Genomic DNA, 72,089 nt, shown 5'->3' with positions numbered 1-72,089 from the left:
AGCGCTAATATCTTATAGGGAAAAAACAAAATCTGTAAGAAACAAATAAGAATAGCAAAAGAGGAGACAGAGAGACTAATTGCCAAGGAAAATAAAACGAATCCCAAACTGTTCTTTAACTATATAAACAGTAAAAGGATTGAAACTGATGGAGTTGGCCCATTGAAAAATAACCTGGGTAAAATCATAGAGGGCGATGAGGGTAAAGCAAACCTACTCAATAGCTTCTTCTCCACTGTTTTCACAAAAGAAAACAATTTACCAGAGGAAATGCAGAGTGATAAAGTAAACCCTAAATATCACCCACCTAACCCAGGAGGAAGTTCAGAAACTCCTAAATAATATCAAAATAGACAAGTCACCAGGCCCAGATGGCATACACCCCCGGGTACTAAAAGAATTAAGTAATGTGATAGACAGACCGCTGTATCTTATATTCAAGCACTCTTTATGGACAGGGACTGTCCCACTAAACTGGCGCCAAGCAAATGTGGTACCAATATTCAAAAAGGTGTCTAAAATTGACCCTGGGAACTATAGACCAGTAAGCTTAACGTCTGTTGTGGGTAAATTGTTTGAAGGATTTCTTAGAGATGCTATTGTAGAATATCTTAATGATAATAACTGTCTAACTCCATATCAACATGGATTCATGAGGGATCGCTCCTGCTAAACAAACCTGATCGCCTTCTACGAGGAGGTGAGCTCACAGCTGGACTGGGGAGAGTCAGTGGATGTTGTATACCTTGACTTCTCCAAAGCGTTTGATACCGTGCCACACAAAAGGTTGGTATATAAAATGAGAATGCTTGGTCTGGGGGATAATGTGTGCAAGTGGGTAAATAGCTAGCTGAGTGATAGAAAGCAGAGGGTGGTTATCAATGGAGTAAGCTCAGGGTGTGTCAGGGTTACTAGTGGGGTGCCTCAAGGGTCTGTCTTGGGCCCTATATTATGTAATATATTTATTAATGATCTAGTGGAAGGACTGCATAGTAAAATAGCAATATTTGCAGATGATACTAAACTTTGTAAAGTAGTTAATACAGATGAGGATAGGGCACAGCTACAGGAAGATTTAGATAAATTGGGGAGTTGGGCAAAAAAATGGCAAATGGGGTTCAATGCCGATAAATGTAAGGTCATGCACATGGGAAAGAAAAACAGCAGTCACCCATACATATTAAATGGAAAACCGTTGGGGAAATCTGACATGGAGAAGGACCTGGGCGTCTTGGTTAACAGCAAATTAAATTGGAGTGCCCAGTGTCAGGCAGCAGCTGCGAAGGCAAATAGAGTCATGGCATGCATCAGAAGAGGAATAGGGGCATATGATGAGAACATTGTTCTTCCTCTGTATAAAGCGCTGGTAAAGCCGCACTTAGTTCTGGGCTCTGGTGCTCAGGAAAGACATATTGGAGCTAGAGAGGGTACAAAGGAGGGTGACTAAGGTAATAAAGGGAATGGAGGGACTAGAATACCCAGAGAGGTTGTCAAAATTAGGCCTATTTACGTTGGAAAAGAGAAGGCTTAGGGGAGACCTCATAAACATGTATAAATACATCAGGGGGCAGTACAGAGATCTCTCCCATGACCTGTTTATTCCAAGGATGGTGACAAAGACCAGGGGGCACACTATGCGTCTGGAGGAAAGGAGGTTCCTGCACCAGCATAGAAGGGGATTCTTTACGGTCAGAGCAGTGAGACTCTGGAACTCTCTGGGAGAGTTCCAGAGAGGCCTGGACGCCTTTCTTGAGAACAATAAAATTACATCTTATGCTTAGTGATAGTTAATTAATCCAGGGATTTAATCTGACTGCCAGATTGGAGTCGGGAAGTTAATTTTTCCTCAATTATGTAAATTGGCCTATACGGTATGGTTTTTTTTGCTGAACTGGATGGACGCTTGTCTTTTTTCGACCTCATAAACTATGTAACTATGTAACTATGTAACCGAGAAGCAGTGTCAGCCTGAAGAACATTGGCCCACCAGAGGATTTGCTTGTGAGGGACCACCTTTCTCCCCCACTAAAGAGCCCCATAGCAGCTGCAAGGTTTGCGCTATGAACTCTCCTGAAGGAGAAGCCAGGACCCACTCGAGGATTATCCGGTACTCTGTTTGGCCCGTCCAACCCTGCTGAGAAGCAGCTCTGGCTAAGAAAAATGTGTGGGAAGGTTCCTGGACACTCTATGGCTGCTTTTTTGCTGTGACCTGGCTCCAGTGAGATGTACCATCCCTGGCCTCATTCATTTGTCCACGTGTTTGTGGTTAGGCGGTCCTTCCCACAAAGTGCACTGGGGAGGGCACGGGTAATGTCCTGGGACCCGTACTTGTGGGAGGCGGGGACAACACTGGGAGAAATAGTGGCGGCTGGGGACCGAGTATGGAGACCCGGCCACCGCCGCCATGAGGTTGTGCAAATCTTCCGCCTCCATGAGCCTAAAAGGCAACATTTCCAGTGCAAGCAGCTGTCCAGTAATGTGTCAGTTTAGTATTGCGGCCTGTCAGTGGGTGCGTAGCTGCCTGCATACTTGCGCTTGCATTCCAAGTAATAGAAAGCTAAGGATATGGATGGCCTCATCATCACAACCTGCAAGGTTTGCACTATGAACTGTCCTGATGGAGAAGCTAGGGCCAACCAGAGGAGTCTCCGGTTCTCTGGTGGGCCAGTCCAACCCTGTTGAGAAACATCCCTGGCTAAGAAAAGTGTGTGGGAAGGTTCCTAGACACTCTATGGCTGTTTTTTTTTTTACTGTGGACTGGCTCCAGCAATCCATAAGATTGTTATCTATAACATCCCTTCACTGGCTCCCAATTGCCCAGCGTATTCAGTTCAAACTACTAACACTGATGTACAAAGCCATCCATAACCTTTCTTCTCCCTACATCTCTGAACTAATCTCCCGATATATTACCTTCCGTAATCTCCAGTCCTCCCAAGACTTCCTTCTTTCCACACATATTTGTTCCTCACCCAATCACCTCCAATACTTCTACCAAATATCCCCCATCCTCTGGAATTTTGTGCCTCAACACGTCCGATTAGCCACCACATTCGGATCCTTCAGACACAAACTGAAAACCCATCTCTTCAAGACAGCCTACAGCCTGCCATTGTCTAGATGCCACCTCACCTCAACACCACTGAAGCTATTGCAACTCCACGACTTACTATCTCCTTCCCCACCATCCTGTAGAATGTAAGGCCGCAAGTGCAGGGTCTATAAGACTTTAGATGCAATATGGCACCTGAGGTCAGTTATGTTCTCCCTCTCATATCTAACAATAACAAACAGGTCATGCTGGAGAAATTTGCACCTACTGTCACTCAGTGTTTTCAGCTCCAATGTGAGAAAATAATGTTTGCTCAGCCAGTCTACTAAATAAAATTCCTGAGGTACGGAAATTGTGGATGGCTTTGCTTCTGGTACTGGGTGATAATAAAAAACTGTGGCGTGACATTCACTGGATATTCCTGTACAGTGTCCATTTTAGGACATGATCAGATATCAAAATCAAACATCAGAATGATCCCACTGCCACCCTCAATTACTCTCCCCTCTTTTGAAGTGCACTGCGTGCGCATATACTCCCCCTCCAGCCTCCAACTGGCTGTCATCTACCGCCCCCAGGATCAACCACCACTTTCTTTGACCACTTCACCACTTGGCTACTTCATTTCCTCTCCGTTGACATCCCCTCTATCCTCATGGGCGACTTCAACATCCCCATTGACACTTCCGTCTCAGCTGCCTCTAAGCTTCTATCCCTCATTTCCTCCTCCGGTCTTACCCAGTGGTCTTCCACACCCACCCACAAAGACGGCCACACACTGGACCTCATCTTCACCCGCCTCTGTTCCCTATCTAACCTCTCTAACTCACCTCTTCCTCTCTCTGACCACAACCTACTTACATTCTCTACCCTCTCCTCTCCTGGGCAACAATCCCCACTCCACAAACTTGCATACCCTCGTAGAAATCTCAAACACCTTGACCTACTCACTCTCTGAATCCCTTCTCCCTCTTAGAGACATTAGTTCCTTACATGATGCAAGTGTTGCTGCCACATTATACAACACCACAACAGCTGCAGCTCTCGATTCAATCGCCCCCCTCACACATACCAAAGCTCGCACAATCAACAGACAACCCTGGCACACCAGCCTAACTAAAGAACTGCGACGGGCCTCCAGGGTTGCTGAGCGTAGATGGAAAAGGTACCACTCCAATGAGCACTTCATCGCATTCAAACAGTCCCTCACTACCTTCAAGTCCACACTCACTGCAGCAAAACAAACATATTTCTCATCTCTCATATCCTCCCTGTCTCACAACCCCAAACAACTATTCAACACCTTCATTTCTCTCCTCCGTCCCCCAGTGCCTCCTCGCTCTCCTCTTATTTTAGCCGAAGACTTTGCCTCATTCTTTAAGCAGAAGATTGACACCATCAGACAAAGCTTTTGCCCCCACAGCCCCTCCCCACACCTACTCAACCCTCCTCCTCCAAAACCACATTCTCCACAATTATGGAAGATCAACTTTCCTCTTTACTCTCCAAATCACACCTCACAACCTGTAAACTTGACCCAATCACGTCCCACCTCATCCCAAACCTTACCATTATCTTCATCACACCCCTAGCCCACCTCTTCAACCTGTCACTAACAACTGGTGTCTTCCCCTCATGCTTCAAATATGCCTCAATCACACCCATCCTCAAAAAGCCCTCCCTTGACCCATCCTCTCTGTCTAGCTATCGCCCCATTCACTTCTCCCCTATGCCTCAAAACTACTGGAACAACACGTCCATTCTGAGCTGTCCTCCCACCTGTCCTCCTAATCCCTCTTCGACCGCCTACAATCTGGTTTCTGACCGCACCATTCTACTGAAACTGCACTGACTAAAGTCACCAACGACCTACTAACCACCAAATCTAAGCGAAACTACTCTGTCCTCCTCCTCCTAGAGCTGTCATCTGCCTTTGACACAGTGGACCATTCCCTCTTACTACAAACTCTCTCATCTCTCGGCATCACAGACTTGGCCCTATCCTGGATCTCCTCATACCTAACAGACAGGACATTCAATGTCTCCAACTCCCTCACCACCTCCTCATCTCGCCCCCTATCTGTCGGTATCCCCCCAAGGTTCAGTTCTAGGACCCCTGCTCTTCTCCATCTACACCTTAGGCCTGGGACAGCTCATAGAGTCTCATGGCTTTCATTATCACTTCTATGCTGATGACACACAAATCTACCTCTCTGGACCCGATATCACCACCTTACTAACCAAAATCCCACAATGTCTGTCTGCTATTTCATCCTTCTTCTCTGCTAGATTTCTAAAACTTAACATGGACAAAACAGAATTCATCATCTTTCCGCCATCTCATTCAACCCCCCCAACTGACCTATCTATCAACTAGAGTTGAGCCACCCCAGTAGTGTTCGAGTTCGGTTCGGTTCGACGAACACCGAATCGTTCGTCGAACTGTTCGTCGAACACCGTCGAACACCGTTAAAACCAATGGCAGGCAAACAAAAACACATAGAAACACATAGAAAACACCTTTAAAGGAGTCCAAAAGCTGACAAACTGCTCAGAAGACACAACTAACACATGGAAAAGTGACAAGTACATATAGTCATGCAAAAAGAAAAGAGATGGAGGAGTAAAAAGAGGGGGAGACACAGATATAGGCATGTCACGCCCTTCTAAAACCAAAAAAGTGCAAAGCTGACACGGCCATTCCGTTCCTGCCCGTGCGACCTCCGTGTCGCCGGGTTTGTGCCAGAGCTGCGGTGGACCCTGACGGCCAAACCCCCTCTCCCAATACTGGTGCCTGTCCGCTGGTGGGTCGAGCGAGCCCCCCCTGCAGTGGAGGCAGGTCTAAGCTTTTTAATTTAAATTGTCTCTGTAATTTGAATGAGTACACTTTAAATCCTTTTACAAGGATCTATTGGAGGGCAAGTCTGATGCCAGCAGCCACGGGAATTCCAGCTCCAGTAGCGTCCACTAAAGCTGCTGCAGTTAAAAAGCTTTTATAAGGATCGAGCTTAGCGGTACACCGCAAGGCGTCCTACCGCCAGTCCCAGCCCCTGTGCCTTGGGGTGCCTCCCCGATGCCCTTTACTGAGTGTTCCGGGGACCCGAAGCATTTCCTTTGAAAAAATTAAGTGTCCAAACTACAGGTGGTGTAGCTTGCTTAACAGGTGGGATAATCCGCTGACTAGCAGACACTGCTACTAGGCACAAATTATTTCCTGGGCTAGATGCAGTTAAAAATTTGTAATTAGATACTCTCGTTGGATGCTGAGAAAGCATTCCATAGAGTCTCCTGGCACGCCATATATTATTCTCTTAAAAAGCTTGGGGTAGGGGTCTAGGGGACACTTTTCTAGCCAAAATCATGGCCCTGTATCGCAATCCGTCAGCTAGGCTGAAGATAAATGGAACATTTTCATCACCTTTCATAATCACCAATGGGACAAGGCAGGGATGTCCTCTGTCCCCTCTCTTATACATCCTAGTGACGGAGCACCTGCTCTCATCAATTCGCCATAACCCCAATATTAGGTGGATTGAGGTGGGAGGCACAGAGTACAAGTGCTCTGCATTTGCTGATGATGTCCTAGTATATATCACTCAATCAGATATATCCATCCCTGCTGTTATGGCTGAAATAGATCACTTTGTTACATGGTCAAATTTTAAAATCAATGCAGCGAAGTCTGAGGACCTCGATGTCTCCCTCCCCAAATCCATACAGGATTCCATCCAGTCCAACTTTCCCTTTGCCTGGCCCTCACAGGGTATCAAATACTTAGGAATTTGTATTCATAGAGACCTCTCCCATCTATTTTATCTTCATTTTGAGCCCTTTATTGAACAACTCCATAAAGATCTTACTTCTTGGACGGTGAAGGATTTTTCCTGGTTCGGCAGAATAAGTATACTAAAAATGAACGTCCTACCTAAACTCTTATACCTCTTCCAAACCATTCCTGTGGTAATTCCCTCAAATTTTTGGAAAAGACTACGCAGTAACTTTTAGTCTCCCCAGGATGACACAGGTGGGGCAGATGGTGGTTGTCCCGGCCCGCTAGGCCGCATTGTAGCACAGTGAGCTTCGCACTGCAACTTATGCTTCATATACATGTGACGGTTCATGCATGAAGTGCTCAAACTATGGATTTTTTGGCCTCTACTTAGCTTTTGGTGACAAATGTTACAGATAACACGAGTTGGGTCATCCTTAGCGATCTGAAAAAATGCACAGGCTATGCAAGGTTTAGAGCCCATGCGACTCTACTACTAGCAATACTATCAAATGATTGGCTGGGTTAGATGCAGAGTGTCTGGGTTTGGTTGGGGGTCCCCACAGGCTGCCTAGGCTAGATGCAGTTAAAAATTCTCATTAGATACACAGGCGGTACAGCTTGCTTCGCAGCTGGGCTAATACGCCCAAATTATTGGTAGACTCTATACTAAATAAGGAAGGATTCACTGACTGTGGTGGCCCCTCCGTGGGCCATGGCAATTGGTAGAGATTTGGTGGATGATTATAGGAGAAAGATACTTAATAGAGAAAGTTGGTGGATTTATACTTTAAATACACGTGTAAAAGCGGGTTTAAACATCAGACATGATTTGATGTATCATTATGAGTGATCATTTACAGATTATTATTATATATGTTACTTTTTTCTTCTTCTTTTTGATTATTTACATTTATATGCATTGTTTCTATGCTATACGATTTTAACATGGTATGTGTGTTTAAATTTCTGATTAACTCAGCCTTGAACAGGTGCATAGCAGGACAAGACATATAAATACCACTTCCTTGCTGCTTTTTTGCTATGCAATGATTAAGAACTCGTATATATATTGAGCAGAAAGAAGGGTGAAAGTCCGCCCAGGCGGGAGGTAATTGGAGTTTCATAACACATATTTGAACTGGAGAGGTATTAGAGGCCTGCAATGGCCACAGGTACTAATGGAGGTAATCAAGGTAGGGAGAGAGGCAAGAGGACCGGTCATCTTAGTTATACAAGCCGGGGGAAACTACATAGCTTATCACAAGAGCGCATAACTAATGGCAATAATGAAACTAGACACTGAGCGCTTCAGAGAATTTTTCACAAAACTAACTATAGTATGGTCAGAGATTGTGCCGAGAACGGTATGGCAAGGTGCGTGAGACATCACGGCCATCGAACGGACAAGGCAGGTAATAAATATTCGGATGCCAAAATTTATAAGAGACAGAGGCTGTGTAGTGATACGACACCGACAACAGGAAGGAGATAAAGCAGGCCTCATACGGCCCGACTGTGTTCACTTAATGGATATTGGACTGGACATATTCCTGTCAGGACTCCAGGACGGAGTGGAACAAGCGTTAAGAGTGATGGATGGGGGTCGGAGTCCTGCATACGAGTAAGCAGGATCCTCTGAGGCCAGGAAATAGAAAGGACATGTTGGAGAGTTACACTTGTTGGCCAACTTGCCGTTGTGGAGACTGGAGACACAGGGGATGCTGCAACAAGCTGAATTATTTTAGAAATAAAATGCATTTCTAATGGAATGAGTATAAACAGTTAATAAAGCTGTGGCCGATCCTCACCCATCCAGTTGTAAGAGTTACATGATTGTATTGCCAATGAAAGGGGGGCGTTAGGGGGCTGAGCATCTGGGTTTGGTTAGGGGTCCCCACAGTCTGCCTAGGCTAGATGCATTTAAAAATCATTATTACATACACAGGCAGTGCAGCTTGCTTCCCAGCTGGGTTACTACGCTGACTAGCAGACACTGAAGCTTTGGAGCAGACCTCTGAGTAAACAGCTCTTCAGACTCAACCATCTGTGTTACCCCAAGCCATAGTGTATGTATTTTCTTGCGGTTAAAAGGGGGGGGGACCCAACCCACCTCTAATTGATGATGGCAACGTCACGTAAAACAAAGCAAGGGGACTCCAAAAAGAGTCTCTATTTTTTCCAAAAATTTGTGGCACAGACACCACTTAAGTGCCATCAATTGCCCCAGAGTTGCTTAAAACGGTTGGTTAGAATGAGTACCACACACTGCTACTATGCCCAAAATTATTTTCCGAGCTAGATGCAGATAAAAATTATTTGTAATTTGCAAGCTGGAGGAGCTTAGTATAGATGGACTAAGAATAAGTCCCACACACTGCTACAAGCCCAAAATTATTTTCCGAGCTAGATGCAGATAAAAATTATTACTAATTTGCAAGCTGGTGGAGCTTAGTATAGATGGCCTAATTGAATGATGCTATGCCCAAAAGGTTTTACTTGGCTAGGTGCAGTAAAAAAAATTGTATTCTATACACAGGTGGTGTAGCTTGCAACACAGATACGCTACTCCACTGACTAACACACACTGCAAGAGGCCAAAAAGGATTTGCTTAGCTAGATTTAGCCAAATGCTGTGAAAAACACTTGCACAGCACTGGCACAGACCTGCCTGGCAAAAAGTCCTAGGAAATGCTGTAAAATAGTCCTCAAAAGCGCTGCAATTACAATTAGTCCCTACTCCCAACCTATCTGTTTAAGAGCACAGACCTGCCTGCTAAAAGTCGTAGGAAATGCTGTAACCTAGTCCTCAAAAGGACTGCAATCACAACTATTCCCTACTCCCAAGCTATCTGTATATTTCAGAGAAAATTGGCTTGAAATTAACACTGGAGTATAGCGCACACAGCAACAGCGGTGCCGTCTAACACACAGCTGCAGCAGTGAGAAAATGGTGGCGACGGGGAAAATGGCTGGGTCTTATAGGGCAAGGACATGTGACATACACAGCCAATGACACATGCCCTTGCTTGTGCGAAAAAAAGCACTTCGCTCCGTGTGTGCGCTGCTGATAGGCTGACAGATTGCACCTCCCCACTGTAAATGGGGGAGAGAAAAAAAAAAATGGAGTCCTTCATTATTTCTGCAGAGATCCATCCCCTGCCCCTCCCACCACCCCGCTGTACACTCAAACTGCGTATTAACATTGATTATCAGCAGTACTGTGAAAAAATCCAGTTACGATTTTGGTGCACGAACAGTTATCGTACATAACCTCGAACAGCCGGATTTTTTTCAAATCGTTTGTGTTTGCCGAACGTCTCGAACACCGCTCAAAACAGCTCGAATTTGAGATTTGCGAACAGTTCGAGTCGAACAACGCTCATCTCTACTATCAACGTCAATGGCTGCCCACTCTCCCCAGTCCCTCAGGCTCACTGCCTTGGGGTGACCCTGGACTCTGAACTCTCCTTCAAACCACATATCCAAGCCCTTTCCACTTCCTGACGACTCCAACTTAAAAATATCTCCCGGATCCGCACATTCCTTAACCATGAATCTGCAAAAACACTAGTGCACGCCCTCATCATCTCCCGCCTTGACTACTACAACCTCCTACTCTGTGGCCTCCCTTCCATCACTCTCGCACCAATCCAATCCATCCTAAACTCTGCGGCCTGACTAATCCACCTGCCCCCCGCTATTCCCCGGCCTCTCCTCTCTGTCAATCTCTTCACTGGCTCTCATTGCCCAGAGACTCCAGTTCAAAACCCTAACCATGGCATACAAAGCCATTCTCAACCTGTCTCCTCCATATATCTCAGACCTAGTCTCCCGCTACATACCCGCATGCAACCTCCGATCCTCACAAGATCTCCTTCTCTACTCCCCTCTAATCTCCTCCTCCCACAATCGCATACAAGATTTCTCCCGTGCTTCCCCCCTACTCTGGAACTCTCTACCCCAACACATCAGACTCTCGCCGACCGTGGAAACTTTCAAAAAGAGCCTGAAGACCCACCTCTTCCGACAAGCCTACAACCTGCAGTAACCACCACTCCACCAATACCGCTGCACGACCAGCTCTACTCTCACCTACTGTATCTTCACCCATCCCTTGTAGACTGTGAGCCCTCACGGGCAGGGTCCTCGCTCCTACTGTACCAGTCGCCATCACATTGTGTTAAAGATTATTGTAATTGTTCTTGTATGTATACCCCTTTTTCACATGTAAAGTGCATGGAATAAATGGCGCTATAATAATAAATAATAATAATAATAATAATGTAAGTTTGAGCCTAAATACCCTGTCTGACAAGTGATTCTGACAAGTGACTTTTTCAACTTTAATAATAATAAAAAAAAGTAACTGTTCGCTGATGGGACTTGAACCCAAAATTCTGGGTTCCAAAGCCATTGTACTAACCACTGAGATATAAACTCAATTGTAAAAACCTCGAAGTTCTATTTGGTTATATGATTTTCAATGTCTAAAACTCATTAGGACTTATGCACAAACTGCAAGCAAGTCAAATTCAAATGATGTTTGATTCTGATGTGTGAAGAAAGTCAAGTATCAAACTCATTCATCAAACAAATACATCATTTGAATTTGGTTTGGACAATGTTTGTATGAAAGTCCTGATTGCACTGGAAATAACATAATCAAGTAGAATGCCCACTTTTCTTTAATGAGTGTATAGCTCAATGGTAAGTGTGCTTAAGGTGAAACATGTGCTTTTGGGTTCAAGTCCCAGTAGGGACACTGAACTTTTTTTTATTATTATTATTATTATCCTTTCAAACCAAAACTATGTGTGACACAGATGCCTTACCATTAAACTATAATAGGTTCATTATTTGATTATTTAGGTAGTGATATATAATAATAATTACATAGCACAAGTAAATTGGGAGTTTGCAGCCAGTACTTGGGTGGATGGAAATAAAAATTTACAATAAAGAAATTTTATCATTAGACCCTTTAAGAAATTATGCAAATATAAAGTCACTTGGAAATAGATATGTAGAAAATTATTGCCTCCCAATTTACTTTGGCTATGTAATTTACCATGAAAATAGACAGCGTGTCTGAAACTCTTAACAAATCAGGATGACAATCAGAGTTTCAGATATTAAAAGTAAAACACCCCTGTAGTTTTTGTGCTAAATAGGCATAATTAAAAAAAAAACATTCTTATTCCTATTGGAATTTGAATGCTGACACTGTAGTTTCAGAGGCTGATGCCTTACCATTGTGCTATCCAGTCAAGTACCTAGCAGCTTTTCTTGTCTTATGAGATCAACCATGAAAATACTCAGGGTGACTAAAAGTCATTGTGATTCTGATACTAATGTTAGAAGAAAGTCACACATCAGACTCACACATCAAAATCAAACATCATTTGAATTTGGCTTGCTTGCAGTCTGTACATAAGTCCCAATGAGTTTTAGACAAGATTGAACTGAAAATCATATAACCAAATAGAACTCCTAGGTTTTTACAGCTGAGTTTATAGCTCAGTGATTAGGGCACTGGCTTTGGAACACAGAATTTTGGGTTCAAGTCACAAAAGAGAACAGTTACTTTTTTTATTATTATTATTACAGTTGTAAAAGTCACTTGTCAAAGTCACTTGTCAGAATCACTTATGAAAATTAGTTCTCAGACAGGGTATTTAGCCTCAAACTGACATCATTCAGATGTTTGATTTTGATATCTGATCATATCCTAAAATGGACACTGTATTCCTGGCTGGTTGGTGACAAGCTCATTCTCACAGAAAAGTACCAGCAAGCTAAGGAGATGGTGGCCTCTATCATCATGAAGGTGTTTGCTCGTTGTCTAGTAGTCTGGATTTTATACTAAAGATCCCTCTCATATTTATAGTTTTAAGTGAGCATGCCAAGACCGTGGTTTCTGCAGCTGTGACCCCAGGCAGGGATAGTTGTGGAGAAATTGCTGTACCATCAGGTTGAGGATTGAAGCCATGCAAGGCACATGTCTGAGGTTGCCCCAATGTAGGGCCGCCACCAGGTTTGCAGCATTTTTGCACACGGCCTTCCCTTGCTTCAGGTTCAGTGGAGACAGCCATTGCTCAAACTCAGCCTGGAGAGCTGTCCACAACTCTTCAACTGTATGACTGCAATCTCCAAGGCATATTAATTTTAACACTGCCAGATTGCGTTGAGACCAGGATGCGCAGTACGGAGGTGAGGGGGATTCTCTCTTCACTGTTGGAACGTGTGTCTAAGTAAGACAGAGGTTGAGGGCACAGATTGAGGCCCTAAAGAAGGTGGAGGATGCAGAAGCACTGGATGAAGTGCTAGATACAGAGGTTTGTCCCGCAAGCCTTGAAGATTCCAACAATTGCTGTCTAGTGACACCTTGGTGTCTCGTGGTTTAGTTCTCCATCCCCTGGTGTGTAGTGGTTTAGTTCTCCAACCCTAGCTGTTTAGTAGGTTAGTTTTCCAACCCCTGTTGTATATTAGTTTAGTTCTCCATGTTCTGGTGTGTATTTATTTCTTTCTCCAACTCATCCATGCCGACTCCTAGGGATTAATGTCTTGTGACGAGGGTTTGGATTCTTCTCGGACCCTATTCCATCGGGCCGGGATCAACTGAAAACAGTTTTGGGCATCAATACACATGCTTTCCCCCTCTTGAGTCTGTGAAGCTTTGGATCAAACCTCTGATGTCCCGGAATAGAATGTGTTAACAGCTCTGCAGACTCGCATATCTGTGCTTCTCCACAGTCAGTTGGCCAGTTGGAGAGTTGTGACGTGGGTGAAAACAAGGGTAATTGGGGTGCCACCTCTGAAGACTGTACTGTGTGTGATGTTAATGTGGAGTAAGAGGAGCAGAGGCCATTTGATGCAGCTCTTGTCATCTACTGGAGCACATGTTCTTCCTGCCCCTCATCTACAAGGCATACCACTGTGCAACTGCCAAAGAAATGGAGTGCAGTACAGTAACAGAAGTTTTCAAAATGCTGCATAATTGCTCACTGCAGCAAAACAAACCTATTTCTCATCTCTCATAACATACATGTCTCACAATACTAAAGAGCTATTGAGTACTTTCAAGTCCCTTTTCAGACCACCAGCAACCCTTCCCTCTCCTCTCATCTCAGCTGAAGACTTAGCCTCATTCTTCAAGCAGAAGATTGAAAACATAAGGCAAAGCTTTTGCTTAATGTCCCAACAGCCCCTTCTCTCTCATAAGGACTCAACTCTCCTCCTCCAAAACCAGCTTGTCCGCCATCACGGAAGATCATCTTTACACTCCAAATCACATCTTACTACCTGTGATCTTGACTTAATACCATCATACCTCATTCAAGACCGTACCACAGTCTTCATCCCAAGCCTAACCCTCCTGTTCTACCTGTCACTACCAACTGGCATCTTCCACTCGTGCTGTAAACATACCTCGATAACATCCATCCTCCAAAACTGCTCCCTTGACCCATCCTACGTTTAACTCTCGCCCCATCTTACTTCTCCCCTATGCCTCCAAACTAATGGATCAACACGTCTATTTTGAACTGTCCTCCCACCTCTCCTCCTGCTCCCTCTTTGACTACTTACAATCAGGCTTCCGACCTCACCATTCCACTGAAACTGCCCTGACTAAAGTCACCAATGACCTACTAACTGCCAAATCCAAGCCAGACTACTCTGTCTTCCTCCTCCTCCTGGACCTGTCATCTGCCTTTGACACAGTAGACCATACGCTGTTACTACAGACTCTCATCTCTCGGCATCACAGACTTGGCCTTGTCTTGGATCGTTTCATACTTAACCAACAGGACATTCAGTGTCTCCCACTCACACACCACCTCCTCATCTCACTCCCTATGTGTTGGTGTCCCCTAAGGTTCAGTTGTAGGACCCAGGCTCTTCTCCATCTACACCCTCGGCCTGGGACAACTCATGGTCTCACGGCTTTCAGTATCACCTCAATGCTGATGACACACAGATCTACCTCTCTGGACCTGATATCACCTCCTTACTAACCAGAATGCCACAATGTGTGTCATATTTCATCTTTCTTCTCTGCTAGATTTGTAAAAATTAGCATGGATAAAACAGAATGCATCATCTTTCCACCATCTCATTCACCCCCCTCAACTGACCTATCTATCAAAGTGAATGGCTGCCCAATCTCCCTAGTTCCTCAAGCTTGACTCTGATTTATCCTTCAAATGTCAAATCCAATCGCTTTCCACTTGCTGCTGACTCCAATTACAAAGCATCCTGGGAATCTGCACATTCCTCAACCATGAATGTAGAAAAACACCAGTGCACACCCTCATCATATCCCGCCTCAACTACTACAAGCTCCTGCTCTGTGGCCTCCCTTCTACCACTCTCGCACCCCTCCAATGTATCCTAAACTGTGCTGGCCGATTAATCCACCTGTCACCCCGCTATTCCCAGGCTTTTCCCCTCTCTCAATCCCTGCTCTGGCTCCATGTTACACAAAGACTCCAGTTGAAAAGCCTAACTTTGGCATACCAAGCCATTGAAAACTTATATCCTTCCTACATGTGTGACCTAGTCTCCCTGTTCTATTTACCTGCACGCAACTTCCCATCCTTCCAAGATCTCCTTCACTACTTCCCTCTTATCTCTTCTTGTCACGATCGCATACATGATTTGTCCCGTGCATCTCCAGTACTGTGTATTGCAGTACCCCAACACATCAGACTCTCGTCTACCGTGCAAACCTTGAAAAGAAAGCTGAAGACCCACTTCTTGTGACAAGTATACAATCTGCAGTAAGCCTCGCTCCAGCATACCGCTTAACGACTAGACCTACTGTATCCTCACCCACCCCTTGTAGATTGTTTGTGCGCCCTGGCGCGCAGGGTACTCTCTCCTCTTGTACCAGTCGGTGACCCCTTTTAACTTGTAATGCGCCACGGAATAAATGTCGCTGTAATAGTAATAATAATTATAGTACCTGTACTCTGGGTCAATTGATGACACTTTCCAGGTGTCTACCCCTAATTTGATGTGTTTTGGCAGCTTTTCGGCCGGTTTTAAGGGGTTGCGTGTGCTTTTTATTTGTCCCCCCATTGAATCCTATGGCATTCGGCGATCATTCGACGACTAAATCTGCGAATATTGTTAATTCGGCGATCGTAATCTGAATCAATTATTGAAACATTCGCTCATCTCTACTCCTCAGATGAGCTACTCAGCTGCATGCCTCTGGGTTCACACCAAATGGGATCTACAACCTCATCATTATCCAGTATGTTATCCCATTCCTCGCCCTGAGAATTACTCTTCTCCTCTTCTTGCACAGTCCGCATGAGCCTCAGGTTTCTGAGTCTCATCAAGATCACTTGGCCCCGGGGGTTAACGTGTGGTGATGAGTGTCAGGAATAGAGATGAGCGGTGTTCGACTAGAACTGTTCGCCAATCTCAAATTTGAGCTGTTTTGGGCGGTGTTCGAGTTGTTCGACGAACCCGAACGATTTGCAAAAAATTCGGCTGTTCGAGGTTATGTTCGATAACTGTTCGTGCACCAAAAGCGTGTCCTGCATGTCTGGCGCTATTTAGAGCACCAATCATGCAGGGATTGTCTGCCACTCACTGTAATGCCACAGCCATGGTGGTTGTGGCATTACAGTGATTGCCCAAATCGATGGGAACAGTGCCAACAGTGAAACATGAAAAGCCGGCAATTCAGCAGCGGCATACACCGGTACCCGACAATTTAGAACCGAAAGAATAGAGCTTCACACATAGATTAGATAGATATAAACATGTCAGCCACATATATACGAAGTACAGTGAAAGTGTTGCTTACTGTACTTGTTATTTAGCGTAAAGGATTTATCAAAAAAAATAATAGTGTTTTCATGCACAGTCTCTTTAAAAAAGCCAGCCGGCAATTCAGCAGCGGTACCCGACAATTTAGAACAGAAAGAATAGAGCATCACACATAGATTAGATAGATAGAAACATGTCAGTCACATATATATGAAGTACAGTGACAGTGTTGCTTACTGTACTTGTCATTTAGTGTAAAGGATTTATTAAAAAAAATAATAGTGCTTTCATGCACCGTCTCTTTAAAAAAGCCGGCCGGCAATTCAGCAGCGGTACCCGACAATTTAGAATAGAAAGAATAGAGAATCACACGTAGATTAGATAGATAGAAACATGTCAGTCACATATATATGAAGTACAGTGACAGTGTTAGTTACTGTACTTGTCATTTAGTGTAAAGGATTTATTAAAAAAAATATTAGTGTTTTCATGCACCGTCTCTTTAAGAAAGCCGGCCGGCAATTCAGCAGCGGTACCCGACAATTTATAACAGACAGAATAGAGCTTCACACATAGATTAGATAGATAGAAACATGTCAGTCACATATATATGAAGTACAGTGATAGTGTTGGTTACTGTACTTGTCATTTAGTATTAAAATAAAGGATTTATTATTAAAAAAATTGGCGTGGGGTTCCCCTTAATTTTAGGCTCTAGCGGAGGTTAAGCAGACAGCTGGGGCAGATGTTTGAAGCCTGGGAAGGGGGTAATACCCACGGAGCTTCCCAGGCTACTAATATCAGCCCCCAGCTGAATACCTAGCCTTTACTAGCTATTAAAATGGGGGACCCCCCCCAAAAAAATGACGTGGGGTCCCCCCTAATTTAATAGCTAGCAAAGGCTAGGCAGACAGCTGGGGGCTGATATTAATAGCCCAGGAAGGGAGCCATGAATATTGGCCCCCTCCCAGGCTAGAAACACCAGCCGTCAGCCGCCCCAGAAATGGCGCATTCATAGGATGCGCCAATTCTGGCACTTAGCCTCGCTCTTCCACGCTGCCCTGTAGCGGTGGCAGGGGGTAATAGGGTTGGGGTTGATGTCAGCTTATAATGCCAGCTGACATCAAGCCCAGGTTAGTAATGGAGAGGCGTCTATAAGACACCCCCATTACTAACCCCATAGTCAAAGTTAAAAAAAACACAAACACCCAGAATAAAGTCCTTTAATTGAAATAAACACACAATTCTTTATTGTTCTAAATTAAACCATACTTACCGTCACGCCCATTCCAGCTGAAGCCAACGATCTCCTGCAATAAAAGAAAAATAATAAAGCAACCTCATCCTTACCTTTCCATGGTTCCCACGACAGCTTCAGCTCTGCTACATCGAGATGACAGGCTGGACCGCAGCAGAACGCTGCCATCCAGCCTGTCATCCCGCAGACACTGAGAAGCGCAGGCTTGCTTGCGCTCTGCAGTGTCTGGCTGTGACGGCATAAAGATGAGCCGAGGTCATGTCCAATGAACTCGGCTCACCTCATGCACGTCACTGACAGCGTGGGAGAATTCTCCTGCACTCAGCACTTCAGCGTGAGAATTCTCCCACGCTGTCAGTGACGTACAAGAGGTCAGCTGAGTTCATTGGACATGAATGAGCTCACCTCATGCATGTCACTGACAGCGTGGGAGAATTCTCACGCTGTAGCGCTGAGTGCAGGAGAATTTTCCCACGCTGTCAGTGACGTGCATGAGGTGAGCTGAGATCATTGGACATGAATGAGCTCACCTCATGCACGTCACTGACAGCGTGGGAAAATTCTCCTGCACTCAGCGCTTTTCAGTGTGAGAATTTTCCCACGCTGTCAGTGACATGCATGAGGTGAGCTCATTCATGTCCAATGAACTCAGCTGACCTCATGTACGTCACTGACAGCGTGGGAGAATTTTCACGCTGAAGTGCTGAGTGCAGGAGAATTCTCCCACGCTGTCAGTGACGTGCATGAGGTGAGCTGAGTTCATTGGACATGAACTTGTCTCATCTTTATGCCGTCACAGCGAGACGCTGAGGAGCGCAAGCATGCCTGCGCTTCTCAGTGTCCGCGGGATGACAGGCTGGATGGCAGCTTTCTGCTGCGGTCCAGCCTGTCATCTCGATGTAGCAGAGCTGAAGCTGTCTGGGAACCATGGAAAGGTAAGGATGAGGTTGCTTAATTATTTTACTTTTATTGCAGAAGACATTGGCTTCAGCTGGAATGGGCGTGACGGTAAGTATGGTTTAATTTAGAACAATAAAGAATTGTGTGTTTATTTCAATTAAAGGACTTTATTCTGGGTGTTGTGTTTTTTTAAATACTTTACTAGAAATTCATGGTGGTCATGTCTAATATTGGCGTGACCCCATGAATTTCGGGCTTAGGGCCAGCTGATAATGCCAAGCTGGCCCTAACCCCTTTATTACCCAGTGAGCCACCGCACCAGGGCCCTGGATGAGTTGGGTACAGCGCCAGAAGATGGCGCTTCTATGAACGCGCCATTTTCTGGGGCGGCTGCGGACTGCAATTTGCAGCGGGTGGGGCCCAGAAAGCTTGGGCCTCCCTGCGCTGCGGATTCCAGCTCCCAGCTGCCTAGTTGTACCTGGCTGGGCACAAAAATAGGGCGAAGCCCCACGCATTTTTTTTTTAAATTATTTCATGAAATTCATGGAATAATTAAGAAAAAAAGGGCTTCCCTATATTGTTGTGTCCAACCAGGTACAAATAGGCAGCTGGTGGTTGGGGGCAGCCCGTCCCTGCCTGCTGTACCTGGCTGGACACAAATATAGTGCGAAGCCCCACGTCAATTTTTTTTTAATTATTTCATGAAATAATTTTTTTAAAAAAGGGCTTCCCTATATTGTTGTGTCTGGCCAGGTACAAATAGGCAGTTGGTGGTTGGGGGCAGCCCGTTCCTGCCTGCTGTACCTGACTGGACACAAATATAGGGCGAAGCCCCACGTCAATTTTTTTAAATTATTTCAGGAAATTCATGAAATAATGAAAAAAAAAATGATGTGGGGCTTCGCCCTATATTTGTGTCCAGTCAGGTACAGCAGGCAGGAACGGGCTGCTCCCAACCACCAGCTGCCTATTTGTACCTAGCCGGACACAACAATATAGGGAAGCCCTTTTTTTCTTAATTATTCCATGAATTTCATGAATTTAAAAAAAAAATACGTGGAGCTTCGCCCTATTTTTGTGTCCAGCCAGGTACAACTAGGCAGCTGGGGGCTGGAATCTGCAGCGCAGGGAGGCCCAAGCTTTCTGGGCCCCACCCGCTGCAAATTGCAGTCCGCAGCCGCCCCGGAAAATGGCGCGTTCATAGAAGCGCCATCTTCTGGCGCTGTACCCAACTCATCCAGGGCCCTGGTGCGGTGGCTCACTGGGTAATAAAGGGGTTAAGGCCAGCTTGGCATTATCAGCTGGCCCTAAGCCCGAAATTCATGGGGTCACGCCAATATTAGACATGACCACCATGAATTTCTAGTAAAGTATTTAAAAAAAACACAAACACCCAGAAAAAAAGTCTTTTAATTGAAATAAACACACAATTCTTTATTGTTCTAAATTAAACCATACTTACCGCCACGCCCATTCCAGCTGAAGCCAATGATCTCCTGCAATAAAAGTAAAATAATAAAGCAACATCATCCTTACCTTTCCATGGTTCCCAGGACAGCTTCAGCTACATCGAGATGACAGGCAGGACCGCTGCAGAACGCTGCCATCCAGCCTGTCATCCCGCAGACACTGAGAAGCGCAGGCATGCTTGCGCTACTCAGTGTCTGGCTGTGACGGCATCCAGATGAGCCGAGGTCATGTCCAATGACCTCGGCTCACCTCATGCACGTCATTGACAGCGTGGAAAATTCTCACGCTGAAGCGCTGAGTGCAGGAGAATTTTCCCACGCTGTCAGTGACGTACATGAGGTGAGCCGAGTTCATTGTCGGCTCATCTGGATGCCGTCACAGTCAGACACTGAGGAGCGCAAGCATGCCTGCGCTTCTCAGTGTCTGCGGGATGACAGGCTGGATGGCAGCGTTCTGCTGCGGTCCAGCCTGTCATCTCGATGTAGCAGAGCTGGAGCCATCGTGGGAACCATGGAAAGGTAAGGATGAGGTTGCTTTATTATTTTACTTTTATTGCAGGAGATCGTTGGCTTCAGCTGGAATGGGCGTGATGGTAAGTATGGTTTAATTTAGAACAATAAAGAATTGTGTCTTTATTTCAATTAAAGGACTTTATTCTGGGTGTTTGTGTTTTTTTTTAACTTTGACTATGGGGTTAGTAATGGGGGTGTCTTATAGACGCCTCTCCATTACTAACCTGGACTTGATGTCAGCTCGCATTATAAGCTGACATCAACCCCAACCCTATTACCCCCTGCCACCGCACCAGGGCAGTGTGGAAGAGCGAGGCTAAGTGCCAGAATTGGCGCATCCTATGGATGCGCCATTTCTGGGGCGGCTGACGGCTGGTGTTTCTAGCCTGGGAGGGGGCCAATATTCATGGCACCCTTCCTGGGCTATTAATATCAGCCCCCAGCTGTCTGCCTAGCCTTTGCTAGCTATTAAATTAGGGGGGACCCCACGTCATTTTTTTGGGGGGGGGTCCTCCATTTTAATAGCTAGTAAAGGCTAGGTATTCAGCTGGGGGCTGATATTAGTAGCCTGGGAAGCTCCGTGGGTATTACCCCCTTCCCAGGCTTCAAACATCTGCCCCAGCTGTCTGCTTAACCTCCGCTAGAGACTAAAATTACGGGGAACCCCACGCCAATTTTTTTTAATAATAAATCCTTTATTTTAATACTAAATGACAAGTACAGTAACCAACACTATCACTGTACTTATTATATATGTGACTGACATGTTTCTATCTATCTAATCTATGTGTGAAGCTCTATTCTGTCTGTTATAAATTGTCGGGTACAGATGCTGAATTGCCGGCCGGCTTTTTTAAAGAGACGGTGCATGAAAACACTATTATTTTTTTTAATAAATCCTTTGCAGTAAATGACAAGTACAGTAAGCAACACTGTCACAGTACTTCATATATATGTGACTGACATGTTTCTATCTATCTAATCTATGTGTGAAGCTCTATTCTGTCTGTTATAAATTGTCGGGTACCGCTGCTGAATTGCCGGCCGGCTTTTTTAAAGAGACGGTGCACGAAAACACTATTATATTTTTTAATAAATCCTTTACACTAAATGACAATTACAGTAAGCAACACTGTCACTGTACTTCATATATATGTGACTGACATGTTTCTATCTATCTAATCTATGTGTGATGCTCTATTCCTTCATGTCTAAATTGTCGGGTACCGGTGTATGCCGCTACTGAATTGCCGGCCGGCTTTTTTAAAGAAAGCGTCTTCTGAGCAGTTTGTGAGCTTTTGGACACCTTTGAAGGTGTTTTCTATGTGTTCCTATGTGTTTTTGTTTGCCTGCCATTGGTTTTAACGGTGTTCGACGGTGTTCTAAGGTGTTCGACGAACAGTTCGACGAACAGTTCCTCGAACATCCCGGTGTTCGACGAACCGAACCGAACCCGAACACTATGGGGGTGGCTCAACACTAGTCAGGAAGCTGCTCAAACCCTACTTCGCCCTGCCTCGAATCCAACCTTAAAAAATTATGGGCATCAGTGCAGATGCTTTCCTCCTCTTGACTCTGTGAATCTTTGGAGATCTGATGACTATGATTACTGATGACTATGGCATAGAATGTGTAAACAGTTTTACAGACTCACACATCTGTGGTTCCCTACAGTCAGTTTGGTGGTTGGACAATTGTGATGCGGGGAGAAGCAAGGGTAATTGGGGTGCCACCTCTGTGGACCGTACTGTGTGTGATGTTGAGGTGGAGGATGAGGAGGAGAGGCCACTTGAAGCAGTGCTTGCCATCCACTGGAGCACATGCTCTTTCTGGCCCTCATCAACAAGGCATACTGCTGTGTGTCTGCCAAAGAAAGATAGAGTGGAGTAGCCCATCCAGTAACAGAAGTTGTCAGTTGTCTTTGGATAGGACTTGACGGTGTTGGTTCGCTATTGCTTTCACTAACATTACAACCTCCCCCACGTATACCTTGAACACCAAGCCTATTCCCCCTTCCACCATGACCTCTCTCTTTCCCACTCATGTTGCTCAGATCGTGTGGGAGGAGAACGCTATTAGCAACAAAAAATTAGGTTTTTACTCTGCACCAGCTCTGCACACACCTGAATTTCAGCAGCACTAAATGACAAGGTGAAATATGGCTTGCTGTATCACGTTATCAACTGAAATAAAATGTTTTTTTACTCTGCAACAGCTCTGCACTAGTGTTGAGCCACCCCCGTAGTGTTCGAGTTCGGTTCGGTTCGTCGAACACCCGTGTGTTCGCCGAACTGTTCGTCGAACTGTTCGACGAACACCTTCGAACACCGTTAAAACCAATGGCAGGCAAACAAAAACACATAGAAACACATAGAAAACACCTTCAAAGGTGTCCAAAAGCTGACAAACTGCTCAGAAGACATAACTAACACTTGGAAAAGTGACAAGTACATATAGTCATGCGAAAATAAAAGAGGTGGAGAGTAAAAGGAGGGGGAGACACAGATATAGGCATGTCATGCCCTTCTAAAATCCAAAAAGTGAGAAGCCGACACGGCCAGTCCGCTCCTGCCCGTGCCACCTTCGTGTCGCCGGGTTTGTGCCAGAGCCGCGGTGAACCCTGATGGCCAGCCCCCCTCTCCCAATACTGGTGCCTGTCCGCTGGTGGGTCGAGCGAGCCCCCCTGTGGTGGAGGCAGCTCTAAGCTTTTTAATTTAAATTGTCTCTCTAATTTGAATGAATACACTTTAAATCCATTTACAAGGATCTATTGGAGGGCAAGTCTCATGCCAGCAGCCGCGTAATTCCAGCTCCAGTAGCGTCCACTAAAGCTGCTGCAGTTAAAAAGCTTTTATAAGGATCGAGCTCGGCTGTCCACCGCAAGGCATCCTACTGCCAGTCCCAGCCCCTATGCCTTGGGGTGCCTCCTGATGCTCTTCACTGAGTATCCCGTGGTCCCGAAGCATTTCCTTTGAAAAAATGAAGTGTCCAAACTACAGGTGGTGTAGCTTGCTTAACAGCCGGGATAATCCGCTGACTAGCAGACCCTGCTACTAGGCACAAAGTATTTCCTGGGCTAGATGCAGTTAAAAATTTGTAATTAGATACTCTCGTTGGATGCTGAGAAAGCATTCCATAGAGTCTCCTGGCACGCCATATATGATTCTGTTAAAAAGCTTGGGGTAGGGGTCTAGGGGACCCTTTTATAGCCAAAATCACGGCCCTGTATCGCAATACGTCACCTAGGCTGAAGATAAATGGAACTGTAGCACCCTGAGGGCTCGGTTGCTACAGAGGTATTGCACCTCACCCAGAGGTGTGATATCTCACTCTCAGGTAAGGATGTAGTGTGGATCAGGACCCGACACCTGCATGCATTACACCACATTGCCGTGGGGCAGGGCGACCAATATGCCCCTGAGATGGGCACGACAGTCCCTGTCCCTGGCTGTAGTGGGGGGAGGGAACACTGAGGAAGGGGAACCCTGTAGTGCAGGAGCAGGGAGGAAGCAGTTCCTGGGTGCATTGAGAAGGGAGTATAAAAGGTGGGCACCATCTTAGTTCAGTGCAGAGAAGTCTGAGCAGAAGTGGCAGGGAGCAGGGGCTCTGCATGAGCTCTGCTCCGGAGGCGGGCCTAGTAACAGAGGCCCAGGCCTGGAAGAGGGAGAAGGAAGGAAGAGGAGCGGAGAAGGCTCCAGGAACGAGGAACGAAGGGATCTCAGGGGTGCGGACGGGCGAGTCGCCACCGCACGCCAGAATCCACCTGCGTGGAGGGGTCAGGCCAAAGGGGGAGACCGGTCCCCGAAACTAGTGGAGGCAGGAAACGACCCTCAGCTAGAAACAGGAGGCTGTGACATTTTATGTGGCGCAGCGCCTCGCTACACCCGCTAGGAAGGCACCACATAGGGTCAGGGAAACTGGCGCCAAGTTTACCAAGAGGAGGCCCGAGGCAGCCGGACAGAAGGGTTGGTAAGAAAGGCCAGACAAAGGACACACAAAGGGGGTCCTGTGAAGCGCTCCAAAGTTATCTGGGAGTTGTCTGAGCCCCTCACCTGGTGAGCACAGTACGACATGGGCAGCCGTTACCTGCAGACGTGGTCTGGATAATAAGAACTGTGAGTAAAGGCCCTGGACTGCATCACTGACTCCGTGTCATTACTGCTGCTGCCCTGCACCATCACCCCCATCCTCCACATACACTGCCCTGAGGCTATACTCCTCCCGTGGGGAGTTATGCTACGCTCTGCTGCACCCACAACACCAGCCTCAGCGGTCTGCCCTGGAGCGGCGGTTCACTCTGACCGCAATCCACGGGTGGCGTAGTCGGACATTTAAACATCAAAACCACATAAATAGTTCCGCCACTGGTTTGACCGCCCTGAGCCACGGAACCGGGTTGCCGCCACGGAGACTACAACCACCAGCATCCACCAAAAAGGGTCCGGCTCCGGGTGTCCCAAGGCCCAGTGGGCGCGTCAGAACATTTTCATCACCTTTCACAATCACCAATGGGACAAGGCAGGGATGTTCTCTGTCCCCTCTCTTATACATCCTAGTGACGGAGCACCTGCTCTCATCAATTCGCCATAACCCCAATATTAGGTGGATTGAGGTGGGAGGCACCGAGTACAAGTGCTCTCTATTTGCTGATGATGTCCTAGTATATATCACTCAATCACATATATCCATCCATGCTGTTATGGCTGAAATAGATCACTTTGTTACATGGTCAAATTTTAAAATCAATGCAGCGAAGTCTGAGGCCCTCGATGTCTCCCTCCCCAAATCCATATAGGATTCCATCCAGTCCAACTTTCCCTTTGCCTGGCCCTCACAGGGTATCAAATACTTAGGAATTCCTATTCATAGAGACCTCTCCCATCTATGTTATCTTAATTTTGGGCCCTTTATTGAACAACTCCATACAGACCACGGTTGGCAAGTTAGAACTGTAAGATTCACTACGTGAACCACTGGTGTTTTGTGGAAAAGCACATGTACACTGTGTTCCAAATTATTATGCAAAAAGTGTTTAGGAGTAATAAGGGAAGAATTTGTTTGTTTGTCAGTTAAACTCATTGATGGTGATGTGTGTCAGGGCTCTTTATATCACTGTAAGCAATTGCAGACACCAGTGCTAATTAGTTTGTCAGGTGTGTCCAATGAAAGGCAAGACTACTTAAGAAGGCTCTCTCACATTATTCAGCAGCCTACATTTTCTGCCAAAATGGGAAAGAAAAAGGATTTGTCGGCTGCTGAGAAGCAACAAATTGTGGAGTGTTTAGGTCAAGGCATGACTACAATCAACATTGTGCGATGATCAGGATGAAGTGTCTTGGCAATCAAGAAGTATGTAGCTGATTCACAGTACACACGTGTGCGTGCTGATAAGGGCAAATTGAGGACTTTTTCCTACAGGCAATTACGTCAGGTTGAAAGAGCAGCGGCAAAAAAGCCTTGTCATAGCAGCAGACAAGTTTTTGAAGCTGCTTGTGCCTCCAACGTCCCCCGAACAGCAAGATGCAGGGTCCTTCAGAGGTTTGCAGCTGTGCATACGCCATCCTGTCGACCTCCTCTATCCACTTCACACAAGCAGAAACGGCTCCAGTGGGCCAAACATTACATGAAGACTGATTTCAAAACTGTTTTGTTCACGGATGAGTGCCGTGCAGCGCTCGATGGTCCAGATGGATGGAGTGGAGGATGGCTGGTTGATGGACACCCCACGCAAACACGGCTACAGCGCCAACAAGGAGGAGGTGGAGTAATGTTTTGGGCTGGAATCATGGGGAGAGAGAATGTCGGCCCCTTTAGGATCTCTGAAGGCGCTAAAGATGAACTCCATAATGTATGTGGATTTTCTCAAACAGCACTTCCTGCCATGGTTCAAGAAGAAGAACCGTGTATTTCACAGCAAGATCATTTTTCTGCATGATAATGCACCATCTCATGCTGCACATAAAACATCTGCATCTTTGGCTGATATGGGCATAAAAGGGGACAAACTTATGGTGTGATCCCCATGCTCCCCTGACCTCTACCCCATTCAGAACCTTTGGAGCATCATTAAAAGGAGTGTCTATGATGGCGGGAGGCAGTTCACATCTAAGCAATAGCTCTGGGAGGGTATTCTGTCCTCATGCAAAACAATTGAAGCAGAAACCATCCAAAACCTGACAAATTCAATGGACGAGAGAGTTCAGAAGCTCCTTTCGAACAAGGGGTCCTATGTGAAAATGTAACATCACATAGAATAAAGTTTTGAGTTGAAAACTGTTTGATTTCAGTTTCTAACAACCTGCTAATGCTTATGATTTCAAAAATGACCATTTTTTTGGTCTTTATTAAAATGAAAAGGTTGATCGAAAAGTTTGGGGGATCTAAGAGTGTGGCAACCCAGTAGTCATGATTACTTCGAATTCTGACAATATGAGGGTCATGCTGCAGGTAGTGCAGCAAGAAGGCACTTATGTGTCTTGCGCATCTCGGAGCCCCAAAATTATTTTCCGGGCTAGATGCAGCTAAAAATTATTTTTAATTTTAAATCTGGTGGAGCTTATTATAGATGGCCTAATAGGATCAGTGCTGCACACTGCTACAAAGCCCAAATTATTTTCCAGTCAAGATACAGATAAACATGATTAGTAATTTGAAAGCTTAAAACGGTTGGTAGGGTGATTTTAAACAATCATCAAGCTTTTACTCTCCCCAGGATGACACAGGGGTAGAAAAGTCGTTTCGGATCCATGATTTGTTCATCTTTATGAACGTGAGTCTGTCTACATTATCAGTGGAGAGTCGCGTGCGCTTATCTGTCAGCACACCACCAGCAGCGCTGAACACACGTTCAGACAGAACGCTGGCTGCGGGGCATGACAAGATCTCCAAGGCGTAAGTGGCTAGCTCCGGCCATTTATCCAGATTGGAAGCCCAAAAAGAGCAAGGGTCCAGTGACACAGTCGTGGCTTCAATGTTTACTTGGAGATACTCCTGTACCATCGTCTCTAGGCGTTGACTATGTGTCAGACTTCTTGTCTCCTGTGGCCTTGCAAAGGATAGGCTAAAAAAGTGGTGAAATGATTCCGCAAAATTGATGTTACCACCAGATACTGTGGTTCTGTTACGGTTTGAGTGCTGAACACTTGACGGTCCCACGGTTGGCAAGTTGGAACTGTGAGATTCACTACGTGCACCACTGGTATTTTGTGGAAAAGCACATGTAAGATTCTGCAACAGTCTCTGCTGATACTCCTGCATGCGTGCATCCCTTTCTATGGCAGGAATAATTTCTGCAAATTTACTTTTGTACCGGGGATCTAACAGTGTGGCAACCCAGTAGTCAGGATTATTTCTAATTCTCACAATTCGAGGGTCATGTTGCAGGTAGTGCAGCAAGAAGGCACTCATGTGTGTTGCGCATCCAGGAGCACCAAGTCCCTGTTGTGTTGGTGGCGAGGTAACAATCATGCTTCCTTCCTCTGTCCTCTCCCCCCAACCTCGCACAACAGAAATGTGATCAAGGTCTCCCTCAGCTGATGAGTCTTCCATCAGTTCGTCCTCCACTTCTTCCTGGGCTCCTGCACCTTCCTCACTAGTTTGGCTGCTACCATGCGCCCTGGTAAAACCATCTCCCCCACCCTCACATGCCTGCCGCCTTGGTGCTGCCGACCGTCTGGACCTTGCAGATGTTAGCCCTTCCGCATACAACTCCTCCTCCTCTACTTCCTCCACCTCCTCTTGTGCCACCACCTGACTCCGAATTCTGTTTAACATGTGCTCCAGCATGTAAATCACCGGAATAGTCATGCTGATAATGGCATCGTCAGCACTAAACATCTTCGTCGCCATTTCAAAACTGTGCAGAAGGGTGCATAGGTCCCTGATCTGAGACCACTCCTCCAGCGTGATTTGCCCCACCTCTGAATCTCGTTGGCCCAGGCTATACGTCAGAACGTATTGCACCAGGGCTTGTCGGTGCTGCCACAGTCACTGCAACATGTGCAGAGTTGAATTCCACCGGGTAGGCACATCGCATTTTAGCCGGTGAAGTGGCAGGCCCAACGACTTCTGTAGAGATGTAAGTCGCTGAGCTGCGGGATGCGAACGGCGGAAGTGAGCACACAGCGACCGTGCCCTCTGCAGAAGGCCATCTAGTCTGGGATAGTGGGCTAAAAATTGCTGGACAACCAGGTTCAACACGTGAGCCATACAAGGCACGTGTGTGACATTGCCCCGGCGAAGGGCCGCACCCAGGTTTGCAGCATTGTCGCACACGGCCTTCCCTGGTTTCAGGTCCAGTGGAGACAACCATTCATGAAATTGGTTCTCCAGAGCTGACCACAACTCCTCAGCTGTGTGACTCACATTTCCCAGACATTTCAATGTAAAAACCGCCTGATGACGTTGAGCCCTACTGCCAGCATAGTAAGGAGGTGTGCAGGATCCCTTCTGCGCAGTTAGAAAGCTTGTGGCATGACCAGACAGGCTTTGGGTGCAGGTGGAAGACCGAGAGGAGGTTGAGGAGGCAGAAGCAGTGGAGGAACTTTGACATAAAGAGGATTGACGCACAACTCGTGGGGACGGCAAGACTTGGACAGCAGCCCCTTGTCCTGCTGTCACCATAGTTACCCAGTGCCCAGTCAGCGACATGTAACGCCCCTGTCCATGCCTACTCGTCCAAGTGTCTGTGGTGAAATGCACTCTGTCACACACAGAGTTTCTCAAAGAAGCGGTGATGTTGTGTGCGACATGCTGGTGGAGCGCAGGCACACCTTTCTTTGAGAAGTAGTGCCGACTGGGCATCTGGTACTGGGGCACTGCGACGGACATAAGGTCTCGAAAATCCTCTGTGTCCACCAGGCGGAAAGGCAGCATTTCTGTAGCCAAGAGCTTGCAGATGGTGAAATTCAACCTCTTAGCTTTCTCATGGCTAGGAGGAAATGGTCTTTTACTTGTCCACATCTGAGGGACCGAGGGCTGGCTATTGTGCTTAGACGGGGTTGATAAGGGTGTCCCCGGCAAACTGCCGGTCTGTGAAGAAGATGCAGGCGGACATGTTAGGTTGCCTTGATCCAAAGGTGGTGCTATCGATGTCGGACAGCGCTCAACACCAGCTGCTGTTACCACCTCCAAAGAAAATGATGACCTGCCAATCACGCTGGCTGTTGCGGGTAAAGAGGTGGCAGGTCTGCGCCCCAAAACAGGTGTGACTGCTGTCCCCCCAGACACAGAGGATGAAGAGGCCGCGGATGCACAAGATATGGCAGACGGTGGTTGGCCCGGCCGGCTAGGCCGCATTGTAGCACACTGAGCTTCCCACTGCAACTTATGCTTCATGTCCATGTGCCGGTTCATGCATGAAGTACTCAAACTATGTATTTTTTGGCCTCTACTTAGCTTTTGCTGACAAATGTTACAGATAACACGAGTTGGGTCATCTTTATCGATCTGAAAAAATGCCCAGGCTATGCAAGGCTTAGCACCCATGCGACCTGAAGAGCCACCACGACTTGTGGTGAGAGGCAGAGTTGTGTTTGACGATGCAGTTGTTGACATGCTTCCAGTACTACGTCTCTGTCCAGGAAGGCGCAACCTGACCTCGTCGTCACTAGCATCTTCCTCCACCTCCTCTGCTGACCTCATCTCTTGGCTGACTGTGGGTTGACAGTAAGTGGGATCTCCAACCTCATCATCATCACCCTGTGTGTTATCACACCCGTCGTCCTCAGAGCCAACCTGTTCCTGCCCTGACAAAAAACTAAAATTGTCGCTCCAATCAGGTATTTGAGTCTTATCATCGTCTTCCTCATTGTCTCCACCAACAGGAGTTACAGTTTGGGAATGAGGGTCTACATTATGGTCAGAACCTTCTGCGTCTGGTCCTGGATCCGACTCATAAAGATTCTGGGCATCAGTGCATATCATTTCCTCGTCTGGATTCACAGAAGCGCTGGAGTCGACCTCTGATTCCCAGGCTATAGTATGAGTAAACAGCTCTGCAGACTCAACCATCAGTTCTACCTCATACTCAGACGGGCAGCTGGAGATTTGGGAGCTGTGAGGAAGCAAGTGCGATTTGGGTGACACCTTTGAGGACTGGAGTATTTGTGATGTTGAAGTTGATGTGGAGGAGAGCCCACTTAAAGGAGCACTTGATATCCGTTGAAGCACCTGCTGTTTTTGTGCCTCATCTGGAATTTATAGCGATTGGCGTGGCTGTAAGAAAGGGATCTTATCACATTGTCCGCTAAAAGAAGTAGACATTTTAGTTTGGCTGGAAGATGGTCTTTCTTCTGCAGATGTTACTGTTGCTTTAACACCTACCCCACGGACACAACCTTTTTTCCCCTTCCCAACACGCCTATTCCCCTTTCCACCAGCAGCAGGCCTTTTTCCACTCATTTTGGTGGTTAACTAATTCACAACTCTGGAGTTGTTTGCACAAAAAAACAATGGATGGTAACCGAGCAGAGCTGAGTGGCCAAACTGTGGTATTAGGCCAAAACTATTGGCTGGGTTAGATGCAGAAAAAAATATATTCAGTTTGCAACCTGATGGAGGTCAGTATAGATGGACTAATAGAGAAAGTCCGACACACTGCTACAAGGCCAAATAATTTTTCAGAGGTACTGTAGATGCAGATACAAATTATTTTTAATTTGCAACCTGATGGAGATCAGTATAGATGGACTAATACAACAAGTCCCACACACAGCTAGAAGCCCAAATATTTTTTCAGAGGTACTGTAGATGCAGATACAAATTATTTTTAATTTGCAACCTGATGGAGGTCAGTATAGATGGACTAATACAACAAGTCCCACACACAGCTTGAAGCCCAAATATTTTTTCAGAGGTACTGTAGATGCAGATAAAAATTATTTTTAATTTGCAACCTGATGGAGGTCAGTATAGATGGACTAATAGAGAAAGTCCGACACACTGCTAGAAGGCCAAATATTTTTTCAGAGCTAGATACAGAAAAAAATTATATTCAGTTTGCAACCTGATGGAGGTCAGTATAGATGGATTAATAGAACAAGACCCACACACAGCTAGAAGCCCAATATTTTTTCAGAGGTAGATGCAGAAAAAAATATATTCAGTTTGCAACCTGATGGAGGTCAGTATAGATGGACTAATGCAACAAGTCCCACACACAGCTAGAAGCCCAAATATTTTTTCAGAGGTACTGTAGATGCAGATAAAAATTATTTTTAATTTGCAACCTGATGGAGGTCAGTATAGATGGACTAATACAACAAGTCCCACACACAGCTAGAAGCCCAAATATTTTTTCAGAGGTACTGTAGATGCAGATACAAATTATTTTTAATTTACAACTTGATGGAGGTCAGTATAGATGGACTAATAGAGAAAGTCCGACACACTGCTAGAAGGCCAAATATTTTTTCAGAGCTAGATGCAGAAAAAAATTATATTCAGTTTGCAACCTGATGGAGGTCAGTATAGATGGATTAATAGAACAAGACCCACACACAGCTAGGAGCCCAAATATTTTTTCAGAGGTAGATGCAGAAAAAAATATATTCAGTTTGCAACCTGATGGAGGTCAGTATAGATGGACTAATACAACAAGTCCCACACACAGCTAGAAGCCCAAATATTTTTTCAGAGGTACTGTAGATGCAGATACAAATTATTTTTAATTTGCAACCTGATGGAGGTCAGTATAGATGGACTAATACAACAAGTCCCACACACAGCTAGAAGCCCAAATATTTTTTCAGAGGTACTGTAGATGCAGATAAAAATTATTTTTAATTTGCAACCTGATGGAGGTCAGTATAGATGGACTAATAGAGAAAGTCCGACACACTGCTAGAAGGCCAAATATTTTCTCAGAGCTAGATGCAGAAAAAAATTATATTCAGTTTGCAACCTGATGGAGGTCAGTATAGATGGATTAATAGAACAAGACCCACACACAGCTAGAAGCCCAATATTTTTTCAGAGGTAGATGCAGAAAAAAATATATTCAGTTTGCAACCTGATGGAGTTCAGTATAGATGGACTAATACAACAAGTCCCACACACAGCTAGAAGCCCAAATATTTTTTCAGAGGTACTGTAGATGCAGATAAAAATTATTTTTAATTTGCAACCTGATGGAGGTCAGTATAGATGGACTAATACAACAAGTCCCACACACAGCTAGAAGCCCAAATATTTTTTCAGAGGTACTGTAGATGCAGATACAAATTATTTTTAATTTGCAACCTGATGGAGGTCAGTATAGATGGACTAATACAACAAGTCCCACACACAGCTAGAAGCCCAAATATTTTTTCAGAGGTAGATGCAGAAAAAAATATATTCAGTTTGCAACCTGATGGAGGTCAGTATAGATGGACTAATACAACACGTCCCACACACAGCTAGAAGCCCAAATATTTTTTCAGAGGTACTGTAGATGCAGATACAAATTATTTTTAATTTGCAACCTGATGGAGGTCAGTATAGATGGACTAATACAACAAGTCCCACAAACAGCTAGAAGCCCAAATATTTTTTCAGAGGTACTGTAGATGCAGATAAAAATTATTTTTAATTTGCAACCTGATGGAGGTCAGTATAGATGGACTAATAGAGAAAGTCCAACACACTGCTAGAAGGCCAAATATTTTTTCAGAGCTAGATACAGAAAAAAATTATATTCAGTTTGCAACCTGATGGAGGTCAGTATAGATGGATTAATAGAACAAGACCCACACACAGCTAGAAGCCCAAATATTTTTTCAGAGGTACTGTAGATGCAGATACAAATTATTTTTAATTTGCAACCTGATGGAGGTCAGTATAGATGGACTAATAGAGAAAGTCCGACACACTGCTAGAAGGCCAAATATTTTTTCAGAGCTAGATGCAGAAAAAAATTATATTCAGTTTGCAACCTGATGGAGGTCAGTATAGATGGATTAATAGAACAAGACCCACACACAGCTAGAAGCCCAAATATTTTTTCAGAGGTAGATGCAGAAAAAAATATATTCAGTTTGCAACCTGATGGAGGTCAGTATAGATGAACTAATACAACAAGTCCCACACACAGCTAGAAGCCCAAATATTTTTTCAGAAGTACTGTAGATGCAGATAAAAATTAGTTTTAATTTGCAACCTGATGGAGGTCAGTATAGATGGACTAATAGAATGATGCTATGCCCAAAAGATTTTACTTCACTAGGTGCAGTAAAAAAATTGGTATTCTATACACAGGTGGTATATCTTGCAGCACAGATAGGCTACTCCACTGACTAACACACTCTGCAATAGGCCAAAAAGGATTAGCTTTGCTAGATTCAGCCAAATGCTGTGAAAAAAACTTGCACAGCACTGGCACAGACCTGCCTGGCAAAAACTGATAGGAACTGATGTAACCTAGTCCTGAAAAGGACTCCAATTACAATTATTCTTTACTCCCACAACCTATCTATTTAAGAGCACAGACCTCCCTGATAAAAGTCGTAGGAAATGCTGTAACCTAGTCCTTAAAAGGACTGCAATCACAACTATTCCCTACTCCCAAGCTATCTGTATATTTGTGCGGAAATTGGCTTGAAATTAACAAGGTATAGCGCACACAGCAACAGCGGTGCCGTCTAACACGCAGCTGCAGCAGTGAGAAAATGGTGGCGACGGGGAAAATGGCTTGGTCTTATAGGGCAAGGACATGTGACATACACTGCCAATGACACATGCCCTTGCTTGTGTGAAAAAAAGCACTTCGCTCCGTGTGTGCGCTGCTGATAGGCTGACAGATTTCACCTCCCCACTGCAAATGCGGGAAAGAGAAAAAAAAATGGAGATCTTCATTGTTCCTGCAGAGATCCATCCCCTGCCCCTCCCCCCACCCCGCTGTACACTCAAACTGCGTATTAACATTAATTTTCATCATTACTGAGAAAAAATCCAGTTATGATTTTGGTGCACGAACAGTTATCGAACATAACCTCGAACAGCCGAATTTTTATCAAATTGTTCGTGTTCGCCGAACGGCTCGAACACCGCCCAAAACAGCTCGAATTTGAGATTGGCGAACAGTTCGAGTAGAACAACGCTCATCTCTAATCTTGACTGGAAAATAATTTGGGCTTTGTAGCAGTGTGCAGCACTGATCCTATTAGGCCATCTATACTAAGCTCCACCAGATTTAAAATTAATAATAATTTTTAGCTGCATCTAGCCCGGAAAATAATTTTGGGGCTCTGAGATGCGCAAGACACATAAGTGCCTTCTTGCTGCACTACCTGCAAAATGACCCTCATATTGTCAGAATTCGAAGTAATCATGACTACTGGGTTGCCACACTCTTAGATCCCCCAAACTTTTCGATCAACCTTTTCATTTTAATAAAGACCAAAAAAATGGTCATTTTTGAAATTATAAGCATTAGCAGGTTATTAGAAACTGAAATCAAACAGTTTTCAACTCAAAACTTTATTCTAGGTGATGTTACATTTTCACATAGGACCCCTTGTTCGAAAGGAGCTTCTGAACTCTCTCGTCCATTGAATTTGTCAGGTTTTGGATGGTTTCTGCTTCAATTGTTTTGCATGAGGACAGAATACCCTCCCAGAGCTGTTGCTTAGATGTGAACTGCCTCCCACCATCACAGACACTCCTTTTGATGATGCTCCAGAGGTTCTGAATGGGATAGAGGTCAGGGGAGCATGGGGGTCACACCATAAGTTTGTCCCCTTTTATGCCCATATCAGCCAGAGATGCATATGTTTTATGTGCAGCATGAGATGGTGCATTATCATGCAAAAAAATGATCTTGCTGTGAAATACACGGTTCTTCTTCTTGAACCATGGCAGGAAGTGCTGTTTGAGAAAATCCACATACATTATGGAGTTCATCTTTAGCGCCTTCAGGGATCCTAAAGGGGCCGACATTCTCTCTCCCCATGATTCCAGCCCAAAACATTACTCCACCTCCTCCTTGTTGGCTCTGTAGCCGTGTTTGCGTGGGGTGTCCATCAACCAGCCATCCTCCACTCCATCCATCTGGACCATCGAGCGCTGCACGGCACTCATCCGTGAACAAAACAGTTTTGAAATCAGTCTTCATGTAATGTTTGGCCCACTGGAGCCATTTCTGCTTGTGTGAAGTGGATAGAGGAGGTCGACAGGATGGCGAATACACAGCTGCAAACCTCTGAAGGACCCTGCATCTTGTTGTTCGGGGGACGTTGGAGGCACCAGCAGCTTCAAAAACTTATCTGCTGCTATGACAAGGCTTTTTTGCCGCTGCTCTTTTAACCTGACGTAATTGCCTGTAGGAAAGAGTCCTCAATTTGCCCTTATCAGCACGCACACATGTGTACTGTGAATCAGCTACATACCTCTTGATTGCAAAGACACTTCATCCTGATCATCGCACAGTGTTGATTGTAGTCATGCCTTGACCTAAACACTCCACAATTTGTTGCTTCTCAGCAGCCGACACATCTTTTTCTTTCCCATTTTGGCAGAAAATGTAGGCTGCTTAATAATGTGAGACAGCCTTCATAAGTAGTCTTGCCTTTCATTGGACACACCTGCCAAACTAATTACAGGTGTCTGCAATTGCTTACAGTGATATAAAGAGCCCTGACACACATCACCATCAATGAGTTTAACTGACAAACAAATTCTTCCCTTATCACTCCTAAACACTTTTTGCATAATAATTTGGAACACAGTGTACATGTGCTTTTCCACAAAACACCAGTGGTTCACGTAGTGAATCTTACAGTTCTAACTTGCCAACCGTGGTCTGTATGGAGTTGTTCAATAAATGGCCCAAAATTAAGATAACATAGATGGGAGAGGCTCTATGAATAGGAATTCCTAAGTATTTGATACCCTGTGAGGGCCAGGCAAAGGGAAAGTTGGACTGGATGGAATCCTATATGGATTTGGGGAGGGAGACATCGAGGGCCTCAGACTTCGCTGCATTGATTTTAAAATTTGACCATGTAACAAAGTGATCTATTTCAGCCATAACAGCATGGATGGATATATGTGATTGAGTGATATATACTAGGACATCATCAGCAAATAGAGAGCACTTGTACTCGGTGCCTCCCACCTCAATCCACCTAATATTGGGGTTATGACGAATTGATGAGAGCAGGTGCTCCGTCACTAGGATGTATAAGAGAGGGGACAGAGGACATCCCTGCCTTGTCCCATTGGTGATTGTGAAAGGTGATGAAAATGTTCTGATGCACCCCCTGGGCCTTGGGACACCCGGAGCCGGACCCTTTTTGGTGGATGCTGGTGGTTGTAGTCTTCGTGGCGGCCACCCGGTTCCGAGGCTCAGGGTGGTCAAACCAGTGGCGGAACTATTTATGTGGTTTTGATGTTTAAATGTCCGACTACGCCACCCGTGGATTGCGGTCAGAGAGAACCGCCGCTGCAGGGCAGACCGTTGAGGCTGGTGTTGTGGGTGCAGCAGAGCGTAGCATAACTCCCCACGGGAGGAGTATAGCCTCAGGGCAGTGTATGCGGAGGATGGGGGTGATGGTGCAGGGCAGCAGCAGTAACGACACGGAGTCAGTGATGCAGTCCAGGGCCTTTACTCACAGTTCTTATTATCCAAACCACGTCTGCAGGTAACGGCTGCCCACGTCGTACTGTGCTCACCAGGTGATGGGCTCAGACAACTCCCAGATAACTTTGGAGCGCTTCACAGGACCCCCTTTGTGTGTCCTTTGTCTGGCCTTTCTTACCAACCCTTCTGTCCGGCTGCCTCGGGCCTCCTCTTGGTAAACTTGGCGCCAGTTTCCCTGACCCTATGTGGTGCCTTCCTAGCGGGTGTAGCGAGGGGCTGCGCCACATAAAATGTCACAGCCTCCGGTTTCTAGCTGAGGGTCGTTTCCTGCCTCCACTAGTTTCGGGGACCGGTCTCCCCCTTTGGCCTGACCCCTCCACGCAGGTGGATTCGGGCGTGCGGTGGCGACTCGCCCGTACGCACCCCTGGGATCCCTTCATTCCTCGTTCCTGGAGCCTTCTCCGCTCCTCTTCCTTCCTTCTCCCTCTTCCAGGCCTGGGCCTCTGTTACTAGGCCCGCCTCCGGAGCAGAGCTCCTGCAGAGCCCCTGCTCCCTGCCACTTCTGCTCAGACTTCTCTGCACTGAACTAAGATGGTGCCCACCTTTTATACTCCCTTCTCAATGCACCCAGGAACTGCTTCCTCCCTGCTCCTGCACTACAGGGTTCCCCTTCCTCAGTGTTCCCTCCCCCCACTCCAGCCAGGGACAGGGACTGTCGTGCCCATCTCAGAGGCATATTGGTCGCCCTGCCCCACGGCAATGTGGTGTAATGCATGCAGGTGTCGGGTCCTGATCCACACTCCATCCTTACCTGAGAGTGAGATATCACACCTCTTGGTGAGGTGCAATACCTCTGTAGCAACCGAGCCCTCAGGGTGCTACAGTTCCATTTATCTTCAGCCTAGGTGACGTATTGTGATACAGGGCCGTGATTTTGGCTATAAAAGGGTCCCCTAGACCCCTACCCCAAGCTTTTTAAGAGAATCATATATGGCGTGCCAGGAGACTCTATGGAATGCTTTCTCAGCATCCAACGAGAGTATCTAATTACAAATTTTTAACTGCATCTAGCCCAGGAAATACTTTGTGCCTAGTAGCAGTGTCTGCTAGTCAGCGGATTATCCCTGCTGTTAAGCAAGCTACACCACCTGTAGTTTGGACACTTAATTTTTTCAAAGGAAATGCTTCGGGACCACGGGATACTCAGTGAAGAGCATCAGGAGGCACCCCAAGGCATAGGGGCTGGGACTGGCAGTAGGATGCCTTGTGGTGGACAGCCGAGCTCGATCCTTATAAAAGCTTTTTAACTGCAGCAGCTTTAGTGGACGCTACTGGAGCTGGAATTACGCGGCTGCTGGCATGAGACTTGCCCTCCAATAGATCCTTGTAAATGGATTTAAAGTGTATTCATTCAAATTAGAGAGACAATTTAAATTAAAAATCTTAGAGCTGCCTCCACCACAGGGGGGCTCGCTTGACCCACCAGCGGACAGGCACCAGTATTGGGAGAGGGGGGCTGGCCGTCAGGGTTCACCGTGGCTCTGGCACAAACCCGGCGACACGGAGGTGGCACGGGCAGGAGCGGACTGAACGTGTCGGCTTCTCACTTTTTGGATTTTAGAAGGGCATGACATGCCTATATCTGTGTCTCCCCCTCCTTTTACTCCTCCACCTCTTTTCTTTTCGCATGACTATATGTACTTGTCACTTTTCCATGTGTTAGTTGTGTCTTCTGAGCAGTTTGTCAGCTTTTGGACACCTTTGAAGGTGTTTTCTATGTGTTTCTATGTGTTTTTGTTTGCCTGCCATTGGTTTTAATGGTGTTCGAAGGTGTTCGACGAACAGTTCGACGAACAGTTCGGCGAACACACGGGTGTTCGACGAACCGAACCGAACTCGAACACTATGGGGGTGGCTCAACACTAGTGGTTAGTAGCAGTCGTGGGTCTGCAGATCGCAGGGGTGGCAGGGGTTGCCTTGCCTGGGCCTTTTTTGTCACTGCAAAGGATGAGCCAACTCACGTTATCTGCACACTTTTCCAAGAAAAAAATCAGTAGAGTGAAAAAGTGCAATAATTCGACTACTACAAGCATGAACCTTCACATAAGCACACTAGAGGCGGTATGCTGGGAATCCCATTGTGCTAAAATTCAGACCAGCGGATCTCAACAACCGTCAGCAGCCCCATCAACCGCATCCCCTGCTTCTTCCTCCTCCTCTTTTACTGTGTCAAGCATTGGCACGCAGGTCTCCCACCACAAAACTTCTGGTTCTCTACACGCTCCAGTCAGGCCGAGTGAGAGCCTGTCACATGTAATGGAAGCGGACATGCCTGCTGTGTTTGTTTCACCGAGCACACCACACGTTTCTCAATCCACCGAAACATCTGTGCCTGCACCTCACTCACGGTCGAGCAGTTTGTCCATTTCACCATACTACCCCCTCTCGCAGCACCACAGCCAGCCTGCAGTTGTGGTCACATAAAAGATTGTTTCATTCTACACATGACAAAACTAAGAGGTTGAACTCCACCATCTCAAATCTGTTGGCCATGGAAATGCTGCTTTCCGACTGGTAGATACTGATGGTTTCTGAAAACTGGTGGCCGTCACAGTCCCCCAGTACCAGTTGCCAAGTCGCCATTACTTCTCTATTAAAGCTGTGCCTGTGGTACACCAGCATTTCGCAGTCAACATCACCTGTTTGACTTAATCTATATCTGCCAGGGTGCATTTCACCACAGACACCAGGTCGAGTAAGCTTTGCTAAGTGCGTTACATCTCGCTGACTGAGCACTGGGTGATTCTTGTGGCTGTAGGGACAGGCGGGGAAGGGGCAGCTCCACAAATCTGGGAATCCTCAAGGCTTGCAAAACAAACCTCTGTATTTCCCACTTCCTCCACTGCTTCTGCGTCCTCCACCTCCTCTAGGGCCTCCACCTGCACAATCAACCTCTGCCTTAACGATACACGTGTTCCAACCACACCACCTCCGTATCGCGCAGCCAGGGCTCACTGCAATCAGGCAGTCTTCAAATTAATATGCCTTGGAGATCGCAGTCACACAGCTGAAGAGTTGTGGACGGCTCTCCAGGCTCAGTTTCAGCAATGGCTGTCTCCGCTGAACCTGGAGCCAGGGAAGGCCGTGTGCAATAACAGTGCGAACCTGTTGGCGGCCCTACGCCGAGGTGAACTCACACACTGCCTTGTATGGCTCACGTCCTCAACCTGGTGGTACAGCGATTTCTCCACCACTGTCCCGGCCTGGATGAGCTGCTTCAGAAAGTACGGAAGCTGTGTGCTCACTTCCGCCATTCGCATCCCTCATGTCAGTGGTCTTCGTCCATGCCAGTTAACAGGTTGATATGGGATGTGCTGATGCAGTGGAATTCCACTCTGCACATGTTGCAGTGACTGTGGCAGCAGCAACGAGCCCTGACGCTGTATGTCATGTCGTATAGCCTGGGCCAACGCAGTACAGACATGGGGCATATCACAATTATGGAGTGGGAACAGATTAAGGACTTCTGCACCCTTCTGCGCACAGTTTTGCAATGGCTACTAAAGTAGTTAGCTCTGACAATGCCATCATCAGCATCACATTTACATGCTGGAGAAAACTTTGAATTGCGGAGGTGGTTGTCCGAGAAGAAGAGGAGGATGCAGAAGCGATAAGAATGTCTCAAAGTTCCAGACTGTCGTCACACAGGCGGACGCCAAGTGATGGTGGCTTCCTGCGGTCAAGCGGGTTTGGTGATACCAGACATACTGTTAGTGAAAGTGCAAGAGCCGATGAATAAATAGAGGAGCAAGAGGTGATGGGCAAGCAACAGTCAGAAGATGAAGAGGATAATCATCCCCTCTCTGTTGAACATGGTTGGCAGGAAGGGACGGAGGAAACATGCATCAGTGTTAAGCAGCCAACAACAGATTCTGTCTTTAGACCACCTGGAAGAGCCCGACATATGAGAGCCTTCTTGCTGCACTTTCTGCAACATTATCCCCGTATAGTTAGGATTTTAAATAATGCTGACTACTGTGTTACCACTTTGTTAGATCCACATTATAAGAGTAAATTTTGCCAGATGTTTCCCACCTGGAAAGAAACTCGCTAATGTTGGGGTATCGAAACAAGCTTTTAAGCAAACTTAATAGAGGCACACAGTGTGGATCGCAGCTGTAGTCTTTCATCCGCCGGCACGTCAGTTTGTCAACGCCAAAACATGAGCAGCAGAAATAGAGTAAGTGGCAGAAGCAATTTCTATGAGTCCTTTCACACATTTTTTAGACCAGCTCATGCACCAGCACAACCGAGTACAAGTCTGACACGTGGAGAATGACTGGAGGGGATGGTGCAAGACTATCTAGAGCTCAATATGAATACCATCAGTGAGGATTTTGGATAAGACAGATTTGGTCTCTCAATCCATTGGGTTGGCTGTAGTGGAAGAGGTGTCGTTCCTAATTGTACAATTTCTACTGTACTGAACTTGATGCCACTTTGTTGGTGTCTGCCAGTAATTTTTGAAAATGTGGGGAATCCTGATTGGGTCTCCATCTATTGGGTTGGCTGTAATGAAAGAGGTGTCGGTCCCCATTATACTACTCATACTCTAGTGAAATTGATGCCAATTTGATGGTTTTAGGCCCAAATGTTTTCAAATGGGAATAGTCCTGATTGGGTCTTCATCTACTGGGTTGGCTGTAGGGGAAGAGGTGTCGTTGCTAATTTTACATTTTCTACTGAACTGAAATTGATGCCACTTTGTTGGTGTCTGCCAGTAATTTTTGGAAATGTAGGGAATCCTGTTTGGGTCTCCATCTATTGGGTTGGCTGTAGTGGAAGATGTGTGGGTCCCCATTATAATACTTATACTCAATTTAAATTAATTGTTTGGTGCAGATATTGTTCTCACAGGAGAACACATGATAAAATAGATATTGGTTTTCTTTCTACCGTGGTATATAAAGCAGACTGTATCTCAGCTTAAAATTATTTGGGGCAGATATTCTTCTCCACACAGGGGTACACAGACCTGATAAACTAAAAATGGGTATATAAAGCACACTGCATCTCAGCTTAAAATTGTTTTGGGCAGTTATTCTTTTCCACACAGGGGTACACAGACCTGATAAACCAAAAATGGGTATAAAAGTAGGCTGCATCTCAGCCTAAAATTGTTTGGGGCAGATATTCTTCTCCACACACGGGTACACACAACAGATAAACTCAAAATGGGTATATAAAGCACACTGCATCTCAGCTTAAAATTGTTTGGGGCAGATATTCTTCTCCTCATAGGGGGAAAAAAAAAGATTGGGTCCGAGCAGCTTCCTGACCCTCGACTGTACTGTGCTATCAGGGCAAGAAGAGGAGGAGGGTGAGCCTGAGGGCGAGGAATAAGATTACACATTGGATGATGATGAGGTTGCACATCCAACTTGGTGTGAACCCAAAGTCACGCAGCTGAGTAGCTCATCTGAGGAGGTGGAGAAGGAAGACGAGGAGGTTACGTTGCGTCCTATGGTGCAGACTCAGAGTGATGGAAGCACGAGGAGCACTGCATCCTTTGCCACAACCGTGGCAGTGACCAGCAGCGATCACAGGTCTACATCTTGCAGGGGCGGCAAGGGTTGCCTACCCTGGGCCTTTTTGAGACCGCAAAGGATGAGCCAGCTCAGGTTATCTGCAAACTTTGTGATAAAAACTCAGTAAAGGGAAAAAGTTCAATAATTTGACTACTACATGCATGAACCTTCACATGCGCAATGAGCATGCATTAATCTGGCAATCTCACTGCGATAAAATGCAGACCAACGGACCTCAACAACCATCAGCCGCCCCATCAACCGCATCCGCTGCTTCTTCCTCCTCCTCTGTAGTGTTGAGCCACCCCCGTAGTGTTCGGGTTCGGTTCGGTTCATTGAACACCGGCATGTTCGCCGAATGGTTCATCGAGCGGTTCGTCGAACACCGTCGAACACTGTTAAAACCAATGGCAGGCAAACAAAAACACATAGAAACGCATAGAAAACACATAGAAAACACCTTCAAAGGTGTCCAAAAGCTGACAAACTGCTCAGAAGAAACAACTAACACATGGAAAAGTGACAAGTACATATAGTCATGCGAAAAGAAAAGAGGTGCAGGAGTAAAAGGAGGGGGAGACACAGATATAGGCATGTCATGCCCTTATAAAATCTAGAAAGGCTGGAGTAAAAATCTAAAATCAGCCTACCAACACCCAGACGTCGTGACAAGAAAATTAAAAAAAGAAATATCTTTAGGTAGAATGGCGGTTCCATTCAGAACACTTTCCTTACAAGACGTAGTGGTATCCCCGTTGTGAGTTGTGCCAAAAACGGAACCCAATACATTCGGACTAATCCACCGTTTGTCATATCCAAGGGGCAGGTCAGTAAACGACAACATTGACGTGGAACCAAGTACAGTAGTATATACTGTACATCCTTTGACAAGGCAATCAGGGGGATCAAGAAGTTGGGAAGGGTCACCCTAATGGCCAAAACAGACATTGATGCGGTTAATTACTACCTGTGCCTCCGAATAGTGTCCACCTATTCGGCTGCTTCTGGGAAGGAGCATACTATATAGATAGCTGTTTGCCCATGGGGTGGTCCAGATCCTGCTCATTATTTGAGGCTTTTAGTTGCTTCCTCGAATGGGTTGTCATGGACGTTTCTAAGGGGGCACATATTATCCATTACCTCGACAACTTCTTATGCCTGGGCCCAAAAGATTCGCCACAGTGTGAATACACGCGGTAGTCAACCTGTGAGAACGAGAGAGCTGGAGGGAAAGCGGACACCACAGAGCCGAGGGGTTAGATGGAGCACGGAAGAAGGAAAGAGGGCGAGGGAGGTAAGGGAGTACAGTGGAAGGCCGACCTGAGCTCCCCCACATTCCTGCTGGGTGGGGAAAAGCCCTGGGAAGAAAAGCCGCTTGCGCATTCCTTTGAGGTTACGGGCGCAAGCGGGCAGAGGGACTATGCTGGAGTGCGAAGCCGACACGGCCAGTCCGTTCCTGCCCATGCGACCTCCTTGCCGACGGGTTTGTGCCAGAGCCGCAGTGGACCCTGACGGTCAGCCCCCCTCTCCCAATACTGGTGCCTGTCCGCTGGTGGGTCGAGCCCCCCCGCGGTGGGGGGAGTAACATCTGCGGAAGAAAGACCATCTTCCAGCCAAACTAAGATGTCCACTTCTTTTCGTGGACAATGTGATACGCCCATCGCTACAAATTACAGATGAGGCACAAAAACAGCGGGTGCTTCAACGGATATCAAGTGCTCCTTCAAGTGGGCTCTCCTTCACCTCAACTTCAACATCACAAATACTCCAGTCCTCAGAGGTGTCACCCCAATCGCATTTGCTTCCTCACAGCTCCCAAGTCTCCAGCTGCCCGTCTGAGTATTGGATAACACAGATGGTTGAGTCTACACAGCTGTTTACTCATACTATAGCCTGGGAAATGGAGGTCTGCTCCAGAGCCTCTGTTAATCCAGATGAGGAAATGATCTGCACTGATGCCCTGAATCTTTATGAGTCGGATCCAGGACCAGATGAAGAAGGTTCTGAGCATAATGTAGACCCTCGTTCCAAAACTGTAACTCCTGTTGGTGGAGACAATGAGGAAGACGATGATGAGACTCAAATACATGATTGGAGCGACAACTTGACTTTTCGGTCAGGGCAGGAAGAGGTTGGCTCTGAGGACGACGGCTGTGATAACACACAGGGTGATGATGACGAGGTTGGAGATCCCACTTACTGTCAACCCACAGTCAGCCAGTCGATGAGGTCAGCAGAGAAGGTGGAGGAGGATGTGACTAGCCCAGGGGATGGGGATGACTCGGTACCCGGGCCTTTGCCTGGCCTTTGGGATGTCGCGGTGGTTGGCTCCCGGGCCCGTACCCTGGGGTCACTCTTTAAAAGGGTGGATAATTGTTAATTTTATAAGAGTTTGTGACGCCACCTGTGGTATCTGGTGAGAAGCACCAGCGCTGCAGTAGTCCACTGAGGCCGGTGATAAGTCAGCTCGATGGTATAGCTCTCCACAGGTGGAGCTAGGACTCAGAAAATTGTATCCAGGGGGAATGCAGGACAGGCGAGACCCAGCTAGGTCAGAGCAAGAAAGGGAACGGACCCTGTAGTCACTTCAGTACCTTTTACTGGTGGAAATTCAGACACATCCCGGAGCACTGTAGGGTGAAGGGTGCATATCAGGATCCTCCCCAATGAGCGGGTGTAGGGCCTTCTGTTTCTTGCCTCTGCGTAGTAAGTTTCCGACCTACCTGGAGCTAGGCCTAACTTTGGCTCTGTCCCTTCGTTGGCTGACCTTGTGGTAGGGCCTTGTCTTGGAGTTCACGCTCCCAGTTTGTGGGGTCTAAGCGTCTCCTGGCTCTGTTACGTATCAGCACCTTAGCGATCCTGGGACTTGTATTTCTCCAGGGATTCTGGTTATGCCTTACTGGGTCATAGAGATCCAGGTACGCTCGGATCCGGTGTCCGGTAAATGCTTCGGGGTGAGCTGGTTAAGCTCCTCTGCCCCCTATGTACTAACTCTCCACTCGCCTTCGGCCTACTCGGGCCCTCACTAGACTATACACACTAACGGCAGCTTGCCGCGCTTCACCGATCTTATGGCGCCGGCACACCTTAAGCTCTAACTGGGCTCCCTGAATCTAGCTAACAGGAGCCTCGTGCTCCACTGCTGAACTATTAACTGAGTTCTCTAGACTGAGCTCCACTGCAGACTGACCTCTCTTAGGCTTCTCTACTGCAGGAACTCTTCAGAGGAACTGAACTGCCTAGCTACACCTTCCCTATTTGTAACCCTAATGGGCTCCCTCTGCTGGTCTGAGGTGGAAGGTGGAGATGTGTGAATGTTTATGGGGGCCTCTTGTGGAGGATTCCATCAATGCTCTCTTTTAGGATCTGTGATACCAAGCGCAGCTGGGCGTCACAGATGCTATTGACGACAAGGTTAGGTTGCGCCTTCCTGGACAGAGACGGAGTACTGGAAGCACATCAACAACTGCATCCTCAACCACAACTCTTCCTCTGACCACAAGTCGAAGTGGCTCTTCAGGTGGCATGGACTCTAAGCCTTGCATAGCCTGGGCATTTTTTAAGATCGATAAGGATGACCCAACTTGTGTTGTCTGTAATATTTGTCACCAAAAGCTAAGTAGAGGCCAAAAAATCCATAGTTTGAGTACTTCATGCATGAACCGTCACATGGATATGAAGCAAAAGTTGCAGTGGGAAGCTCACTGTGCTACAATGCGGCCTAGCTGGCCGGGCCAACAACCGTCTGCACCATCTTGCGCATCCGCGGCCTCTTCATCTTCTGTCACTTGGGGGACAGCAGTCACACATGTTTTTGGACGCAGACCTGCCACCTCTTTACCCGCAACAGCCAGTGTGATTGGCAGGTCATCATTTCATTTGGAAGTGGAAACACCAGCTGGTGTTGGGCGCTCTCCGACATCGAGAGCACCACCTTTGGATCAAGGCAACCTAACTTTTCCGCCTGTATCTTCCTCACAGACTGGCAAGTTTGCCGGGGACACCCTACTCAACCCCGTCTAAACACAACAGCCAGCCCTCGGTCCCTCAGATGTGGACAAGTAAAAGACCATTTCCTCCTAGCCATGACAAAGCTAAGAGGTTGAATTTCACCATCTGCAAGCTGTTGGCTACAGAAATGTTGCCTTTCCGCCTTGTGGACACAGAGGATTTTTGAGACCTTATGTCGGTCGCAGTGCCCCAGTACCAGATGCCCAGTTGGCACTACTTCTCAAAGAAAGGTGTGCCTGCGCTCCACCAGCATGTCGCACACATCACCACTTCTTTGAGAAACTCTGTGTGTGACAGGGTGCATTTCACCGCAGACGCTTGGGCGAGTAGGCATGGACAGGGGCGTTACATGTCGCTGACTGGGCACTTGGTAACTATGGTGACAGCAGGACAAGGGGCTGCTGTCCAAGTCTTGCCGTCCCCACGAATTGTACGTCAATCCTCTTTATCTAGAAGTTCCTCCACTGCTTCTGCCTCCTCAACCTCCTCTCGGTCCTCCACCTGCTCCCAAAGCCTGTCTGCTAATGCCACCCACTTTCTAACTGAGCAGAAGGAATCCTGCACACCTCCTTACTATGCTGGCAGCAGGGCTCAATGTCATCAGGCAGTGTTTACTTTGAAATGTCTGGGAAATGTGAGTCACACAGCTGAGAAGTTGTGGTCAGCTCTGGAGACCTAGTTTCATGAATGCCTGTCTCCACTGGACCTGCAACCAGGGAAGGCCGTGTGCGACAATGCTGCAAATCTGGGTGCGCCCCTTCGCCGGGGCAATGTCACACACGTGCCTTGTATGGCTCACGTGTTGAACCTGGTTGTCCAGCAATTTTTAGCCCACTATCCCGGACTAGATGTCCTTCTGCAGAGGGCACGGTCGCTGTGTGCTCACTTCCGCCGTTCGCATCCCACAGCTCAATGACTTACATCTCTACAGAAGTCGTTGGGCCTGCCAGTTCACCGGCTGAAATGCGATGTGCCGACATTGTGGAATTCAACTCTGCACATGTTGCAGTGACTGTGGCAGCACCGACAAGCCCTGGTGCAATACGTTCTGACGTATAGCCTGTGCCAACAAGATCCAGAGGTGGGGCAAATCACGCTGCAGGAGTTGTCTCAGATCAGGGACCTATGAAGTTGATGCGCCCCTTGGGCAGTGGGGTACCTGGAGCCAGGCCGGTAGACGCTGGTGGTTGTATGCACTGTGGCGGCGACCCGGTCCATGACCCAGGGCGGTCAATCCAAGGGTAATTTGTATATATGGGTTTTATAATGTCCGACTATGCCACCTGTGGAGTGCGGCCAAAGGGGCCACCGCTGCGGAACAGTCCTCTGAAGCTGGTTGGTTTGCAGCAATGGTATTATTACTCCCCACAGGAAGAGTGTAGCTTCAGGGCAGTGTGGGTGGATGATGGTGGTTGTAGTGCAGGGAGTCAGTAATGAACACAGAGTCCGTGTGATGCAGTCCCAAGATCTTTACTCACAGTTGTTGCAGTCCAGATTACAGGTACCAGAGCAATCTCCCCTGTCGTGCTGTGCGTACTCAGTGAGGGGCTCAGTCCACCCCCAGATAGCTCCGGAGTACTTAGCAGGACCGCCTTATGTGTGTCCTTTCTCTGGCCTTCTCTCTGCACCTCACACCCAGTGACACTTTTATCCGGTATCCTCGGGCCTTGGGGGGCGATGTGTGTTCCGTCCCCTGGGTCCTATGTGGCTACCTTCCTAGTGAGACTGGTGTGGCCTGCAGTACATGAAATTAAGCAGCCTCCAGTTTCTAGTTGAGCCTTGCTGTTTCTCCGCTAGTTGAGAGACCGGTTCCCCTTATCTTGCCTGACCCCTCTACCTTCTGGTAGCAGCGGGCGTACGTGTGGCCTTCTGCACGGCCCGTACCCCTAGGGTCCCTTCGGTTCCTGGAGCCTTCCTGCTCCCACTCCTTCTCTTCTCTCCTTCAGTCCTGGGCCTCCCAGGCTATGCCCGCCTCCGGAGCAGAGCTCATGCAGAGCATCTGCTCCTGTCACTTCTCCTCTGACTGGCTTGCTCTTTCTAAGATGACTTCCTATTTATACTCTCCCTGTCGTGTGCTCCCCTAAGCTGCTTTCTCCACCCACACCCACTTCAGAGAACCCTCCCACCAGCTAGGGACCTGGGACTGTGCTCTCCCTTAGGAGCAATCACGCCCTACACCCACTGCGGGTATGTTTTGGATGCAGGTGTTAGGGTCCCGAGCCATACTCCTTCCTTACCTGAGGGTGAAATACCACACCTCTGGGTGAGATGCAGTACCTCTGTGGCGACTGAACCCTCAGGGGCGCCACACACCCTTCTGCACAGTTTTGAAATGGCAACGAAGATGTTTAGTGCTGACGACGATGCCATTATCACCATGACTATTCTTGTGATTTACATGCTAGAGCACACGTTAAACAGAATTCAGAGTCAGGTGGTGGGACAAGAGGAGGTGGAGGAAGTAGAGGAGGAGTCGCATGCGGAAGGGATAACATCTACATGGTCCAGACAGTCGGCAGCACCAAGGCGGCAGGCATGGGAGGGGGGGGGGAGGGATTAACCAGGGCGCATGGTAGCAGAAAAACAGTTGAGGAAGGTGCAGGAGCCGAGGAAGAAGTGGAGGACGAACTGGTGATGGGCATGTAAGACTCACCAGATGAGGGAGACCTTGATCACATTTCTGCTGTGCGAGGTTGGGGGGAGAGGGCAGAGGAAGGAAGCATGATTCTTACCTCGCTACCAACACAACAAGGACTTGGTCAACGCCTAGAGAGGATGGTACAGGAGTATCTCCAAGTGAACATCGAAGCTATGACTGTATCACTGGACCCTTGCTCATTTTGGGCTTCCAATCTGGAAAAATGGCCGGAGCTCGCCACTCACGCCTTGGTAATCTTGTCATGCCCTGCAGCCAGCGTTCTCTCTGAATGTGTGTTCAGCGATGCTGGTGGTGTGCTGACAGATAAGCGCACGCGGCTGTCCAATGAGAATGTAGACAGACTCACGTTCATCAAGATGAACAAATCATGGATCCGCAAGGACTTTTCTACCCCTGTGTCATCCTGGGGAGACTAAAAGCTTGAGGATTTGGTAAAATCACCTCACCAAACATTTTAAGCTACTCTGGGGCAATTGATGCCGCTTAAGTGGTGTCTGTGCCACAATTTTTGGTAAAAATGGAGACTCTTTTTGGAGTCCCCTTGCTGTGTTTTATGTGACGTTGGCATCGTCACTTCAAGGTGGGTTGGGTCGCGCTCCCCCCCTTTTAACTGTAAGAAACTACATACACTATGGCTTGGGGTAACACAGATGGTTGAGTCTGAAGAGCTGTTTACTCAGAGGTCTGCTCCAAAGCTTCAGTGTCTGCTAGTCAGCATAGAATTTTTAACTGCATCTAGCCTAGGCAATACTTTGGGCATAGTAGCCCAGCTGTGAAGCAAGCTGCACCGCCTGTGTATCTAATAAGAATTTTTAAATGCATCTAGCCTAGGCAGACTGTGGGGACCCCCAACAAAACCCAGACGCTCAGCCCCCATACCGCCCCCCTTTCCTTGACAATACAATAATGTAACTCTTACAACTGGATGGGTGAGGATCGGTCACAGCTTTATTAACTCTTTATACTCATTCCATTAGAAAGGCATTTTATTTCTAAAATAATTCTGCTTGTTGCAGCATGCCCTGGGTCTCCACACCGGCAAGTTGGCAAACAAGTGTAACTCTCCAACATGTCCTTTCTATTTCCAGGCCACGGAGGATCCTGCGTACTCGTATGCAGGACACTGACCCCCATCCATCACACTTAATGCTTGTTCCACTCCGTCCTGGAGTCCTGACAGGAAAATGTCCAGTCCAATATCCATTAAGTGAACACCGTCGGGCCGTATGAAGCCTGCTTTATCTCCTTCCAGTTGTCGGTGTTGTATCACTACACAGCCTCTGTCTCTTCTAAATTTTGCCATCCGAATATTTATTACCCGCCTTGTCCATTTGATGGCCGTGATGTCTCGCGCACCTTGCCATACCGCTATCGGCACAATCTCTGACCATACTATAGTTAGTTTTGTGAAAAATTCTCTTAAGCGCTCAGTGTCTAGTTTCATTATTGCAATTAGTTATGCGCTCTTGTGATGACCTAGGTCATTTCACCCGGCCTGTATAATTAAGATGACCGGACCTCTTGCCTCTCTCCCTACCTTGATTACCTCCATTAGTACCTGTGGCCATAGCAGGCCTCTAATACCTCTCCAGTTGAAATATGTGTTATGAAACTCTAATTTCCTCCCGCCTGGTGGACTTTCGCCCTTTTTTCTGCCCAATATATATACGAGTGGCCTATCACCCACACTGTTGGCTTAGCGTCACCTGTAAAAGAAACAAACCACGTTAGGATAACAAGTCCGGTCTTATGTATCTCGCCAAACACGTGGATCGCCATCTCCCTTTCCTCTGAACTTCCGTTTCTGACAGTCCTGCTCTTGCTGCTTCTGTGGCCGCGCCTATGTGGAAAGAGTGTGTCCCGTAATCTTTGGGGTGGTTCCCTGCCGATGTTATGCATTTATTAAATATAGCTTGGAACTGGTATCTTGATAATGGCGTTCCATCAATGTGTGATAGGAAGAAATTACTTTGTGATCTGATGGTTATATATGTTTTTACTATTGTTTCCCGACTCAGTGTACCGTTTGTGGGTTGTAGAAGTACCCAAGTGCCCCTGCCCGCTGGAACCGTTTTCGATTGGTGTATGCGTAGACTTATTGCATTATTGGCTATGACTACGTCCTGGTGTAATAAGCCTCCACTGGTGGTAATTTTGAATTGAGGCACTAATTCGCTTATGCATAGCGCCCCGAAGAAGGCAATCGCAAATGCAGTAGACAGTAGTGTTGCTTCAAATTGTGAGTGTCATGTTAATGGTGTTAGGGATATGATGTGAGAAATCTGTTTTAGTGACACGGGACGTCTACACTCCTGATTTGGCTGACCCCTTTTCCACCGTTTTATGGATTGTCTGATGTTGAATCTCTTTGTCATATCTCCCCAATTCTGTAGTTGGAAGTGAAATGCTACTCCGGTCAGACACCGCTGCGCTGACGCCTCTGATATGCCCCTCATCATTAGCTGGTGGAGAAATTCTATGGTGACTTGTAATCTGGCTTGTTCACATTGGTCAACCCGTCTGCCTGCTACTAGTCGTGCACACTCTTCCCATGCCTTACCGTATGCTTGATATGTTGACGGGGCAACTGACGCTCTGATTAATGGCATCAACTATTCGCCACTAGATCCCATAGGGAGGGTGGGCAACCGTTGCCCGATGGGTGGGCGTTGGGGAGGAGCTCTGTGAAAATCTGCCAATTGAATTGTGATAAAGCGTTAGCAGCAGCTTTAGACCCCTCAGCATCGTGGCTAGTGCGGACCCATACATTGTGTTTTAGGCACAGGAATGCTAGCCGGCGTAGTAGGCCTAGCACTGTTAGAGATGATGATGCCATATTATTAATGCAGTGCGCTAGGCTGGTGTTTTTTGTTATGAAGCATATATTTTTGTTAGCCAGGAGCGCGCCCCATATTTCTATTGCTACCACTATTGGGAAGAAAAATTATTTTCCGGGCTAGATGCAGCTACAAATTATTATTAATTTCAAAGCTGGTGGAGCTTGGTATTGATGGCCTAATACAATGAGTACCACACACTGCTAATATGCCCAAAATTATTTTACAGGCAAGATGCAGCTAAAAATTATTATTAATTTCAAAGCTGGTGGAGCATGGTAATACAATGAGTACCACACACTGCTACAAGCCCAAATATTTTTTCAGAGCTAGATGCAGATAAAAATTATTTTGAATTTGCAACCTGGTGGAGGTTAGTATAGATGGACTAATAGAACAAGTCCCACACACTGCGACAAGCCGAAATATTTTTTCAGAGCTAGATGCAGATAAAAATTATTTTGAATTTGCAACCTGGTGGAGGTTAGTATAGATGGACTAACAGTACAAGTCCCACACACTGCTACAAGCCCAAGCCCCAATATTTTTTCAGAGCTAGATGCAGATAAAAATTATTTTGAATTTGCAACCTGGTGGAGGTTAGTATCGATGGACTAATAGAACAAGTCCCACACACTGCTACAAGCCTAAATATTTTTTCAGAGCTAGATGCAGATAAAAATTATTTTGAATATGCAACCTGGTGGAGGTTAGTATAGATGGACTAACAGAATGATGCTATGCCCAAAAGGTTTTACTTCACTAGGTGCAGTAAAAAAATTGTATTCTATACACAGGTGGTGTAGTTTGCCACACAGATAGGCTACTCCACTGACTAACACACTCTGCAATAGGCCAAAAAGGATTTGCTTTGCTAGATTTAGCCAAATGCTGTGAAAAAAACTTGCACAACACTAAAACAGACCTGCCTGGCAAAAAGTGATAGGAACGGATGTAACCTAGCCCTCAAAAGCACTGCAATTACAATTAGTCTTTACTCCCAACCTACCTATTTAAGAGCACAGACCTGCCTGATAAAAGTGATATGAACTGATGTAACCTAGCCCTGAAAAGGACAGCAATTACAATTAGTCTTTATTCCCAACCTACCTATTTAAGAGCACTGACCTGCCTGATAAAAGTCGTAGGAAATGATGTAACCTAGTCCTTAAAAGGACTGCAATCACAACTATTCCCTACTCCCAAGCTATCTGTAGATTTGTGCGAAAATTGCCTTGAAATTAACAAAGTATAGCGCACACAGCAACAGCGGTGCCGTCTAACACGCAGCTGCAGCAGTGAGAAAATGGTGGCGACGGGGAAAATGGCTGGGTCTTATAGGGCAAGGACATGTGACATACACTGCTAATGACACATGCCCTTGCTTGTGTGAAAAAAAGCAATTCGCTCCGTGTGTGCACTGCTGATAGGCTGACAGATTGCACCTCCCCACTGTAAATGCGGGAAAGAGAAAAAAAAAATGGAGATCTTCATTATTTATGCAGAGATCCATCCCTTGCCCCTCCCCCCACCCCGCTGTACACTCAAACTGCGTATTAACATTAATTTTCAGCATTGCTGAGAAAAAATCCAGTTATGATTTTCGTGCACGACCAGTTATCGAACTTAAATTCGAACATCCAAATTTTTTTTAAATTGTTCGTGTTCGCCGAATGGCTAGAACACCGCCCAAAACAGCTCGAAATTTGAGATTGGCGAACAGTTCGAGTCGAACACCGCTCATCTCTAATAGGCATGTCATGTCCTTCTAAAATCCTGAAAGGCTGGAGTAAGAAACTAAAATCAGCCTACCAACACCCAGACGTCGTGACAAGAAAATAAAAAAAAGAAATATCTTTCGGTAGAATGGCGGTTCCATTCAGAACACTTTCCTTACAAGACGTAGTGGTATCCCCGTTGTGAGTTGAGCCAAAAACAGAACCCAATACATTCTGACTAATAGACCATTTGTCATATCCAAGGGGCAGGTCAGTAAACGACAACATTGATGCGTAACCAAGTACAGTAGCATATACTGTACCTCCTTTGACAAGGCAATCAGGCGGGTCAAGAAGTTGTGAAGGGGCATCCTAATTAGAGATGAGCGTTGTTCGACTCGAACTGTTCGCCAATCTCAAATTCGAGCTGTTTTGGGCGGTGTTCGAGCCGTTCGGCGAACACGAACGATTTGAAAAAAATTTGGCTGTTCGAGGTTATGTTCGATAACTGTTCGTGCACCAAAATCATAACTGGATTTTTTCTCAGTAATGATGAAAATTAATGTTAATACACAGTTTGAGTGTACAGCGGGGCGGGGGGAGGGGCAGGGGATGGATCTCTGCAGGAATAATGAAGATCTCCATTTTTTTTTCTCTTTCCCACATTTACAGTGGGGAGGTGCAATCTGTCAGCCTATCAGCAGCGCACACACGGAGCGAAGTGCTTTTTTTCACACAAGCAAGGGCATGTGTCATTCGCAGTGTATGTCACATGTCCTTGCCGTATAAGACCCAGCCATTTTCCCCGTCGCCACCATTTTATCACTGCTGCAGCTGCGTGTTAGACGGCACCGCTGTTGCTGCGTGCGCTATACCTTGTTAATTTCAAGCCAATTTTCGCACAAATCTACAGATAGCTTGGGAGTAGGGAATGGTTGTGATTGCAGTCCTTTTAAGGACTAGGTTACAGCATTTCGTACGACTTTTATCAGGCAGGTCTGTGCACTTAAATAGATAGGTTGGGAGTAAAGACTAATTGTAATTGCAGTCCTTTTCAGGACTAAGTTACATCAGTTCCTATCAGTTTTTGCCAGGCAGGTCTGTGCCAGTGCTGTGCAAGTTTTTTTCACAGCATTTGGCTAAATCTAGCAAAGCTAATCCTTTTTGGCCTATTGCAGAGTGTGTTAGTCAGTGGAGTAGCCTATCTGTGTTGCAAGCTACACCACCTGTGTATAGAATACCAATTTTTTTACTGCACCTAGTGAAGTAAAACCTTTTGGGCATAGCATCATTCTATTAGTCCATCTATACTGACCTCCATCAGGTTGCAAATTGAATGCAATTTTTTTCTGCATCTAGCTCTGAAAAAATATTTGGGCTTCTAGCAGTGTGTGAGACTTGTTCTATTAGTCCATCTATACTGACCTCCATCAGGTTGCAAATTAAAAATAATTTTTATCTGCATCTAGCTCTGAAAAAATATTTGGGCTTCTAGCAGTGTGTGGGACTTGTTCTATTAGTCCATCTATACTGACCTCCATCAGGTTGCAAATTGAATATAATTTTTTTCTGCATCTAGCTCTGAAAAATTATTTGGGCTTCTAGCAGTGTGTGGGACTTTGTCTATTAGTCCATCTATACTGACCTCCATCAGGTTGCAAATTAAAAATAATTTTTATCTGCATCTAGCTCTGAAAAAATATTTGGGCTTCTAGCAGTGTGTGGGACTTGTTCTATTAGTCCATCTATACTGATCTCCACCAGGTTGGAAATTGAATATAATTTTTTTCTGCATCTATCTCTGAATAAATATTTGGGCTTCTAGCAGTGTGTGGGACTTGTTCTATTAGTCCATCTATACTAACCTCCACCAGGTTGCAAATTGAATATAATTTTTATCTGCATCTAGCTCTGAAAAAATATTTGGGCTTCTAGCAGTGTGTGGGACTTGTTCTATTAGTCCATCTATACTGACCTCCATCAGGTTGCAAATTAAAAATAATTTTTATCTGCACCTAGCTCTGAAAAAATATTTGGGCTTCTAGCAGTGTGTGTGACTTGTTCTATTAGTCCATCTATACTGACCTCCATCAGGTTGCAAATTGAATATAATTTTTTTCTGCATCTAGCTCTGAAAAATTATTTGGGCTTCTAGCAGTGTGTGGGACTTTGTCTATTAGTCCATCTATACTGACCTCCACCAGGTTGCGAATTAAAAATAATTTTTATCTGCATCTAGCTCTGAAAAAATATTTGGGCTTCTAGCAGTGTGTGGGACTTGGTCAATTAGTCCATCTATACTGATCTCCATCAGGTTGCAAATTGAATATAATTTTTTTCTGCATCTAACCCAGCCAATAGTTTTGGCCTAATACCACAGTTTGGCCACTCAGCTCTGCTCGGTTCCCATCCATTGTTTTTTTGTGCAAACAACTCCAGAGTTGTGAATTAGTTAACCACCAAAATGAGTGGAAAAAGGCCTGCTGCTGGTGGAAAGGGGAATAGGCGTGTTGGGAAGGGGAAAAAAGGTTGTGTCCGTGGGGGTAGTTGTTAAAGCAACAGTATTATCTGCAGAAGAAAGACCATCTTCCAGCCAAACTAAAATGTCTACTTCTTGTAGCGGAAAATGTGATAAGATCCCTTTCTTACCGCCACGATAATCGCTACAAATTCCAGATGAGGCACAAAAGCAGCAGGTGCTTCAACGGATATCAAGTGCTCCTTTAAGTGGGCTCTCCTCCACATCAACTTCAACATCACAAATACTCCAGTCCTCAGAGGTGTCACCCCAATCGCACTTGCTTCCTCACAGCTCCCAAATCTCCAGCTTCCTGTCTGAGTATGAGGTAGAACAGATGGTTGAGTCTGCAGAGCTGTTTACTCATACTATAGCCTGGGAATCAGAGGTCGGCTCCAGCGCTTCTGTGAATCCAGACGAGGAAATGATCTGCACTGATGCCCAGAATCTTTATGAGTCGGATCCAGGACCAGACGCAGAAGGTTCTGACCATAACGTAGACCCTCATTCCCAAACTATAACTCCTGTTGGTGGAGACAATGAGGAAGACGATGATGAGACTCAAATACCTGATTGGAGCGACAACTTTAGTTTTTTGTAAGGGCAGGAACAGGTTGGCTCTGAGGACGACGGGTGTGATAACACACAGGGTGATGATGATGAGGTTGAAGATCACACTTACTGTCAACCCACAGTCAGCCAAGAGATGAGGTCAGCAGAGGAGGTGGAGGAGGATGCTAGTGACGACGAGGTCAGGTTGCGCCTTCCTGGACAGAGACGTAGCACTGGAAGCACGTCAACAACTGCATCCTCAAACACAACTCTGCCTCTCACCACAAGTCGTGGTGGCTCTTCAGGTCGCATGGGTGCTAAGCCTTGCATAGCCTGGCCATTTTTTCAGATCGATAAAGATGACCCAACTCATGTTATCTGTAACATTTGTCAGCAAAAGCTAAGTAGAGTCCAAAAAATACATAGTTTGAGTACTTCATGCATGAACCGGCACATGGACATGAAGCATAAGTTGCAGTGGGAAGCTCACTGTGCTACAATGCGGCCTAGCCGGCCGGGCCAGCCACCGTCTGCCACATCTTGTGCATCCGCGGCCTCTTCATCCTCTGTGACTGGGGAGACAGCAGTCACACCTGTTTTGGGATGCAGACCTGCCACCTCTTTACCCGCAACAGCCAGCGGGATTGGCAGGTCATCATTTTCTTTGGAGGTGGTAACACCAGCTGGTGTTGAGCGCTGTCCGACATCGATAGCACCACCTTTGGATCAAGGCAACCTAACATGTCCGCCTTCATCTTCCTAACAGACCCGCAGTTTGCCGGGGACACCCTTATCAACCCCGTCTAAGCACAACAGCCAGCCCTTGGTCCCTCAGATGTGGACAAGTAAAAGACCATTTCATCCTAGCCATGAGAATGCTAAGAGGTTGAATTTCACCATCTGCAAGCTCTTGGCTACAGAAATGCTGCCTTTCCGCCTGGTGGACACAGAGGATTTTCGAGACCTTATGTCCGTCGCAGTGCCCCAGTACCAGATGCCCAGTCGGCACTACTTCTCAAAGAAAGGTGTGCCTGCGCTCCACCAGCATGTCGCACACAACATCACCGCTTCTTTGAGAAACTCTGTGTGTGACAGGGTGCATTTCACCACAGACACTTGGACGAGTAGGCATGGACAGGGGCGTTACATGTCGCTGACTGGGCACTGGGTAACTATGGTGACAGCAGGACAAGGGGCTGCTGTCCAAGTCTTGCCGTCCCCACGAGTTGTGCGTCAATCCTCTTTATCTCAAAGTTCCTCCACTGCTTCAGCCTCCTCAACCTCCTCTCGCTCCTCCACCTGCACCCAAAGCCTGTCTGGTCATGCCACAAGCTTTCTAACTGCGCAGAAGGGATCCTGCACACCTCCTTACTTTGCTGGCAGTAGGGCTCAACGTCATCAGGCGGTTTTTACTTTGAAATGTCTGGGAAATGTGAGTCACACAGCTGAGGAGTTGTGGTCAGCTCTGGAGAACCAATTTCATGAATGGTTGTCTCCACTGGACCTGAAACCAGGGAAGGCCGTGTGCGACAATGCTGCAAACCTGTGTGCGGCCCTTCGCCGGGGCAATGTCACACACGTGCCTTGTATGGCTCACGTGTTGAACCTGGTTGTCCAGCAATTTTTAGCCCACTATCCCGGACTAGATGGCCTTCTGCAGAGGGCACGGTCGCTGTGTGCTCACTTCTGCCGTTAGCATCCCGCAGCTCAGAGACTTACATCTCTACAGAAGTCGTTGGGCCTGCCACTTCACCGGCTAAAATGCGATGTGCCTACCCGGTGGAATTCAACTCTGCACATGTTGCAGTGACTGTGGCAGCACCGACAAGCCCTGGTGCAATACGTTCTGACGTATAGCCTGGGCCAACGAGATCCAGAGGTGGGGCAAATCACGCTGGAGGAGTGGTCTCAGATCAGGGACCTATGCACCCTTCTGCACAGTTATGAAATGGCGACGAAGGTGTTTAGTGCTGACGATGCCATTATCAGCATGACTATTCTGGTGACTTACATGCTGGAGCACATGTTAAACAGAATTCGGAGTCAGGTGGTGGCACAAGAGGAGGTGGAGGAAGTAGAGGAGGAGGAGTTGTATGCGGAAGGGCTAACATCTGCAAGGTCCAGACGGTTGGCAGCACCAAGGCGGCAGGCATGTGAGGGTGGGGGAGATGGTTTAACCAGGGAGCATGGTAGCAGCCAAACTAGTGAGGAAGGTGCAGGAGCCCAGGAAGGAGTGGAGGACGAACTGATGGAAGACTCATCAGATGAGGGAGACCTTGATCACATTTCTGTTGTGTGAGGCTTGGGGGAGAGGACAGAGGAAGGAAGCATGATTATTACCTCGCCACCAACACAACAGGGACTTGGTGCTCCTGGATGCGCAAGGCACATGAGTGCCTTCTTGCTGCACTACCTGCAACATGACCCTTGAATTGTGAGAATTAGAAATAATCCTGACTACTGGGTTGCCACACTGTTAGATCCCCGGTACAAAAGTAAATTTGCAGAAGTTATTCCTGCCATAGAAAGGGATGCACGCATGCAGGAGTATCAGCAGAGACTGTTGCAGAATCTTACATGTGCTTTTCCACAAAACACCAGTGGTGCACGTAGTGAATATCACAGTTCCAACTTGCCAACCGTGGGTCCGTCGAGTGTTCAGCACTTAAACCGTAACAGAACCACAGTATCTGCTGGTAACATCCATTTTGCGGAATCATTTCACCACTTTTTTAGCCCATCTTTTGCAAGGCCACAGGAGACAAGAAGTCTGACACATAGTCAATGCCTAGAGACGATGGTACAGGAGTATCTCCAAGTAAACATTGAAGCCATGACTGTGTCACTGGACCTTTTGCTCTTTTTGGGCTTCCAATCTGGATAAATGGCCGGAGCTAGCCACTTACGCCTTGGAGATCTTGTCATGCCCCGCAGCCAGCGTTCTGTCTGAACGTGTGTTCAGTGCTGCTGGTGGTGTGCTGACAGATAAGCGCACGCGGCTCTCCACTGATAATGTAGACAGACTCACGTTCATAAAGATGAACAAATCATGGATCCGAAACGACTTTTCTACCCTTGTGTCATCCTGGGGAGAGCTTGATGATTGGTTAAAATCACCTCACCAACCGTTTTAAGCTTTCAAATTACTAATCATGTTTATCTGTATCTTGGCTGGAAAATAATTTGGGCTTTGTAGCAGTGTGCAGTACTGATTCTATTAGGCCATCTATACTAAGCTCTACCAGATTTAAAATTACTAATCATGTTTATCTGTATCTTGGCTGGAAAATAATTTGGGCTTTGTAGCAGTGGGCAGCACTGATTCTATTAGGCCATCTATACTAAGCTCCACCAGATTTAAAATTACTAATCTTGTTTATCTGTATCTTGGCTGGAAAATAATTTGGGCTTTGTAGCAGTGTGCAGTACTGATTCTATTAGGCCGTCTATACTAAGCTCCACCAGCTTTCAAATTAATAATAATTTTTAGCTGCATCTAGCGCGGAAAATAATTTTGGGGCTCCGAGATGTGCAAGACGCATAAGTGCCTTCTTGCTGCACTACCTGCAACATGACCCTCAGATTGTCAGAATTTGAAGTAATCCTGACTACTGGGTTGCCACACTCTTAGATCCCCCACACTCTTCGATCAACCTTTTCATTTTAATAAAGAACAAAAAAATGGTCATTTTTGAAATTATAAGCATTAGCAGGTTATTAGAAACTGAAATCAAACAGTTTTCAACTCAAAACTTTATTCTAGGTGATGTTACATTTGCACATAGGACCCCTTGTTTGAAAGGAGCTTCTGAACTCTCTCGTCCATTGAATTTGTCAGGTTTTGGATGGTTTCTGTTTCAATTGTTTTGCATGAGGACAGAATACCCTCCCAGAGCTGTTGCTTAGATGTGAACTGCCTCCCACCATCATAGACACTCCTTTTGATGATGCTCCAGAGGTTCTGAATGGGGTAGAGGTCAGGGGAGCATGGGGGTCACACTATAAGTTTGTCCCCTTTTATGCCCATATCAGCCAGAGATGCAGATGTGTTATGTGCAGCATGAGACGGTGCATTATCATGTATGAAAATGATCTTGCTGTGGAATACACGGTTCTTCTTCTTGAACCATGGCAGGAAGTGCTGTTTGAGAAACTCCACATACATTACGAAGTTCATATTTACCCCTTCAGGGATCCTAAAGGGGCCAACAATCTCTCTACCCATTATTCCATCCCAAAACATTACTCCACCTCCTCCTTGTGGGCGCTGTAGCCGTGTTTGCGTGGGGTGTCCATCAACCAGCCATCCTCCACTCCATCCATCTGGACCATTGAGCGTTGCACGGCACTCATCCGTGAACAAAACAGTTTTGAAATCAGTCTTCGTGTATTGTTTGGCCCACTGGAGCCGTTTCTGCTTGTGTGCAGTGGATAGAGGAGGTCGACAGGATGGTGTACGCACAGCTGCAAACCTCTGAAGGACCCTGCATCTTGTTGTTCGGGGGACGTTTGAGGCACCAGCAGCTTCAAAAACTTGTCTGCTGCTATGACAAGGCTTTTTGCCGCTGCTCTTTTAACCTGACGTAATTGCCTGTAGGAAAGAGTCCTCAATTTTCCCTTATCAGCATGCACACGTGTGTACTGTGAATCAGCTACATACTTCTTGATTGCCAAGACACTTTTCCTGATCATCGCACAATGTTGATTGTAGTCATGCTTTGACCGAAACACTCCACAATTTGTTGCTTCTCAGCAGCCGACACATCCTTTTTCTTTCCCATTTTAGCAGAAAATGTAGGCTGCTTAATAATGTGGGACAGCCTTCTTAAGTAGTCTTGCCTTTCATTGGACACACCTGCCAAACTAATTAGCACAGGTGTCTGCAATTGCTTACAGTGATATAAAGAGCCCTGACACACATCACCAACAATGAGTTTAACTGACAAACAAACAAATTCTTCCCTTATCACTCCTAAACACTTTTTGCATAATAATTTGGAACACAGTGTACATTTGCTTTTCCACAAAACACCAGTGGTTCACGTAGTGAATCTTACAGTTCTAACTTGCCAAACGTGGTCTGTATGGAGTTGTTCAATAAAGGGCCCAAAATTAAGATAACATAGACGGGAGAGGTCTCTATGAATAGGAATTCCTAAGTATTTGATACCCTGTGAGGGCCATGCAAAGGGAAAGTTGGACTGGATGGAATCCTGTATGGATTTGGGGAGGGAGACATCGAGGGCCTCAGACTTCGCTGCATTGATTTTAAAATTTGACCATGTAACAAAGTGATCTATTTCAGCCATAACAGCAGGGATGGATATATCTGATTGAGTGATATATACTAGGACATCATCAGCAAATAGAGAGCACTTGTACTCGGTGCCTCCCACCTCAATCCACCTAATATTGGGGTTATGGCGAATTGATGAGAGCAGGTGCTCCGTCACTAGGATGTATAAGAGAGGGGACAGAGGACATCCCTGCCTTGTCCCATTGGTGATTATGAAAGGTGATGAAAATGTTCTGAAGCGCCCCCTGGGCCTTGGGACACCCGGAGCTGGACCCTTTTTGGTGGATGCTGGTGGTTGTAGTCTCCGTGGCGGCGACCCGGTTCCGTGGCTCAGGGCGGTCAAACCAGTGGTGGAACTATTTATGTGGTTTTGATGTTTAAACGTCCGACTACGCCACTTGTGGATTGCGGTCAGAGTGAACCGCCGCTGCAGGGCAGTCCGCTGAGGCTGGTGTTGTGGGTGCAGCAGAGCGTAGCATAACTCCCCACGGGAGGAGTATAGCCTCAGGGCAGTGTATGCGGAGGATGGGGGTGATGGTGCAGGGCAGCAGCAGTAACGACACGGAGTCAGTGAAGTGATGCAGTCCAGGGCCTTTACTCACAGTTCTTATTATCCAGACCACTTCTGCAGGTAACGGCTGCCCACGTCGTACTGTGCTCACCAAGTGAGGGGCTCAGACAACTCCCAGATAACTTTGGAGTGCTTCACAGGACCCCCTTTGTGTGTCCTTTGTCTGGCCTTTCTTACCAATCCTTCTGTCTGGCTGCCTTGGGCCTCCTCTTGGTAAACTTGGCGCCAGTTTCCCTGACCATATGTGGTGCCTTCCTAGCGGGTGTAGCGAGGGGCTGCGCCACATAAAATGTCACAGCCTCCGGTTTCTAGCTGAGGGTTGTTTCCCGCCTTCACTAGTTTCTGGGACTGGTCTCCCCCTTTGGCCTGACCCCTCCACGCAGGTGGATTTGGGCGTGCGGTGGCGACTCGCCCATACGCATGGCGACTCGCCCGTCCGCACCCCTGGGATCCTTTTGTTCCTCGTTCCTGGAGCCTTCTCCGCTCCTCTTCCTTCCTTCTCCCTCTTCCAGGCCTGGGCCTCTGTTACTAGGCCCACCTCCGGAGCAGAGCTCATGCAGAGCCCCTTCTCCCTGTCACTTCTGCTCAGACTTCTCTGCACTGAACTAAGATGGTGCCCACCTTTTATACTCCCTTCTCAATGCACCCAGGAACTGCTTCCTCCCTGCTCCTGCACTACAGGGTTCCCCTTCCTCTGTGTTCCCTCCCCCCACTCCAGCCAGGGAAAAGGACTGTCGTGCCCATCTCAGGGGCATATTGGTCGCCCTGCCCCATGGCAATGTGGTGTAATGCATGCAGGTGTCGGGTCCTGATCCACACTCCATCCTTACCTGAGAGTGAGATATCACACCTCTGGGTGAGTTGCAATACCTCTGTAGCAACCGAGCCCTCAGGGTGCTACAGTTCCATTTATCTTCAGCCTAGGTGACGTATTGCGATACAGGGCCGTGATTTTGGCTACAAAAGGGTCCCCTAGACCCCTACCCCAAGCTTTTTAAGAGAATAATATATGGCGTGCCAGGAGACTCTATGGAATGCTTTCTCAGCATCCAACGAGAGTATCTAATTACAAATTTTTAACTGCATCTAGCCCAGGAAATATTTTGTGCCTAGTAGCAGTGTCTGCTAGTCTGCAGATTATCCCGGCTGTTAAGCAAGCTACACCACCTGTAGTTTGGACACTTCATTTTTTCAAAGGAAATGCTTCGGGACCACGGGATACTCAGTGAAGAGCATCAGGAGGCACCCCAAGGCATAGGGGCTGGGACTGGCGGTAGGATACCTTGCGGTGGACAGCCGATCTCGATCCTTATAAAAACTTTTTAACTGCAGCAGCTTTAGTGGACGCTACTGGAGCTGGAATTACGAGGCTGCTGGCATCAGACTTGCCCTCCAATAGATCCTTGTAAAAGGATTTAAAGTGTATTCATTCAAATTAGAGAGACAATTTAAATTAAAAAGCTTAGAGCTGCCTCCACCACAGGGGGGGCTCGCTCGACCCACCAGCGGACAGTCACCAGTATTGGGAGAGGGGGGCTGACCGTCAGGGTCCACCGCGGCTCTGGCACAAACCCAGTGACAAGGAGGTGGCACAGGCAGTAATGGACTGGCCGTGTTGGCTTCTCACTTTTTGGATTTTAGAAGGGCATGACATGCCTATATCTGTGTCTCCCCCTCCTTTTACTCCTCCACCTCTTTTCTTTTCGCATGACTATATGTACTTGTCACTTTTCCATGTGTTAGTTTTGTCTTCTGAGCAGTTTGTCAGCTTTTGGACACCTTTGAAGGTGTTTTTTATGTGTTTCTATGTGTTTTTGTTTGCTGGCCATTGGTTTTAACGGTGTTCAAAGGTGTTCGATGAACAGTTCGACGAACAGTTCGGCGAACACACGGGTGTTCGACGAACCGAACCGAACTCGAACACTACGGGGGTGGCTCAACAGTAATCCTAATGGCCAAAATAGACATTGAGGGGGCGTTCCGGTCACTTACTACCTTTGCCTCCGAATAGTGTCCGCCTATTGGTGTGCTTCAGTGAAGGAGCATACTATATAGATCGCTGTTTGCCCATGGGGTGCTCCATATCCTGCTCACTATTTGAGGCGTTTAGTTGCTTCCTCGGATGGGACGTCATGGACGTTTCTAAGGGAGCACATATTTGTCGCAGAGTGCATCTTCTTACAGTCACCACTGTACTTATGAGAGCTTCAATCAGCAAGATATCTTGAGTAAACAGTATTTACTTCATACTGGTTAAACATGAGATACAATTCATTGTCACACAGTCCGTGTGCTGCTTACATAACACATTCAGGAAAGAAAGAAAAACACAGGAAGTATAAAACAACCAACAATTGAGAGCTTTTCTCCCACCATAACAGCAAGCATATAACTTTACACACTATCGCCATCTGCTGTCTGGTAAGTATAAAGCCGTCCTTTCACTTATAATAAGTCGTAATCTGTTGTATGTGCCAACACCCTTTCTCAACAGTAAGGACTTATTCAATCAAGCTCAACTTTTTTATTAGTCTCTGGTGTTTATCAGCATTCAATGCCTTCATGAAGATGTCTGCTGTCATTTCTTCAGTAGGACAATACTCTAACTTCAAGACTCCTTATTCCTGATGACCTCTCAAGAAATGATATTTCACATCAATATGCTTGGTTCTTGGATTGACTCTTTCCATCTGAGCAAGAACAAGACATCCTTGATTGTCCTCTTTCAGTTTTGTTAGTTCCAACTGTGGTTGTCCTAATTCTGTCAACAATTGTCTTAACCACGGTACTTCTTGACTCGCATGTGCTGCGGCAACATATTCTGCTTCTGTTGAAGACAGTGTCACAATTGACTGCTTCTTACTTGTCCAACTTATTAGTCCACCTGAGAGAAAAAAAATATGTCCACTGGTAGATCTTCTGTCATTTGGATCTCCAGCCCAATCTGCATCAACATATCCTGTTAAAATGCAATTATCACTTGTGGGTAATTTCAGCTTAAGATTGCTACTTCCTTTCAAATAATGCATTACTCTCTTCACGGCATTACAATCAGTTTTATTTGGTTTTGATACCTTTCTACTCTGGACTCCTACTGCTGCTGCGATGTCTGGTCTTGTAACGGTCGCTAGATACAGTAGTTTTCCTTTTGCTGTTCTGTATTCTTCATTATTTGGTAGCATATTTTTTTCACTGTTCATCTCTTTGAGATAATTAGTTTCCATTGGAGACTTTACTGTTTTTGCATCCTTTAATCCAAATTTTTCTGTTATGTCTTGAATCATGTGATTTTGATTCAGTAGGAAACTTCCGTCTTCTTCTCTTTCTACCTGTATTCCTAGGTACTGTTTTACATTTCCCAAGGCTTTGATTTCAAAATGTTGCTTCAGGATTTTTAGAATGTTTTCTTTATCCCTTTCTTGTTTTAAACAAATCAAAATGTCGTCTACATATATGAGTACATAAATCCATCTATTAATTAACCTTTTTTGTGTACAAGCATGGATCAGCTTTGCTTCTTTGAAATTTTTCATTTGTAAGTACTTCCGTGATTTTGTCATTCCACGATTTATCTGCTTGCTTTAAACCATATATGCTTTTCTGTAGTTTGCAAACTTTGTTTGGATTTCTTTCTTCTTTGAATCCTGGAGGTTGTTCCATGTAAATGTCTTCTGTGAAATCTCCATTCAAAAATGCTGTCTTTACATCCAGATGTCTCAGTCCCATCTGTTTCATTGCTGCAACTGTAAGTAAAGTTCTTATTGTAGTGTGTTTGACAACTGGAGCAAATGTCTCATCATAGTCTTCTCCATATTTTTGAGAATACACTTTAGCTACGAGTCTTGCTCGGTATCTTTCAGCTGTGCCATCTGTTTGGTACTTTACTTTAAAAATCCATTTACATCCTATGGCTTTTCTTCCTTCTGGCAAATCTATTAGTGTCCATGTATTTGAATCATGCATGGATTTAATTTCTGTTTCTGTTGCTTCTATCCATTTATTAGCTTCTTCTTGAGGAAGTTTAGATATGTCTTCCCAAGAGGTAGGTTCATAGATTTTTCTTATGCTTGTCTTGTATGAGAGACGTTTTGGTGGTTTTCCTTTGCTCTCTCTCATTGAACGTCTTGGTTCTGTGTCTGTTTGTAGTTGTGATTCTTCATTTTCAGTATTTTGTTCTTCATTAATTTCTACTTCTTTCTCATCAGATATTTCTTCAGTTTTGTCACTATTGTTTTTCTCATTTTTTGTTTCAACTGATATCATAATGTCTTCATATAAATCTTCAATGAATTTCACACTGTTACTCACCGTAACTCTGTCTGTTTTGGGATCTAGGATTCTATATCCTTTGCAATTTTCACTAGATCCAACGAATATTCCTTCCATGGATCTGTTTTGATGTTTGGGACGGTTTTATGTTGGAATGAATATAAAAACTTTACATCCAAAAACTTTTAAATGATTGACACTTGGTTTCATACCTTGCCACAGTTCATATAGAGTTTTCGTCAGTTTTCTGGAAAAAAAGTCGGTTCTGTAGATATGTAGCTGTCATTGCTGCCTCACCCCAATATTTCTCTGGTAGTTTGGAATCCGTCAGCATAAATCTTACCATTTCTGTTAGAGTTCTGTTTTTCCTTTCTGCTACTCCATTTTGTTCTGGTGTGTATGGAACAGTTTTATGGTGTTCTATTCCATTTTGTCTTAAGTAGTCTTCTATTCTGTGACCTGTAAATTCACCTCCATTATCACTTCTGATGACAATTGGCTTCCTTTGAAATTTGTTACTTGATCTTGTTACATAGTCTACAAGTTTATCAAAAACTTCACTTTTGTTCTTAATTAAGTTTGTGACTGTGTATCTTGAGTAGTCGTCTATAAAAGTCAATATGTATCTATTGCCTCCTGATGTAGTCACTTTCATGGCTCCACAAACGTCAGTATGCACCAAATCAAGTGGTCTTTCGCTTTTCATCTCACTTTCTTTTGGAATAGATATCCCTGTGGCTTTGGATTTTATACAACATTCACATCTTGCGGTAATTGAGCAATCTGATATATTTAAATCTTTTGTCAATTCTTTTCTCTGTAGTTCCCTTATACTGTCAGGGTGTCTATGTCCTAGACGTCTATGCCACATGTGAATACAGTTTTTGTTATCATGTGTACATACCTTTATCTGTTCCTTTGGTGTGTCAAAATGATATAATTGTTCATCTGCCTTAACTTTGGTTATCACTTTGTTTCCTGCAATAGTTGCACACTCATTGTTTTTGAATTTTACTGTAAGTCCTTTTGCTGTTAAACGTTTCACAGATAATAATTCGCCTTCCAATTTTGGAACATACAGCACATCCTGTACAAGTATCTTTGAATCTTGTCCGAACTTGTTAGAACAATTTAGCATACCTTGTCCGATACCTTCTGCGGTTATTTTGCTTCTATCTGCAAGATAAATGGCTTCTTTCTTATCTAAATCAAGATCAGTAAAGAAATTCTTGTCACTTGTCATATGACTCGTTGCTCCTGAATCAATAAACCAACCAAGTCATGATTTCTTGTCTGTTACTTTAAATGTGCCATTCCAATTATTCTCACATGAATCGGAAATTGTGTTTTTTACTTTCTGTGTATGCTTTTAATGTTGTAATTTTTGTTGTTCTGCTTTCCATATGGTACAGTCTTTCTTTAAATGACCTTTTTCTTACATCTGAAGCATTCTCTTGTCTCTTTATTATAGGGTTTTTTAAATTCTGTGGCTTTAAGAGCGCTTTCACTGTCCTTTTCATTAGAAGAATCATTTCTTTGTTATTTTCTTCTCTGATATTCATTTATTAATCTTGTTTTCACAAAATCTAATGTAATGTCAGTTTCTGGTCTCATCTCAAGGGCATTTATCAAGGCTGTGTACGAATCTGGTAAACTGCACAATAATATAGCTGCTACATGACTATCTTTAATGTCTTCACCAATAGATCTTAGCTGTGATATCACTTCCATCATTGAGAATATGTGCTTCTGCATGTCGTCATTTGCACTCAATCTCATACTGTAAAGCTTTCTTAATAAAAATAACTTGTGATTCAAGCTAAGTCTTTCATACAGTTTTCTTAAATTTTCCCACATTCCTTTAGCTGTTTCTTCATTTCTTATATGTATTAATTGAGCATCATCCACTAATAAGCTAATGGTGGCTCTCGCTTATCTATTCTTCTTATCCCATGTCTGATTATCTTGATCTGGTCTTTCTGTAACAATTACTTCCCATAAATCATCCTTAGATAACAACATCTCTAATTTGAATTTCCATAACTGATAATTTTCACTATTCAGTTTAGCTACTGTGAATTTCAGTTCTGTGTTACTCATCATCTTTATAAAGTCTTACTTGTTTAGAGAGTTGTACTGAAGATATTCTCCTGGTTTTACTTCTAGCTGATAGTTTCTGTATGTCCTGCCTGTGTTGAATTCTCTGTAATTATATCCAGCTCCTGGGATCATGAATTCCTTTGTCACTCTGTATCTGGATTTATTTCCTTCTGTTTACAGAGCTTATCTGTGTGCTCCGTAATCTGGGGTTATAAACCAGGATCCTCTTGTAGTGCGGGATGGTAGTGTCGGGGCTTTAGTGTCTGGGTTCCTGCCTGGGCCCATAACCTGTCGCAGAGGGCATCTTCTTACAGTCACCACTGTACTTATGAGAGCTTCAATCAGCAAGATATCTTGACTAAACAGTATTTACTTCATACTGGTTAAACATGAGATACAATTCAGTGTCACACAGTCCGTGTGCTGCTTGCATAACACATTCAGGAAAGAAAGAAAAACACAGGAAGTATAAAACAACCAACAATTGAGAGCTTTTCTCCCACCAGAACAGCAAGCATATAACTTAACACACTATCGCCATCTGCTGTCTAGTTAGTATAAAGTCTTCCTTTCACTTATAATAAGTCCTAATCTGTTGTATATGCCAACAATATTATCCATTACCTTGATGACTTCTTATGCCTGGGCCCAAAAGATTCACCACAGTGTGAATACACGCGGTAGTCCACCTGTGAGAAGGAGAGAGCTGGAGGGAGAGTGGACACCACAGAGCCGAGGGGTTAGATGGAGAATGGAAGAAGGAAAGAGGGCGAGGGAGGTAAGGGAGTATGGTGGAAGGCCTGAGCTCCCCCACGTTCCTGCTGGGTGGGGAACAGCCCTGGGAAGAAAAGCCGGTTGCGCATCCCTTTGAGGTTACGGGCGCGAGCGGGCAGAGGAACTAAGCTGGAGTGAGAAGCTGACACGGCCAGGCCGTTCCTGCCCATGCGACCTCCGTGTCGCCGGGTTTGTGCCAGAGCTGAGGTGGACCCTGATGGCCAGCCCCCCTCTCCCAATACTGGTGCCTGTCTGCTGGTGGGTCGAGAAACCCCCCGCGGTGGAGGCAGGTCTAAGCTCTGTAATTTAATTTGGCTCTGTAATTTGAATGAGTACACTTTAAATCCTTATACAATGATCTATTGGAGGGCAAGTCTGGTGCCAGCCGCTGCGGTAATTCCAGCGCCAGTAGCGTCCACTAAAGCTGCTGCAGTTAAAAAGCCTTTATTAGGATCGAGCTTGGCGGTCCGCCGCAAGGCGTGCTACCTCCAGTCCCAGCTCCTTTGCCTTGGGGTCGCCTCCCTGAGGCTCTTGACTGAGTGACCTGGGGGCCCGAAGCATTTCCTTTGAAAAAATTAAGTGTCCAAAGCACAGGTGGTGTAGCTTGCTTAACAGCTGGGCTACTCCGCTGACTAGCAGACACTGCTACTATGCCCAAAGTATTGCCTGGGCTAGATGCAGTTAAAAATTTGTAATTAGACCTGCAGGCGGTGTAGCTTGCAAAACAGCTGGGCTACTCCACTGACTAGCAGACACTGCTACTAGGCCCAAAGTATTGCATGGGCTAGATGCAGTTAAAAATTTGTAATTACATCTACAGGCGGTGAAGCTTGCTTAACAGCTGGGCTACTCCGCTGACTAGCAGACACTGCTACTAGGCCCAAAGTGTTGCATGGGCTAGATGCAGTTAAAAAAATTGTAATTAGATCTACCGGCGGTGTATCTTGCTTAACAGCTGGGCTACTCCGATGACTAGCAGACACTGCTACTAGGCCCAAAGTATTGCCTGGGCTAGATGCAGTTAAAAATTTGTAATTAGATCTACAGGCGGTGTAGCTTGCTTAACAGCTGGGCTACTCCGCTGACTAGCAGACACTGCTACTAGGCCCAAAGTATTGCCTGGGCTAGATGTAGTTAAAAATTTGTAATTAGACCTACAGGTGGTGTAGCTTGCAAAACAGGTGGGCTACTACGCTGACTAGCAGACACTGCTACTAGGCCCAAAGTATTACCTGGGCTAGATGCAGTTAAAAATTTGTAATTAGATCTACCGGCGGTGTAGCTTGCTTAACAGCTGGGCTACTCCGCTGACTAGCAGACACTGCTACTAGGCCCAAAGTATTGCCTGGGCTAGATGCAGTTAAAAATTTGTAATTACATCTACAGGCGGTGAAGCTTGCTTAACAGCTGGGCTACTCCGCTGACTAGCAGACACTGCTACTAGGCCCAAAGTATTGCCTGGGTTAGATGCAGTAAAAAATTGTAATTAGATGCACAGGCAGTGTAGCTTGCTTCACAGCTGGGCTACTACGCTGACTAGCAGACACTGAAGCTTTGGAGCAGACCTCTGATTCCCAGGCTATAGTATGAGTAAACTACTCTTACAGGTTAAACGGGGGGGAGCGACCCGACCCACCTGGAATTGACGATGCCAACGTCATGTAAAACACAACAAGGGGACACCAAAAAGAGTCTTCGTTTTTTTTTAAAAATTGTGGCACAGACACCACTCAAGTGGCATCAATTGCCCCAGGGTTGCTTAAAATGGTTGGTGAGGTGATTTTCCAAAATCCTCAAGCTTTTAGTCTCCCCAGGAAGACACAGGGGTAGAAAAGTCCTTGTGGATCCATGATTTGTTCATCTTTATGAACGTGAGTCTGTCTACTTTCTC

This window comes from Phyllobates terribilis, unplaced genomic scaffold (genome assembly GCF_046119375.1).
Source record: "Phyllobates terribilis strain yellow unplaced genomic scaffold, ASM4611937v1 Scaffold_9__5_contigs__length_417890890, whole genome shotgun sequence".
NCBI lineage: Eukaryota > Metazoa > Chordata > Amphibia > Anura > Dendrobatidae > Phyllobates > Phyllobates terribilis.
Note: the sequence above shows the minus strand (reverse complement) of the source record.